Source organism: Mustela putorius, unplaced genomic scaffold (genome assembly GCF_011764305.1).
Source record: "Mustela putorius furo isolate JIRA1106 unplaced genomic scaffold, ASM1176430v1.1 tig00000083_pilon_pilon_pilon, whole genome shotgun sequence".
In the NCBI taxonomy this organism is placed as follows: Eukaryota; Metazoa; Chordata; class Mammalia; order Carnivora; family Mustelidae; genus Mustela; species Mustela putorius.
Genome location: NW_025421273.1, coordinates 2,528,236 through 2,600,324, shown reverse-complemented (window position 1 = coordinate 2,600,324; position 72,089 = coordinate 2,528,236).

The window sequence follows — 72,089 nt, the reverse complement described above, 5'->3', positions numbered from 1 at the left end:
GCCTTAGGGTCTCTCTTGCCAGCCTATCTTTATTTTTTTTTTTTTTTATTTTTTTTTTTTTTATAAACATATATTTTTATCCCCAGGGGTACAGGTCTGTGAATCACCAGGTTTACACACTTCACAGCACTCACCAAATCACAAGAAATCCAGCCAAGACCAAGTTCACCTACCAAGGAGTGCGGTTTTAATACCAAGGAGATTTGGTGAGTGCCAGCCTATCTTTTTAAACTATAATGCCATTATAGACATATATTGCTATAACTAAGTGATAATGATTTTGTCATTTTTCTCTCTAAAAATCTGAACTGGCTTATTAAAGTATAGGAAAATCTCAACTTTCCATTGTGGAATAAAAAGCACTTTACAATCTGAAGTTAGTCTACTTTCTGATCTATCTCTCACTACTCTGAAATACATTCTGCATTCCAAATGTGCTAAGAAGTTCACTGTTCTTAACCTGCTTGACATACTTTTCTTGATCATTTGCATATGCACACTATTTCTTCTGTTAAAAATATTTTTTTTCCATTTCATTAGCTGATCGTATCCTATGCTGTAACCACAATCTACATCAAACATTAGCTTGTTTCTGAAGCTACTCATCAGTCATCTCAGAATGTCTTATTCCTTCAGTTACTCTCCATAGTGGATAAAAGGGCCTTAGTTATATTTCATGACACGGATTGTGGTATTCCTTTGACTGGTAGATTGTGAACTCTTAAAGAGGAATTTCATTCACATTTCTAATAATCTGTGATTACTAAGGTTACTTGCATATAATGAGGGCACTAACAACATTCTTATTGGCAACAAAGGATTATGAGCTTTCATGATATGAATCCCCCAACAGTCTTTATGATAATCCCCCTCTTTCTCCTTGATCTTTAGTCACACTGGCCACTTTGATTTTCCTTGAACAGGGTCTCTCCTCAGGGCTTTTTTCTCTGTTGTTTCCTGTTTTTAAACATTCATTATATAGGAGTGTCTGGGTGGCTCAGTGGGTTAAAACCTCTGCCTTTAGCTCAGGTCATGATCCCAGAGTCCTGGGATCGGATCGAGCCCTGCATGGGCTCTCTGCTCAGCGGGGAGCCTGCTTCCCCCTCTCTCTCTGCCTGCCTCTCTGCCTACTTGTGATCTCTGTCTGTCAAACAAATAAATAAAATCTTTAAACATTCATTATATAGATTGTCAAATAACTTCCCCTTCACTTCCTTCAATACTTTCATTTGATGTTATCTCAGCAGTGAGATTTGCAACTTTGGATCTTCATCCATACCATCAAACCTTGCCATGATCTGAAGTGCCCCCAACCCCCAATTCACATATTGAAATCTAACCTCCAAAGATGTTGATATTAAGAGGTGGGGCCTTTGGGAAATGCTTCATTTATGGGAATGGAACCTTCATGGATGGGATTAGTGCCTTATCAAAGAGGTTCCAGATTTCCACTACATGAGATTAAAGGATCCACAACCCGGGAAAAAGGCATTCACCTGACCATGTCTCAGGCTTCCAGCCTCCAGAACTGTGAGAAATAAATGTCCGTTTTTGTAAGCTACCCAGTCTCTGGTATTTGATAACAGCAGCCCAGCTGGACTAAGGCAAACCCTATCCTTTATTTCCTTGTTGAATTTTCTCCCTAGCCCTATCATCATATGACATACGTATCTCCTTGTTGAAGTGCTTATTGCCAATCTCACTCTAGTGAATATAAACTTCATGGAGGAAAGATTATGTTTTCTGAGTTTTATGGCCACCAAATAGAATAATACCAGTACACAATAGGCCCTCAGTAACATTTTTTAGAAAGAAATAGTAAATCAACTAATGAATTAATATGAATGAAAATATCATTGTTGTTTTTATAATCCATTTTTACAGCTAACTTTTACCCCCTCATAATAAGCAAGAAAGGAATGAAATTTCTTCCCATCTCTGAAGCTAGGTTTAGTTGTCAATGTTATTTTTGTGTGTGTTTGAAAGCATACTTTCAAATTCATATGGTTAGAAAACCACCATAATAAATCACCTGTGGTGTTTTCATGAAGTGTTAAAATACTACTTACATACAAGTTAAAAATAGTCCAATGAATACATCACAACTTTAAACAGATATAATTTTGAGAAGCAGACTAGAGTTCATTACATAAATTTTATAGATAAATAGACTCAATACGATTAAGAAAGTTATTTACCATTATTACCCATAGCTAGTAAGTGACAGGAATATTTGTTTGATTCTTTTTTTAATGTTCTTTGTACTGTTCTACACTCATCACCACAAGTATTGGTTTTACTATTATAAATTTATTTCAGATGCAATGAGTGTTATTTAAAATCCAATGACTGAAAAAATTGAAATCCATTTTCATGTTCAGTGATGACCAATACATTGTTTCATTGATTATAATAGCTTAAAATGTGCTATATAACTATAAGTACTCTTTAACATTATTCAGTTTTAGTACTTGTTACTATTTTCTTCTTTGTCTTCCCAGTCTTGAATGCTGCATTCAGTGGATTGCTCTCATGGGATACTCTTCAGTCAAGTATCAAATCTGGCTTACGTCAGTATTTTGTTATTTGTGCAGGTTGCAATCATTTAAAATAAGTGCATTACACTTAATTCAACATTTTTAAATAAGTAAAAAACATGTATCACTTTATAATGTCTCATAAAAACCCTTAAAATATTTCTACATATATGTGTAATTAAAGATTGCATTTCCTGTCTTCTCATGATGAAAAAAATTTATGATAATCACATAAGTTGAATAACACAAAATCAAGTAAATTATATTTAGGGGAATTGACCATCAATAATTAGCTCAACTCTGTGAAATGGTGTATTGAAAATAGTTTAAAAAATGAACAATAAATTTAAATGATCAAGGTGCTGCAGTGTTGGTTTATTCTGGGAGAATTAGACTTGACATGCAAATGTCTAGATTGGTGCTGTGTCCTCTCCTGGCCTTTCCTCTGTGTGAATGCATTTCTGGTGTCTTCCTCGCCTTATATGGACACCAGTCATTTGGGACTAGGACTGCACCTTTATGACTTCAATTAACTTTAATTACGCCTTTCAAGGACCTATCTGCAAATTCTAAAAAGGTGGCGGTTAGGGCTTCCCCATATGAACCTGGAGGGGGTCACAATTCACTCCCTAGCATTAATGGATCTATGCAAGGAGATAATAAATATATTGTCCTTCTTAACTATGTGAATTTACAATTTTAATTTTAATCATCACTGTTTTCTTATATATTTTTCCTCTATTTATATCCAAATTTATTTAATTTCCCAAAGTTGTCATTTTTATAATTATTAATATATAGTTAATTTTCACTAATGTTTACCATTTATTAATTTCTATTTTCAGAAGTCTCTTGCAGCATCTTATTTTTCTTCTGGAAATAAATTATTCGGAAGTGAAGGTATTTTAGTAGAAATCTATATCATTTTTAAATCTAAGAATGTCTTTGGACTCTTTGTTTTGTTTTGTTTTTTAGGAGATATGGGGAGGATGCAGAAGGAGAGAAATAGAGATAATCTTAGGCAGGCTTCACACACAGTGCAGAGCTCTTTGACAGGCTCAACACAGAGCTTAGTCGCACAACCCTGAGATCATGACCTGAGCTGAAATCAAAAGTTGGACACTGAACCAACTCACTGAACTACCCAGGTGCCATGACTTTGAACTTCTTCTTAAACATTTTTTTTAAAGATTTTATTTATTTATTTGACAGAGATGACAGGTAGGCAGAGAGGCAGGCAGAGAGAAGAAGGGAAGCCTGCTACCTGCTGAATGGAAAGCCTGATGCGGGGTTCAATCCCAGGACTCTGGGATCGTGACCTGAGCTGAAGGCAGAGGATTTAACCCACTGAGACACCCAGGTGCCCCCTTCTTAAACAATGTTTAACCATAGTATAGTATTCTAAGTTAGTATATATTATATATCAGAATGTTGATACCATTTATTTGTGTATTTTTTTTCAATTTTTGTTTTTCTTCTTAGAGTCATTCAACTCAGATTTGTTTATTGGAAACCTCTTACTCTAGGTATTTAGGTCCTTCACTGTTATTGCTGATCAACAGTTTCACTACAATGTGTCTACATGAGTTACTGTTGTTTTTTATTCAAACAAAATTTACTGGGTTTCCTTACACTTTATTGAATCTGAGATTAATACATCGGATATATTCTGGAAAAGCTTTATCCACTATGTCATCATGAACTCTTCTTTCATGATTCTGCTCTCTTCTTACAGAGTTGTTTTTTTTTTGGTTTGTTTATTTGTTTGTTTGTTTTTAATTAAGTTTTTTATTTGAATTTCAGCATAGTTAACATGCAGTGTTATAGTAGTTCAGGTGTACAATATAGTGATTCAATACTTCACACATCATTACTCAGTACTCATCCTTAGGACAGATCTTGTATTCCTATTCCTCTCCATCAATGCAAAGAAACATAAATATTTTCATCTTTTTGCCTTTTAAGTTTTGTCCTTTTTAATACTTTTCCATCTATCTTCTAGTTTACACTTAATCTATTGTTAATCAGTCTACTTAGGTTTAATTTCAATTAAAATAATTTACTTCTGGGATTTATTTCTGGGTGTGTTCTGAGTCAGAGGTTCAGTCAGTTAAGCATCTGACTCTTGGCTTCAGCTCATGTCATGATGTCCAGGTCAGGAGAGCAAGCCCAGAGTCGAGCCCCATGCTCAGTAGCATGTCTTCTTCCCCTCTCCCAATGCCCTCCTCCCCAAAATAAGTAAATAAATATCTTAAAAATATTTTATTTCTAGCTTTGCTTTTAAATCTACTATGTCATTTTTTTTAAATAGTAGCTTGTTCTTTGCTCTGGCTTATTTTTTTTAATTTTATAAAAGTTTTAACATCCAATATGACAATTCTAATATGTCGAGTCCTTAGAGTTTTTAATTCTGCTATACATTATTACCAGTGACTCTTGCTCCTGGGGTCCCATGTGATGATGTTTTAGAGAGCATGTTCGTGCTTATCTGAGATCTATCTGATGCTTATCCTGGGAAGGGTAAGTTTGAGAATATGCTCCTCTAAAGGTGTCACATTTTACTTCTCTCTAATGCCCTACTTCTTTATCAACCTGGGGCCAATTAAACTTATTTCTCAACTTTGAGTGATCTGGACCACATAAAAATATTTATTTGAAAATTTAAAGTAGCAGAGGACAGAACATATATTTTGAATTATCAACATTTAAGTTAATGGGAAGTTTTGTGTTTTTTTGTCTGTTTGTTTGTTTTTGTTTTTGTTTTTTCCAAAAGTCCAAAGGCAGGGTTTGTTGGTGTTGTTATTGTTAGAAAAATTTCTTCTAACCATCTCATTGTTTGAACATGTAGATCTGATACCCTGTCTTCACATGTGGATCTCATTTCTACTTACCTAATTTATTTGGACTAAGGGTTTTGTCTTCTGTCTACAATTTGCTCATTAGAATTAAAGCCTCTGCATCTTTTTAGGCTGAAAACATTCTGTAAAGAATAATTCGACTACCAGTGAGCTTATGTAGCATATCCTTCTCTGTTTGGGGCTCAGGGGATTTTCTTTATTTCTTTGAAAACATTTAAAAAGATATTTGTTGTTTTATATACATGATTTGTGATAGGTGTGACTTTTGAATAGTCTATAATATTGATTGAAATGTACTGAAGAAGTTAATTTCTAAAGATCTGGAGATTTTCTTGGTTCAAAACATTAATTTTTAAATAGTGAATGGAGAGGGAATACACATTGAAGATCTTTGGACTTATTAACTTCTATATTCTCTGTGAAAATTCTATTTAAAGTCATATACTGAAATCGAGAACCAACATATAATAAATTTAACTAGTTTTGTCTAATTTATTAAATGTGCTCAATTTTAGCCATTTGTATTTGGCTAACATTTTTACATAATAAAAAAAATGCCATCTCAGACCTGTGTTAATCAGATAATTACTTTTAAAAAAACATGTATGCATAATATTTATTTGTCCCTCAAGATCAACTCAATACTTTCCTTCTCCCATTGTAGGCTCTGGAAAATGAAACTATACTTATTGAATTAAAAGTTCCCTTATCTTGTGGCACCTGGGTGGCTCAGTGGATAGAGCCTCTGCCTTCGGCACAGGTCATGATCTCAGGGTCCTGGGATTGAGCCCCAAGTCTGGCTCTCTGCTCAGCGAGGAGTCTTCTTCCCCTTTCTCTCTGCCTGCCTCTCTTCCTACTTGTGATCTCTTTCTGTCAAATAAATAAATAAAATCTTAAAAAAAAAAAAGTTCCCTTATCTTTTGGATCAATTTTGGATTCAATCACTAAAGAATACTATCAGAAATCAGAGGGAAGGATATGAATGAGTCTGATTATTTATTCCTCCATCCTCCACTTTTTGGAGTCACTGTGGACTTCATTTAATCTTTTGTGTGAGAAAATTACAGGTCTTATCAAGCAACAGCTCCATTGAGCTCTCTCTCTGCCTGAGTTTTGTAACTCTTTTTCACTGTTCCACTTCTTAGGTCTAGATATGGAAACCTATTACTAATGGGTTTTCTACACAGTGCCCGATCCTTTGTGAATAGTTTATTAACTCTTCTCAAATAACTCTTCTCAAAGATATTTCTTGCAGAGAAGCTTTTTGGAAATTTTCTTATTTCTCTTCACTATATTTTTGGATTTTGTATATTTTATTTGTGTAAATTAGTTATTTCTTTTTTTTAATTAATTTTTTATTTTTTATAAACATATATTTTTATCCCCAGGGGTACAGGTGTGTGAATCACCAGGTTTACACACTTCACAGCACTCACCAAAGCACATACCCTCCCCAATGTCCATAATACCACCCCCTTCTCCCAAATCCCCTTCCCCCACCAACCCTCAGTTTGTTTTGTGAGATTAAGAGTCACTTATGGTTTGTCTTCCTCCCAATCCCATCTTGTTTCATTTATTCTTCTCCTACCCACTTAAGCCTCCATGTTGCATCACCACTTCCTCATATCAGGGAGATCATATGATAGTTGTCTTTCTCTGCTTGACTTATTTCACTAAGCATGATACGCTCTAGTTCCAGAATGGGAGAAGATATTTGCAAATGACATATCAGATAAAGGACTACTGTCCAGAATCTATAAAGAACTTAGCAAACTCAACACCCAAAGAACAAATAATCCAATCAAGAAATGGGCAGAGGACATGAACAGACATTTCTGCAAAGAAGACATCCAGATGGCCAACAGACACATGAAAAAGTGCTCCATATCACTTGGCATCAGGGAAATACAAATCAAAACCACAATGAGATATCACCTCACACCAGTCAGAATGGCTAAAATCAACAAGTCAGGAAATGACAGATGCTGGCGAGGATGCGGAGAAAGGGGAACCCTCCTACACTGTTGGTGGGAATGCAAGCTGGTGCAGCCACTCTGGAAAACAGCATGGAGGAGGTTCCTCAAAATGTTGAAAATAGAACTGCCCTATGACCCAGCAATTGCACTATTGGGTATTTACCCTAAAGATACAAACGTAGTGATCCAAAGGGGCACGTGCACCCGAATGTTTATAGCAGGAATGTCCACAATAGCCAAACTATGGAAAGAACCTAGATGTCCATCAACAGATGAATGGATCAAGAAGATGTGGTATATATACACAATGGAATACTATGCAGCCATCAAAAGAAATGAAATCATGCCATTTGCGACAACATGGATGGAACTAAATTAGTTATTTCTTAAGCATGAAATATAGTGTTATAATCCAGAAACAAAGGTCATAATAATAGCTATATAATGATATTAATAATAAATAACACTAATTAAGACCCAAATATGTACCATTCTTCTAAAGCTTTGTAATCATTAGCTGCTCATTTTATAGGTGAAAACTCTCAAGTAGGGATAAGTGTTGTGCCTTGTCCCACTGAAAGAAAGTGATAAAGTAAAATATATGATCTGTAGGACAAAGAAGAAAGAATTAAAAAAATGGCATCTAATGTAAAATAATAAAACCTTATATTATACTTGGATTTTTGTTCTAATGATGTCAGCCACTTCTATAAAAATTTTTCTTAAATTAGACAAACAAACAAACAAACTCAAGGTACTTGAAGTTCAAATTTTTCTCAGTGCATCATTTTTCATTATGCATAAATTCTTTACTCAACTTACAATATGCATATTTATTTCAATACAACAATATGTAGCCTCCAAAATTCTAGCTAGCTCAAAGTAAATGCCTATTGAGATTTGATTTAGTTATGAAAATGTTACCCATAAAAATAAATTTAATAAATTCTATTGTAATTTTGTTAAGTTGAGAATGTATCAATCCATGTTTGCTTTCTGGCTACTTAAATATTCATAGAAATATTTTATTTACATTGTTCTATATGATTTAGTTTTTTTTGTTATTTAAGACTTGACTTTTTTGAGCAGTTTTAGATTCACAGCAAAGCTGAGAGGAAGTTACAGAGAAAACAAAAATTTTTTTTTTCATTCTGTGGTTTGTCTTCTTATTCCCTCATTGTCTTTGTAGAGTAGAAGTTTTAATTTCAAAGAAGTCTAATTTATTAATTATTGGATCATGCCTTTGATGTTATAACTAAAATGTCATTACCATACTCGGTTATTTAGTTTTTCTTCTATGTTATTTTATAGTTTTGTAGTTTTGAAGTTTACATTGCATCTATGATCTATTTTGAGTTAATTTCTGTGAAAGGTAGAAGGTAAGTCATTGACCATTCTTTTTCTTTTCTTTTCTTCTCTTCTCTCCCCCTTTCTTCCTCCCCCTCCCTCTTTCCTTCCATCCCTCCTACCCTCCCTGTCTTCCTTCCTTCCTTTCACCCTTCTTTCATTTGGAGATCCAGTTTTTACAGTACCTTTTATTGAAGACACTGTCTTTGTTTTACTGGACCATTTTTATTTCTTTGTCAAAGAACAATTGAGTATATTTCTGTGGGCCTATTAGTGAGCTCTTTTTTTTTATTATTCAATTGATCTATTTGTCTATTCATCAGTACCACACTCTTGATCACTTTAGGTTTATAGTAAGACTTGAATTTGGGTAGTGTCATTTCTCTGACCTTGTTCTTCTTCAGTATTGTGTTGGCTATTCTGGTCTTTTGCATCTCCATAGAAACTTGAGAGTCGGTTTGTCAATATACACAAAATAACTTGCTGGGATTTTGATTGGGATTGCATTGACTCCATAGAAGAACTGATGTTTGAAAATATTGTGTCTTCTTATCAGTGAACATGGACCATTTCACCATTTATTTAGTTCTTTTTTGATTTTATTAATCAGAATTTGTCATTTTCTTCATATAGATATTATATATATTTTGCTAGATTTATGACTAAATATTATATATTTTTAGTGCAAATGGAAATGACCTTGTGGGTTTTTTTCCTTCAAATTCTACTTGTTCATTATTTGTATATAGAAAAGCAGTTGCATTTTTATATCTTAACCTTGTCTCCTGAAAACTTGATATAATTGCTAATTAGGTCCAGAAGATTTTTCTTGATTCTTTCAAATTTTTCTATGCAGATGATCATGCCATCTGTAAACACAGATTTATTTCTTCTTTGTAATCTTTATATCTTTTATTTCCTTTTCTTGCCTTATTACATTAGCAAGGACTTTCAGTACAATGTTAAAAGGTATGGTGAAAAGGAATGTTCCTGTCTTATACCTGATCTTAATGGGAATGTTTTGAGTTTATTACCATTAGGTATAATGTTAGCTGTAGTTTCATTGTAGATATTTTTATTAAGTTAAGGAAATTTCTTTGTATTTCTAGTTTACTGAGAATTTTTAAAAAACATTTAATTCATTTTTATTTTAGAGAGAGAGATAGCAAGAGACAGAGAATGAACAGGGAGGAAAGGGAGAAGAAAGTTACCCATCAAGCAGGGAGCCCTGTGTGGGGCTCAATCCCAGGATCCTGGGACCATGACTTGAACTGAAAGCAATTGCTTAGCTAGTGAGCCACCCAGGTGCCCCAAGATTTTTTTTTTAAATCATGAATTAGTGTTAGACATTTTCAATTGCTTTTTCAGCATCTATTAATATGATCATGTGATTTTTCTTTTTAGTCTGTTAAAGTGATAGATTACAAAAATAATTATTTTTAAGAGGCATATTTTAGAGTTTCTTGCTCATCTGAAATTAATACTCTTTCTCTTCACTTTGATTTATTTTAGAAAACTAATTCCTAATTTTCCCTTAACCCCAAGAGAAATACGCAGATCCACAGAACACCACAGAACATCTGTGCTGGATAGTCTGTGGTTAACTCAGCACTGCCACTGATTCCTTCCTAAGATTTCTAGAATGGTTTTTCCTGTGCAGCTCTAGATTAGAGTTTGCTAATGAGGACACAGGTATAAAATTTGCAAAGCAGAAATGAAACAAATGTCATTCTAAGAAGGTTGTGGCAGTGATCAGATCTGGTAGTTTTTCAGATTTCCCCATGATCTCTAGACCTGTGGTCCTAGCAGCCAGATATAGTGGTTTTTTCTGATGGCTTCATGATCTCTGGGTTCATCACTCTTGTTTTTTCCGTATGAAGTCCTTAGTAAATTTTCTCCAAATATGTGACTAAACTTCCCAGACATTTTCCTAGGCCTTTATATATTTCCTTTAGGTTGTACTTCCCATGTGACTATGATTCCTAAATTGCTTATAATGATTCTATTTTCTTGATTAAACTGAGACACCAATAATAATACTAGAAGTGGTTTAAGGAATGGGGTGAGGGAAAATGTCCTAAGGCCAAAATCTGAAATTGGTTTTCTGATTTGATTAGTTTTAAAGTTATTGGTGACCAATTTGACATCCTGATATGAAAACAGTTGTGAAACCACTGAGTTCTCTTCAGTAGGGCTACTTCTGTGTAAGTTAGTCTGCTTTGTATTATTTAATCAACTTCTGATTATGGTTAGTATGGTTATTATTATGATGATGATGGTTACATCAGCAGAGGGAATATCTGGGATCAGCATTCTGTTAAAGAAAAAAATAGTCACATGTATGTTAGACGGCCATCAGTGGGACATAGAGTCCCTCACCAATACATGAAGTACACCCGGTTAGTAGCTAGCCAGCCAAATTAATTATTGTCTTTACTGAGAGACTACAGTTTGAAAGACAGACAGTAAAAAGTCAAGGATCCATAAATGTAGAAGCTATGAAAAGTAAAAAGGTGGAAGGAAGGTAGAAGAAAAAATATATAATTAGTGATTAATGGAATAGGAAGATAAAAGATATCAAGACAAATAGAGATCATGATTCATTAGGGTAGGAAATTCTAGGCAAAATGAATATTTGATAAGAAAATTATTGCCTATTCCAAATGGTATGTTACAACTAGTATTGACTTACTAGAATTTGTTGGTGTCTAGATTTCCCAATTCTCTATGAAAACTCCTGAGAGAGGTATATTTTTTCCTTAGTTCCTCAAATATCTATAAACTGAACTCGTTAGCTCATAGATAACCTAAATATGTCCCTCTGGAGTTCAAACCAAGGGGCTTAAATGATAGAGAATTCATCTTCCCTCTTAAGTCACATGATGCATACAACTAATAGAAAAGTGAAGAAAAAAAAGGTTATTATTCAATGTTTAGCTTGTTCAAGTTTGTCCTCTTAGTTTATATTATACTTAGTCCCAAAATAAGTAAAACAATAAGAGTAACTCCAGGGCTATTATTTCTGCTCTACTCCTACTTACTTTCCTGACTCATTTCATTGATGTCACTCATCTGCTTTATTTAAGAAGACTGGAAAAGAGAAACAAATTTTACTATTTGTAATCAAAACTCGTCTAGAGAGTAAACAGTTCCAGCTGTGTTTTCAAACTACCCAGAAAATACTGCTTTTATTTGATTCAGGGTTGCAGAGTCCGTGATGGGGGGGCGAGGAGGAAAGCCCAATTGGTCCGTTTCTATCTTGCCATTCATATGAAATATAGAAGGATATTGAAAAGAAACATTGTGATACCTATTGAGATATGTTAGCCAGGCCGTGATCATATAGTGGTTAGTACTCTGCGTTGTGAGATATGTTAGCCAAAAACATCTTCATATATTTCACTTCTAGTTTATTCCTGTTTGAAAAAGAAGTAAAATGTACCCTGTAGATTTACAGTATTAGTCACTGAAGGTAGGGAATGATATAATTTTAACCTCCAAGAAAAAGGCTCAGAAAATATTCTTTACAGATATTTCTTATTCTTTCACTTATTAATTCACTCAATAAATATTACATGCCAAGGATTGAACTAAAGCTAGAGGTATGATATCATATAAAACAAACTACCTACCTTCATAGAGTTTGCATTCAAATTGAAGACATAAATAATAATAAACATATTTAAAAACAATATGATATGTCAGTTATTAATTTGAAAAAGAAAAATAAAGTTGCTGAAATTAGTCTTTTATGAAGGGGTGACGTTTGAGATGATACTTGAAGTGAAGGATCTATGTATGTAGATATTGAAGGAAAATGAAAAACAAGTTTCCATTTATTGCTATCTAATTTTAATAAAATTTGCTTGTAAGAGTTTATGTCCAAATAAGATGACTAGGAGGATGACCAGAGAAAGGTATTCAATAGTTACATCTATTTTATATGGTCAGTCATTTCTCAAAGAGTGGGTTCAGAAGTTTGGTACATGAACATAATATTAAAAACCTGACATAGACCAAATGCCATTTTATTGATAAGCTTTTACATAATAGTATTACATACAAATACTTCCTATTCTTTTAAATCCTGCATTTAAAAAAAAATAAAACAACAACTCCCTTATGGTTTCTTCATCACCTAGACCATAACAACCTAGAGACAAGGTTTTTCTTTATTATTTGCTACAGAAACTTCAATAGGTAATATACACTGAATATCATGCTTATGTTAGAAATAAACTAAATGTTTCTTAAAAGTATGAATAAAGAGTGTTTATATGCATACATTTAAGAAGATATCACCAGTTAATATCAGCATTATTATCATATCTTTATCATTATTATTTTCTTATTGTTAGTTATTAAATTCAATATGTGATTATTTTGATATTTTTACAAATTATATTCACTGATAGCTACCGATTGTACTAATATAACAAACTCTAAAATACCAGTGACTTCACATTGAAATCTAAATGGCTTAATGAATTAATTAATTAATTTCTCACTCACTGTAAGCCTTCTGGATCTCCTGGTCAATCATCTGTACTGCAGCAATTTAGCAGTTAGAATGAGGGAGGCTAAGCCATCCATTAACTTTCCCTTTTAGATCTATAACATTTTAGGTCTGCTTATCAAAAAAGCCTCATATTTTAAAAAAGCACATATCACTTCTGCTTACATATCATTGAACATAGCAAGTGATATGTTTATGATTAGCTGCAAAAAGGTATATAACTAGTAGAAGAGGACCCAATAGGGATAGGCAAATCAAGTTTATACTTCAATTATACCTCAACAGTTCTGACTATTTTGACTAGGGAATGGGAAAGATAATCCTGGATCTATTTTATAGATTAAGACAGTACTTATAAATAAGAATTAAAGTATTTTAATATGTACAACCTAAGGTATATCTGAATTGGTCAATTTGGCAGATCAAGAATTATTGCTTTTTTAGTCACAACATGGAGTAAAAATGGGCTAGTTGTATTTTTTTTTCTGAACTATAGGCAGCATAATTATTAAGAATGTTTTGGGTACTAGAAGACAAGCTGTGGAGTACAATGGAGTCCTAATTATGTAGTTTATGGGATAATACTGAAAACAACAATAGTCATAAAATCTAAACTTAAAAGGCGAATTTACAAGATACTCATTTTTGTACTAATTAAGTGACTTTATTTTCTACTATTATTTTTTTTAAATGGACTTTCTATTTTTCCATGATAAATTACTAGATTTTGCTTCTTCAAACAAAGCCACCATATTTTTCTTGTATAATATTCCATTTTCCTGAAGTAATGCTGCAGTAATTCTTTATGTGGCCAACTCTTATTTATCCTTTAAAACTTAAGTCATTCATCCAAGAAGTCTTCTCCAAACTCAAGGTTTCATTTAATTATTTCTAGATTTTTTCTCACATTTGAGACCTTACTTTGGGCTTCTCCCTACCATAATTTTTGTATCTCTATTGAATTATATGTTTACCTACCATTGATCTCACAGACTGTGAACCCTTAAGAATTAAGACCATTCTTAACCACATTTTCAATCCTCAGTTTCTATCACAATTGATGTCCTAGAAACAAATTAATGTGATAAATGTTATTGAGATCTCTGGCAGAAGAGACAAGTCTCCCAAGCAGTTTCAAAATGGTTTGAAAAAGCAAGGAAAGAAGAAGGCCTGGATTTTTACTGTGGTTTAGAGAGTGATGTCAGCATGGGGATTCAGTATGAAGGAGCTTGCATGATTTGAATCCCTAACTTGCACCAAAGGAGGGACCACCCAGGTCTTCTTATGAGCTTGATCAGTTCTAGGACACGAGAGGAAGAGGGAGAGTGACACCTAGAGCTGTCAGCAGTCAGATCTCAGAATATGGAATCACATTCCTCAAACAATGAATGATTGTAAAATCTTAGGAGTGTAGACTAGAAAACTGAATTTTCTACTTTCCACCAAATATAGAAGGCATTAAGATGAAAGTCACTTTTCCTGCATCTTTCCATAACAACAAGGTTTGTTTCTAAGTTTGATTTTTGAGGCTAACTTATAATGCAGTAGATTATTCATTTTTAGTCTTTTGGGTTAATGTGATTTAAAATAACTCAATAAAATGTATCTTTCAAGGATTGCATACCTTAAATAATATAATAAATAATATATTCACCATAACTGTAATTTGTAGTATAGTTTTACTTGTCTATTAAAAAATTTGGCATTTTTTAAATAATAATGAAAATAATTAGATTCAATTGTTACTTTATGTACAGAGAAGTTATTTTTGTTGCCTATTTATCTTTCTGATTTTTCTCTACTGAGACAACAGTGATAAAAATCTTTTCCTTTGGGGCGCCTGGGTGGCTCAGTGGGTTAAGCCTCTGCTTCAGCTCAGGTCATGATCTTAGGGTCCTGGGATCGAGCCCCGTGTCGGGCTCTCTGCTCAGCAGGGAGTCTGTTTCCCTTCCTTTCTCTCTCTGCCTGCCTCTCTGCCTACTTGTGATCTCTGTCTGTCAAATAAATAAATAAAATCTTTTTAAAAAATTAAAAAAAAAAATCTTTTCCTTAAACCAGACTACCAATTTTTGTTTTCATTTTGGTTAAAAAGGCTAATGATTTCCTTAGACGGGTACCAATTTATGTAAGCATCTGTGCTTCATTTTTCAAATGACCACCTTCACAAAAAATAACTTTGTAGGTATCCAGATGTTTGTGTGAATATAAGTAATTTATATATTGTTTTTGTAACATTGTATAAAAATATCTGCATTAAAAAGTTAAATGACAGAGGAGGGGCAAGATGGCAGAGAAGTAGGAGATCCTGTTTCAACCCGTCCTAATGTGAGCTAAATATCTACCAGAACACTCTGAACCCCCATGAAATAAGCCTAAGATGTAAGATTATACACTTATGGATCTCTATGGGGGCAGAAGACATCAGTGAAGAGGCAAAGTGGAATGGGAATGCTGGGACTGATATTGGAGGATAAACAGAAGGAGGAGGGGCAACCAGAAGTGACCCACTGGAAAGTAATACTCCTATACAAAAGTGCCCTGTGTTAGGGGACCAGCATTAACTTGGAGTCTGGTTAAAAGCACTCAAAAGGAGCAAAAGATCTTAAGGGACAACTGGCAGAACTGGGTGGTCATGGGCATGGACCTAAGCCCATAGTCCCAGGATGGTCACTGCTGGTGACCACCCATGACAGACAGAGTCCAGTAGGGCTTCCAGTCTGTGGCCCCTGAGCCTGCAATTTTCCCCTGCTTGCACCACCACTTGGACTGGGTACACTACCGACCCCGCCCAAGAGAGGCCAGCACGATATCCAGTCAGAGTCTTTCAGCCCTTGAAAGCCCTTTCAGCTTTCCATGGCTTGTGCCTCTGCCAGGTGTCAGTGTACCCAGTGTGGGCATGAACCCCAGACAGGAGTCCTGGCCACAGCAGTCACCAGGGTTCAGGTTCGCCTGGACCAATATCAATTGTGGTTTTAGTGACATGGGGGTGCAGAGACAAGTGGGGACCTAAGGAGACCTCTGAGAGGTGTCTGGGGGTGTACACCACCTGTGGAAGGTTGCAGTGTTCAGTGGAGTTTGCAGAGGGGGAGTCTCTGTGTTCTGGACCACCCAGAGAGGAGCAGTCTGAGGCTTCTCTATGAGGCAGAGGTCTGGGTATGGAACAGTTTACTTTCCACTAAACCTCTGAAAAACCACAAAAAGCCAGCAGAGAACAAAACCTCAAGAGAACAAAAGCCTGAAAAACCAGTTTCCACAGAGCTCAACCCCTTGATAGGGGGCAGAACAACTCAACCCAAGCAACATTGACTAAAAAACAATGTGGCAGCCCCCTCCCCCAGAACACAAGCCAGAATAACAAGAGGACAACCCAGACAGGGTCCCCATAAAACTGTAAAACTCCAACATCAGGGGAAAACAATATATTAGACTTCCAGTATTACCCCCAAACCTGTATATTTCATAGATTCTTTCTTTGATTCTTTCTTTTTTTTTCCTTCCTACCTTTCTTTCATGATTCTTGTTCTTTTAAATTTTTAAACCTACTTATCATTACAACAAGAGGTTTAATACAACATATTCCATAATAATTTTTTAACTTAAACTTTTTTCATACATATACCTCTTTTTCTTTTTCTTTTTCTTTTTTTAATATTCATATATATAAAAGCTTCAAGGTAATCCTTTTTCCCTATTCAATATTAATCCAGTTTTAATTTCCCTGTTTCACTGGAAAGTTGAGTCCTTTGACAAATATAATAAGATACACCCAGAAAGAACCAAAATAACCTTCCTTGCCCACATTGAGGATTTATAACCACCCTCCCACCGTATTCTTCTGTTAATGTTTCTGCGTATTTGTTTTTGTTCTAGTACTATATAAATCTTATACTTGGGGTTCATTTTGGCTGGGTTTTTCTCTTTTGTTCATCTTTTACTTTTTTCGGTCTTTTTGTTTGTTAATTCTTATTTATGTACCCCATAAATCTTTTGGGGTTCATCTTGACTGGGTTTTCATTCTCTCTCTCTCATTCTCTCTCTCTCTCTCTTTCTTTTTTCCTTTCCTCTCTCACTTTTTTTTTCTTTTTTCTTTCTTCTTGGTGGTGACTTCTGATTGCTCTGAAACTTTCCTCGGTGCACCTTGCCTGGATTGTGGTTGATATACTCAGCTATACATTCCCTCAACCACCTCTCACCAAAATGACTAGGAAGAGGAACAACCAACAGAGGAAAAATTCAGAGATTGTGCCCTCTGCCACAGAACTATTGGATATGGACATAAACAGTATGTTGGAAATGGAATTCAAGGTAACAATTATCCAGGCAATGGCTAGGTTGGAGAAGACCATTAGTGACAGCATAGAATCTCTAAGGGCAGAAGTGAGAGCTGATCTGGAAGAAGTTAAAAATGCTATAAATGAGATATGATCTAATCTAAATACTCTAACAGTTAGGGTAACTGAGGGAAAAGGTAGAATTAGTGATCTAGAAGACAAACTGATAGAAAAGAAGGACCAGGAGGAGACCTGGAACAAAGTGCTTAGAAGCCATGAAAACAGAATTAGGGAGATAAGTGACACCATGAACCATTCCAACATAAGAATTATTGGGATCCCTGACAGGGTGGAGAAAAGGAGAAGACTAGAAATATAGTTGAACAAATTCTGGATGAAAATGTCGCTAAAGAATGGAACAAGTGTTTGTGTCCTAGAGGCAGAAAGGATCCATCCCAAGATCAACAAGTACAGAAAGACATCCAGACACTTAATTGTGAAATTCACAAATCATAATTCCAGGAAAGAGGTCTTAAGGGCAGGTAGGGGGAAGATATTCCTTATGTACAAAGGAAGGACCCTCAGAATAATGTCAAACCTATCCACAGAAATCTGGCAAGCCAGAAAGTGCTGGCAAGACATGTTTAGGGCACTAACTGAGAAGAACATGCAGCCAATACTTTATCCAGCAAGGCTGACATTCAAAATGGATAGAGATACAAAGAGCTTCCAAGACTGGGAAGGTTTTAAAGGGCATGTGATCACCAAGCTGGCACTACAGGAAATATTAATAGGGGATTCTATAAAAGAAGAAAGAACCCAAGAGTGACATAGAACAGAAATGTACAGAGACAGTCTATAGAAACAAGGACTTAACAGGCAATATGAGGCCAATAAAAACTTATCTTTCAAAAATCACTCTCTATGTGAATGGCCTAAATGCTCCCATAAAATGGCACAGGGTTACAGAATTGATAAAACAACAGGACCCGCGCATATGCTGTCTTCAAGAAACACATTTGGGCCTAAAGATACATCTAGACTGAAAGTGTAGGGAGGGAGAACCATCTTTCATGCCAATGGGCCTCAAAGGAAGCTGGAGTAGCTATTCTCATGTCAAATAAATTATATTTTAAGCTAAAGACTATAGTCAGAGATACAGAAGGATACTATATCATTCTTAAAGGGTCTATCCACAATAAGACCTAACAATTGTAAATATTTATGCACCCAATATAGGAGCAGCCAACTACATAAGCCAAATGTTAATCAAAAAGAGTCATATTTATATGAATACATGTAGGGATCTTAATACACCACTTTCAGTAATAGATAGATCATCCAAGCAGAAAATCAATAAAGAAACAAGAGCTTTGAATGACACATTGGATCAGATGGATCTCATAGATATATACAGAACATTCCACACTACAACGACAGAGTACTCATTCTTCTAGAGTGCACATGGAACATTCTCCAGAATAGACCACATACTGGGTCACAAATCAGGGCTCAACCGATACCAAAAGATTGATATTATTCTCTGTATATCCTCAGACCACGATGTTTTGAAACTGGAATTCAACCACAAGAAAAAGTTTGGAAGGAATTCAAACACTTGGAAGCTAAAGACCATTCTGCTCAAGAATGTTTGGATCAACCAGGAAATCAAAGAACTGAAACAATTCATGGAAACAAATGTGAATGAAGACACATTGGTCCAAAGCCTATGGGATACAGCAAAGGCAGTCCTAAGGGGGAATACATAGCATTGAAGTTTCCTTCAAAAAAAAAAAAATTGAAAAATACAGAATACACCAGCTTTCTTTACACTTTAAAGAACTAGAGAATGAACAACAAATTAAGCCAACCCCACACACAAGAATGGAAATAATCAAGATTAAAGCAGAGATCAATGAGATAGAAATTAGAGACACAGTAGAACACATCAGTAAAACTAAAAGCTGGTACTTTGAAAGAATCAATAAGATTGATAAACCACTGACCAAACTAATCCAAAAGAAAAGAGAGAGGACCTAAATTAATAAAATTATAAATGAGAGGAGAGAGATCATGACTAACACCAAGAAAATAGAAACAATCATCAGAAATTATTATAAACAGTTATATGCCAGTAAGTTAAGCAACCTAGAAGAAATGGATGCATTCCTGGAAACCTGTGAACTTCCATGACTGAAACAGGAAGAAAATGACAACCTGAGTAGACAAACATCTAGTAATGAGACTGAAGCAGTGATCAAAAACCTCTCAAAAAACAAGAGCCCAGGACCTGAGGGATTTCCTGGGGAATTCAACCAAACATTCAAAAAAAGCAATAATACTTATTCTTCTGAAATTGTTAAAAAAAAAAAAAAAGAAAGAAACAGAAGGAAAACTTCCAGACTCTTTCTATGAAGCCAACATAACCCTGATCCCCAAACCAGGCAAAAGCCCCTTCAAAAAGGAGAATTTCAGACCAATATCCCTGATGAATATGGATGCCAAGATTCTCAACAAGATCCTAGCAAACAGGATCCAACAGTTCATTAAAAAGATTATCCACCATGACTAGGTGGGGTTTATCCCGGGGATGCAAGGGTTGTTCAACATTTGCAAATAAATCAATGTAAAAGAACAAATCAATAAGAGAAGAGAGAAGAACAACATGGTCCTCTCAATTGATGCAGAAAAAGCATTTGACAAAATACAGCATCTGTTCCTGAATAAAATACTTCAAAGTATAGAGATAGAGGGAATATTCCTCAATTTCATAAACTCTATCTATGAAAATCCCAAGGTGAATATCATTCTCAATGGAGAAAAGCTGACAGCCTTCCCTTTGACATCCAGAACACAACAAGGATGCCCACTCTCACCACTGTTGTTCAACATAGTACTAGAAGTCCTAGCAATAGGATTCAGAAAACAAAAAGAAATAAAATTTATTCAAACTGGCAAAGAAGAAGTCAAACTCTCTCTCTTTGCAGATGGCATGATACTTTATATGGAAAACCAAAAAAAAAAAAAAAATCCACTTTCAAACTACTAGAACTCCAACAATTAAGTAATGTGGCAGGATAGAAAATCAGTTTACATAAATCAGTTTCTTTCTTATACACTAACAGTGAAAATATAGAAAGGGAAATGAGAGAATTGATTCCATTTACTATAGTACCAAGAACCATAAGATGCCTGGGAATAAACCTAACCAAAGAGGTAAAGGATCTGTACTCGAGGAACTACAGAAGAGTCATGAAAGAAATTGAAGAAGACACAAAAAGATGGAAGAGCATTCCATGCTCATGGATTAGAAGAATAAACATTGTTAAAATGTCTATACTGCCCAGAGCAATGTATACTTTCAATGCCATCCAGATCAAAATTCCACTGGCATTTTTCAAAGAGCTGGAACAAACAATCCTAAAATTTGATGGAACCAGAAGAGACCCTGAATTGCTAAGGAACTGCTGAGAAAGTAAAACAAAGCTGGGGGCACCATATTTCATGATTTCAAGCTTTACTACAAAGCTGTGATCACTAAGTCAGCATTGTACTGGGACAAAAACAGACACAAAGACCAGTGGAACAGAGTAGAGAGCCCAGATATGGACCCTCAACTTGATGGTCAAATAATCTTCAACAAAGCAGGAAAAAAATATCCATCAGAGAAAAGACAGTCTCTTTAATAAATGGTGCTGGGAAAATTGGACAGCTATGTAGAGAAGAATGAAACTCTACCATTTTCTTACACCATACACAAAAATAAATTTGAAATGGATAAAAGACCTCACCATGAGACAGGAATCTATCAAAATCCTAGAGGAGAAAATAGGCAGTAACCTCTTCGACTTCGTCCACAGCATCTTCTTTCAAGACATGTCTCCAAATGGAAAGGAATCAAAAGTGAAAATGAACTTTTGGGATTTCATTAAGATCAAAAGTTTCTGCACAGCAAAAGAAGCAGTCAACAAAACAAAGAGGCAACCCTCGGAATGGGAGAAGATATTTGCAAATGACACTACAGACAAAGGGCTGATTTCCAAGATCTAAATAGAACTCCTCAAACTCAGCACACACAAAACAAATAATCACGTCAAAAAATGGGTTGAAGACATGAACAAACACTTCTCCAAAGAAGACATACAAATGGCTAACAGACACATGAACAAATGGTCATCATCATTAGCCATCAGGGAGATTCAAATCAAAACCACAATGAGAGAGATATCACCTTACACCAGTTAGAATGGCCAAAATTAACAAGACAGTAAACAACATATGTTGGAGAGGATGTGGAGAAAGAGGAACACTTTTGCAATGTTGGTGGGATGCAAGTTGGTGCAGCCACTTTGGAAAACATGAAACAACAAATGTTGGAGAGGTTGTGGAGAAAGGGCAACCCTCTTACACTGTAGGTGGGGATGCAAGTTGGTGCAGCTACTTTGGAAAACAGTGTGAAGATTCCTTAAGAAATTAAAAATAGAGCTACCCTATGACCCTGCAATTGCACTACTGGGTATTTACACCAAAGATACAGATGTAGTGAAAAGAAGGGCCATATGTTCACAGCAGCAGTGTCCACAATTGCCAAACTGTGGAAAGAGATGAGATACCCTTAACCAGACATATGAATAAAGAAGATGTGGTCCATATATACAATGAAATATTATTCAGCCATCAGAAAAGATGAATACCCAACTTTTGTATCAACATGGATGGGACTGGAGGAGATTATGCTGAGTGAAATACATCAAGCTGAGAAAGTCAATTATCATATGGTTTCACTTACTTTTGGAGCATAAGGAATAACATGGAGGACATTAGGAGAAGGAAAAGAAAAGTGAATTGAGGGAAATTGGAGAGGGACGAGAACCATGAGAGGCTGTGGAGTCTGAGAAACAAACTGAGGGTTTTGGAAGGGAAGGGCTTGGGGGGGATGGGTGACCCTGGTGTTAGGTATTATGGATGGCATGTATTGCATGCTGGGGTATGGTGCATACACAATGAATTTTGGAACACTGAAAAATTAAAATAAAAGAAAAGAAAAGCAGGAAAATACAATAAAAATAAGCTGGATTAGCAGGGAAACTGATGTTCTGCCCTCATTTCTTCATTAAACACCTATAATTCCTTGAGATTTTGAGGGCTTCATTCCCTCGTCTCTAGCAAGAGGGAAAATCAGACTAAATTATCTTTAGGGCAAGTTTCCAATCAGGAGAGGAATGTTGATAAGATTGAGATCACTGCCTCCTCATTTTCCCAAGGAGGGACACTGGGATAGGGAATGTAAAGGGAAAGTCAGTCTCTTTTTTGAAAAAAAAGTGAGTCCAGGGACATCTGGGTGACTCAGTCAGTTAAGCATCTGCCTTTGGCTCAGGTCATGATCTTGGGGCTGTGCAATTGAGTCCTATGCTGGACTGCTTGCTTGGCAGAGAGCCTGCTTCTTCTTCTGCCTGCTGCTGTCCTGCTTGTGTTCTTGCTCTCTCACTCTGAAAAATAAATAAGTCTTAAAAAAAAAAAAGAAAAAGAAAGGGGCACCTGGGTGGCTCAGTGGTTTAAGCCTCTGCCTTCGGCTCAGGTCATGGTCTCAGGGTCCTGGGATCAAGACCCACATTGGACTGTCTGCTCAGCAGGGAGCCTGCTTCCTCCTTTCTCTCTGCCTGCCTCTCTGCCTACTTGTGATCCCTCTCTTTCTCTGTCAAATAAATAAATAAATTTTTTTTAAAAAATAAAAGAAAAAAAGAAAAAGTTAAAATAAAACTTTATTGCTTAGAATTCTTCTAGAAACTGGATGCTTATTTGAGGGAAAAAGAAGAATGATGCCACAAATTAATATTTTTTGGAGAAAGTGACAAACTCTTTCCTCCTTCCTCCTATCATTGCTAATAAATGGGGATTTTAATGGTCTCAGAATCTTGAGTAATTTTAAAGTTTCAGTGTCTTTAATAAAGTGAATCAATAAGTAATAACAGTAATTGGTGAAAGAATCATATAAATGAGAGATTTTAAATGTTTAGAGATTAAGAGAGCTTCTATCTCCATGGCAAACTTCATTTCAGGTATATGGCTAATTTCTTTAATGCATATGTAATAAAGTTACTATCTTCCAATAATTTGCTGTAGTACAATTTCACCATAAAAAAAGAACAATCACAGCAAAACAAGATGATGGCAAAATGAAAAATCTCTATGCAAGCTTGTTAGAATTGCTCTAATTCATGATTGAAATTATTAACAAGGGTATCGTGATCATTCCATACTTTGTTTGTAATAAGAAATGCACTTTTTACATACTTAATGATTACTTTTCTTTTTTACATGAAAATCTCCAGGCATCTAAAATCCAGCACCCATTTCATATGAAAATTTAGCTATAGATACATATTGTTCCTCAGTTTCTCTGTAGTTCATTTATAAGATGATGCTTCCTGCCATCCTTTCTTGTTCAAATCTAGGTTATGCTTCTCATATTTATTTCCATTAATGAAAACATTGCTCTACAGGAAGACATTGGTCACCAATTCACTCTTTACACAAGAGTTACTGACCATGACTAATGCTATGTTCCACCTACCGCATTTTCCCTCACATCCTGTGCCCCCCAGTGTCACTGATTTTGAGAACACTTCTTGTGTTTGAGACAAACCTTCTCCCACAGACTTACAAGTCAACTACATGTTATGGGTCTGGAACTAGCAGCATTTTGAAAGTTTCTAGTTTCTGTACCTCACTCCAACTTATTCCTCTACCTGTTATCTTAACTCTTTGTATTTATATTGACATGCTCATAATTTGTCCTTTGTTAATATAGAATTCTTATAATCCATTATGCCTTGCATTCTTATAATATTTATATCTCCACTCCTTAAACTACTGAATAATTTGAATGTTCATTTATTAATATCTAAATAAATATTTATTTGATTTTATAGGTTTGGACAGGAATTTGTTATTTCAAATATACATTAATCTGATAAATGAGTAATATAACAAATTTAACAGAAAGATCACCCAGTGAAATTGTCTTATTCCAGTTTCCTTGCACCTTTATTTAGTTTGATATTGAATCACAGTTTCAGTCTTAACTTAATTTGTATTTAATACTAATATAACTTTCAAAGTCACTCACTTATCTGCCTTAATTTGATCTTCATGGTATCTTCATGAAATAGGTAGATTTGAATCCTTTGTCCTTAGTTTATATGAAACTGAGTTTTGAGTTTTAAAATATTTTCTCAATAGTGCATACTTAGTTCTCTGTCAGATTTTGGTTATCTCACATTTGAATTAAGAAATTAAATAAATCAATTAATTCTCCTCTGAAGGAAAGTAGAGTATAACAACTTAATAGAGAGACCATCTATTGCCAGTGTCTTCCAAATGTGAACACTGTGTTCAAACATTTTTTCATTAAAATAGCAATATTATATACCAGTTTTCACTACAAGGTAATCGAGCTTGAGAGTGTATCTAACTTCCCCATGGTCACAAAGCAACAAAACAGCAAATATGAAATTTAAAATCAGGTCAACTGGTTTCAAATAATATCCCTTTTCTACCATACCATTATTCTTCCATATTTAGGTCATTTTGTTTAAAAAAAAAAATGCAGGGGCACCTGGGTGGCTCAGTCAGTTAAACTTCCAATTATTGTTTTGGCTCAGGTCATTATCACAGGTCTTGATATCAAGCACTTTGTTAGGCTCCAATCTCAAAGGGGAGTCTGCTTGAATTTCTCTCTCTCCCTCTCCCTCTGGACCTCCCCCAACACACTTACTCACACTCTCTCTCTCAAGATAAACAAATTTAAAAAAGAAATAAATAAATAAACAAAATGAACTGCAGTTTAACTTTTATGTAAAACAAAAAACTGGTACTGATCACAAAGATATTTCTGATATATTCTGCATATTTAGTTTTATATAACTTTTATGATTTTTTTCTTTCACTTCTCTGACAGTTTATACCAGTAATTTGGATACCTCTTAGATCACATTGAAATATTTCAATATAATTTGTATATAGAGAGTTTATTTCAGTCAGAAATTACTTTTAGCAAACACTACACAATCTGGAGCTATCACATTCATACATTCCTTTTTCCAATTATTCAAAAGACCTTGGAGAGTTTGATATTTGTCAAGTACTGTACTTGGCTCTATATAAATATATATAATATAAATATAAACTTATATATTTATATAACTATATAAATACAGTTACAATTATTGTGTTATATAGGCCCTGTGTTTCTCTGTGAAAAGGGAGTGGTAATGTTGAAATATAATAAGAGAGAGAATAGAATGACAAAGCACAATCAAGGTATTGTGGTATGTGATTTGGGAGTGTTTGGGTGGCACACTATAATACATTAAGATTGATAAACAGATACCAAAGCAAGGATGCATATCCCATGTGAATAAAAAAAATGTATATGTTTTCCCTATAAGAAAGTACTAAAGTATTTCTCTTAACTTACCAGGGTTTCCTCCTCTGTTTCCTATTTAAGTGGAACAATGAGTTCTATTCTTGGGTAGTGATTAGATCAGGGCATGTTTTTGGTGGTAGTGGTGCTGATGGTGGTGGGAGAATCAAACTTATTTCTCAGAATAATTAAAGTTGGTGTTTAGATGAGATTGGGCTATTCACTAACACTTACTCTTTATCAATTAAACATATGCATTGGAACCCATTTTTTTTTTCCTGTCTCTCAATGTCATAAGACAGTCACCATATTTTCAAGATTTTTTTTTTTAAGTCAACATTCCTCTTTGTTCCCATTCTGGAAAATAACTGGAAAGAAAAAAAGGAGAATATTATTGTTTGTTATCTTTCATATTAATTGTAAATATTTTGTATATTTCCTTTAGAGTTACTTTATATTTTTTAAAGATTTTATTTATTTATTTGAGAGAGAGAGTGAATGAGAAAGAGAGGGAGAGGGAAAGAAAGCCGATTCCCCAGTGAACATAGAGCCTGACATGGGGCTTGATCCCACAGCTGTGAGATCATGATTTGAACTGAAAACCGAGAGTTGGAAACTTAACTGACTGAGCCATGCAGAATCCCTAGAGGTAGTTTCTTTTGGGAATATTGTTTAGGGACTAGTAATTTCTCAATTTATTTCAACAAAATGTATGTTTTTAACAAAGTCTCCATTGTGGTCTTAATATTTACAAAGAGAGAACATGTTCAGATGTTCAGTGTCTTGAAATGCATAATTTTTGGCATTATCTTAGGAGAAAATACTAACTAAATTTAAATAACTCTACTATCAATATAAATGTATATTCTACAATAGTGTTTTAACTAAAATAACTATAGTTAGATTTTTCTGTACTTGAGATACTGTGCATGGTTGTGTGTGTGTTTAAAAAATACAAATGTTGGGTGAGAATGGTGGGATTTGGATTTTGCTAGACTGAAAAGAATGTTTCTACATCAGTGGAAGATTCTTGCTAGTTTACTATTTATCTTGTTTTAACTTCATTGAAATCAAGAAATTTTATTTCGGATCTATTTGTATCCAGACTCTTGAAAAGAGGGTGGCTTTATTTAGCCCATATTACCCCCAACTAGCCAAGAGAGTCTAACCATTGTCTGTGCATTTTCATTTGGCAATATTTGTTTATTACTTTCTTGCTTGGTTATTTAGAGCATTCTGCAATTTAGCCAATTTTATTTAATAAAGCAGCCAAAAATTCTTCATTACCATACATTGAGCAAAAGTTTAACTGTTACACACAGACATGCACAGACATACACATATACACAATATCCAACTACCCTAATAGCAGGTAAACAAATACATTTAATAAAAGAATATATATTCATGTACATATGACTTGCATTATAAGAGAACACCTCAGTGTAAAAAAAAAAAAAATTCTTGGAGGTGTTTACATTTTGAAATTCTTTATGTGTAACAAAAAGAATAGCTTCCAAAGGTGAAATTTCTGATCAACATCAATGTATACTTCTCCAGGTCTTTTTTTTATTATTATTATAGAATAACATATATTGTGATAAGTCTTGGGAATGAAATAGAACTTGTATATGGCTTATAGTTTCCTGACTTCTCTCATCCATTTCTATCACAATGCTACTAAACCAAGCAGTTTAAGAATATAGAGGATCATTCACAAATTGTGGCAGGTATTCAACCTGCAAATTTCAGAGCTGTCAAGGTTGTGTGTTTCAATCAATTTTGACATCTCCTGCCATTTCCTTTCATATTCTAGCTTCTATAAATAATATCCTTTCTTAGGTACCATTTTAGCTTCACAGGCTTATTTCTCCCCATAACATAAGGAAAGCTTGTCTCTCTTAGCACCTCTTCCTTTCTATCCTTAGTCTGAAAAAATAGTGTGCTATGTTAAATGAACTACCTGATTCTGAAATGCTGTATTGAAATATATCTGTAGATGATGTATTCATATAAACATATTATTTAGCACTTGTAAAAAAAAAAGATTTCTTATGAAGACTTTTAAATGTTCAAAGAACTTACAATACTCTGAAATAATATAACATGCTTGTTATTTGAAATAAATGGTTTCCAAAGATTACCAATGACTTCTCCATGTATATAAATATTCAAGAATAACTACTGAAACAACTAGGTTGTTATTATTATTTTTTTTAACCAAACAACTTGATTGTGAACAAAGTAACTCCATCTAGGATCCAACTCTAGCTTGTCTTAATTTTCACAGTATAAGAAGTATCTCCTTTAATAAGTGCTTTCATTTAAAAAAAAGTCACTTAAAAAAGATCAGAAGGGAAGCTTGAAGGATAATTTTTAGTATTTGTCAAGTTCAACTTATTCTTTTAATCACCACTTTTTTTTTGACATGTTGTCTTAAGTAGAAATTAGAAAAGGAAATATAAAATACATCATGTCATCCAAACTTTGTTATGTTTGAGATTATTAAACTTTGGTGATTCTTTCATTGAAGTTTCATAAGACTAAAAAAACTGATCTAGAAAAGTTAACCATTTTTTTTTCCCCAAGAATTATAAGACTTTGTGGTACAGCTGAAAAAAATATCACAAAGCTCCTCACTTATAATACGATAAATATATCCTCTATTTGTCTTGATTTTTATGCCAGAGAGTCCTAAATTTCAAGTGACACATAGGGTTCATATCCTTGCATGGCCAAGGAAACAACTGAAGAACTTTTGTGTAACTGGCACTTTTATAATCAAATATAGATAACTTTAGGGGAGAATGCACATTTCTGACCATGGATTAAGTCATGAGCTTTCAAATTTTCTGTATATTCGGTTACAGATAGGTTTACTTTCCATGTTTACTTGCTGAAACAGAGGTGATGAATGTGTTTCTGTGGTAAACATTACTAGTAACCACTACTATCTGGTTCCCCTCTCCTTCCTGCCTACCCAACCAGGTCATGGAAATCATGGTCAATCATGTGACTAATTGTTACTACTCTGACCAAAGGATTATGAGTGTTAGTGGAGTGTGTCTCCTCAGGATCAGGCACATTAAAAACTTTGTTTTGGCGGTGCCTGCGTAGCTCAGTCAGTTGAGCAAATGACTTTGGTTGGGTCCTGGGATGGAGCCCACATTAGGCTCCCTGCAGTAGGTACTCTGTTTCTCCCTCTCCCTCTGCTCCTCCCCCAACTCAGGCTCTCTCTCTCTGTGTCTCTCAAATAAATAAATAAAATCTTTACACACAAAAAAAGCCTTATCTCCACTTCCCTCAAACCTACTTGTTGAAGTGATGGGACCACAAAATAGAAGTCAGCTGGGTCATCGAGCTACCCTGAGGATCCTTCAGGATCACAGGAGATTTTTGAGTTAGTAAAATGGAAAATTTCATTGTGTTCAATATGGCAGCATGAGCTAATCCTGACGAATATATGTATTATGGGAATCTACTCTGTATGTGTTTATAAACAATCTTTTCTTGAAACTATAGATTTAAAAAAAATGGTTTTCAAATGTTAAACCTGAAATGATGAAAAGCAATTACTTTCATTCTTAAGGCACATTTCCAACAGGCTGGTGTATTTTCTTCACTTTTTTTTTTTCATTTAATGTACTGTGATGATCAGCAATTTTCAAGCTATGAACAGAATTTTTTTTCCTCTTCTTAATATTTAAACACCACAAATGTTTAATATTTGTGTTATGTTTTCTTTCCTCCCCCCCCCCTTTCTAATTTTCAGCTCAAATGCTGCTTTTTCTCTAAAAACTTCCTAACTGCTTTCTCTGCTGCCTGCTTATTTTCACATATGCCATCATTTGGACATTTCAAGGTTTTCGTTTGTATAGTAGCCATTTACGTTTCTTTCTCTATTGCACTGTAAACTCCTTATGGGAAGAACTAGGCAGCATACCAGCCAGATTTTGCTCTGATTGGTTGAGTATTTGCTCTAATTACTCAGTACCCCTGATATAATAAGCATATCTGAATATGCCATATTTGTCTTAGAGTTTCTGTGGGAGTTGAAATGTGCCGTACTTATACTTGGTGCTTAAAATGTTTCAGGATTAAATGAATGAACATATTTTCTATTTGGAGGTTTGGCAGAGAAGAGAATTGATATAATTAATGTTACACTATTCTTTCCATTGAAAGCTAAGATTTAATATTGTTGAAAAACTATAAGATTACTATTTAGTCAAATCTTTCTTTTAGTCAAAGAGTAGAAACTAGCAAGAGTTACAAGGAGAAAATGCTACTTTTGGCAATGAAAATATATAAAATATAAATATATTTTCTCCGTTTCTCCATTATATACTAAAAGGCCTCAGTTATTTTGACAATACTCTCTTGTCAACTAGTCTACTAATCTAAATAGTGTCCTTAGATTACATTGTTATCTGGCCAAGAAATAGTACCAAGATTAATGGATCTTAAAAAAAAAAATTAGTAAATCATGCGTATAAGGCATGATCTTTTCTTCCTATTGAAAGAATGTTTGCATCATAATACCACAATATTATAATGTTACAAAGACAAACAATCAGGAAGACTTATGACCAACCATTTGGTGTGTTAAAATTTGAAAACTATATGCTCTTTCTTTACAATAGATTTAGAGGAATAGATGCTTTTTGTACACAAATAGATAATGATTTCTGAAAGCACGATAAAAACATTGAACAAATACTTTGATATACATTATTTTTTTAATAGACTTGGTTTTTTAGAGCAGATTTAGGTTCACAAAAAACTTAGTGAAAGTACAGAGTTACAGGTACTACCTGTTTCCAAGCTTGTACAACCTCCTCCACTAACAAAATCCTCTTCCAGAGTGATACAATTGTTACCATCAATGGACATATATTAACATGTTTTCACCCAAAGTCCATAGTCTACATTAGGATTCGCTCTTGGTGTTTTTACATTCCATGGGCTTTGACGAATATACAATGACATGTATCCACAATTATATTCATACAGAAGAGTTTCACTACCCTGAAAATCTCTGTTCTCCCTTTTATCTCTCTCTCTCCTCTACCCTTTCTCCCCTATTCCCTAAAACCACTGAACATTTTACTGGTTCTGTTGTTATAACTTTTCCAGAATGTCATATAGTTGAAATCATATAACATGTAGCATGTTCAGGTTGACTTTCTTCACTTAGTTATATGCATTTAATATTCCTTTATGTTTTTGCATGATTTAATAGCTCATTTCTTTATAGTACTGAATCCCATTCTATTGCTGGGATGGTCCACAGTTTATCCCTTCGTCTACTGAAGGACATCTTGGTTGCTTCCAAGTTTTGGCAATTATGAATAAAGCCGCCATAAACATACACATGCAGACTTGTGTGTGAACATAACTATTTCACTCCTTTGTGTAAATACCAAGGAATGTGGTTGCCTGGATTGTTTGGTAGGAATATTACTAGATTTTTTTGTTTCATTTTGTTTTGTTTTTAAAGGGACATGAAAAGTAAACATTCTTACGTAGGCAAGGGCTATATATTTTTTAAGATTTTATTTATTTATTTGATAGAGATTACAAGTAGGCAGAGAGGCAGGCAGAGAGAGAGAGAGAGGAGGAAGCAGGCTGCCTGCTCAGCAGATAGCCTGATGTGGGGCTCGATCCCAGGACCCTGGGATCATTACCTGAGCCAAAGGCAGAGACTTTAACCCACTGAGCCACCCAGGTGCCCCATGACTAGGTTTTTTAAGAGACTCCCAACTATCTTCCAAAGTGACTGTGTCATTTTGACCATTATATTGGAAGTGTAATGGTATTTCATTGTTGTTTTAATTTGCAATTCCCTAATGACACAGGATGTTGACCATGTTTTCATATGCTTATTTGCCATCTGTATAGCTTCTTTGAGTGTATTTATTGCTATTGTTATTCTGAACAGTTACCTGATTTATGGATAAGAACAATGAAAGTTTTTTGAACAGTTATCTGATTAATGAGTAAGAACAATGCAAGTTTTTGTTTTACTTTCACTTATTCCTTCTGTAATGTTCTCCCTTTCTTTATGTAGATCTGAGCGTTTGACCTACATCATTTTCCTTCTCTCTGAGTATCTTTTTTAATATTTCTTGTAAGATGTATATTAGCAAAAAAATGCTAACAATTTTTGTTTCTCTGAGAATGTTTTTATTTCTCCTACACTTTTGAAAAAAGTAATTTTTCTAGATACAGATTTCTAAGGTTTTGTTTTTGTTTTTCTTTTTTTCTCTTAGTGTTTTAAATATTTCATTCTGCTTTCTTCTTGTTTTAATACTTTTTGAGAAGTCAGATGGAATTCTTATATTTATCTTCTAGAGGTAAGGCATCCCCCCCGCCCCAACCCAGGCTTCTTTCAAGATCATTTGGTTGATGCTGTCAATCATTGTTTGCATTTATCCTGCTCACTGATCTCTGAGCTTCCTGTATCTGTGGTTTGATGTCTGACATCAATTTGGGGAAACTGTCATTATATTTTCAAATATTACTGTGTTCCTTTTTCTCTTTTGTCTCATTCTGGTATTATTATTATGCATACATGACGCTTTTTGTAGTTGTCCCACAGTCCTTGGATATTCTGGGCTTGTTTGGTTTTATTTTCTTTTTGTTTGTTTGTTCATTTGTTTGTTTTACTTTTGCTGTTTGTTTTTCAGGTTTGGACATTTAAAATGACATATTTCCAAGCCTAGAGATTCTTTCTTCAGTCATATCTAATCTTCATGAGACCATCAAAAGCGTTCTTTGTATCTGTCATGTTTTTATTAAAAGTATTTCTTTTTGATTATTTCTTCAAACTTCTATCTCTCTGCTGTTCGAAAAATTCTTTCATGGTGTCTACTTCTTCCATTAGAGCTCCGTAAGTTTCAATTTTCAGATTGACTGAGCTAGAAATATCCAGTTACTTGGTAAAACATTGTTTCTGGGTGTGTCTAAAAGGCTGTTTTGAAAAGAGATAAGCTTTTGAATCGGTAAATTGAAAAGAAGATCAACTTCACCAATGTTGCTTGGTATTACCCAATCAGTAGAGAGCTTAAATAGAAAAAGAAGGAGGAGAAGGGAAGAATTTGCTGTATGCTTGAGCTGAGATCCATCTTCTCTTGCCCTTGGATATTTCTGTTTTGGTTCTTAGGCCTTTGGATTCAGACCAAGACTTACACCATTGGCCTCCTAATTCTCAGGCCTTTAGAGTTAAACTGGGGCTTACACCATCGACTCCCATGGTTCTCAGGCCTTTAGACTTGGACTGAATTACACCACTGTTTTCTGTCTGGTTTGGTTTGGTTTGGTTTGTTTCTCCAGCTCCAGCTTGCTGATGGCAAATCTTGGGACTTTTTGGGGATTCATAATTTGTGAGTTACTTCATATCATGAATCACTTTGTCTCTGTCTCTTTCTAGATATAGCCAGAAATAGAGATAGAGAGATAGAGAATTAGTTTTGTTTCTCTGGAAAACCTTAACACAAGCTCTTTGCATATTGATCATAGTTGTTTTAACTTCATGGTCTGATAATTTCAATATCCCTGCTGGATCTGGATCTTGTTCTAATGCTTGCTCTGTCTGTTCAAAACATGTTTTTCACTTTTCAGTGTGCCTTATAATTTTCTCTTGAAAGGTAGACATGCTGTGCCCAGGAAAAGGAACTATTGTCAATAGGCCTTTAGTAATGTGGTGTGAGGTGTCAGGGGAAGGGAAGAGTTCTATAGTCCTATAATTAGGTCTCAGTCTTTTAGAGAGTCTCTTCCCCTGGGCTGTGAACACAAGTGCTTCTCAGCAGTTTTCTTTTTTTCATCCACTTATGTAGTACAGGATGGCAAGACAAGGATGGAGTTGGGTATTTCTCTTCCTCTCTGAGGAAAGTTAGAGTGGGCTAGAATTGGGTATTTCCCTTCCCCCAGGTCACTCAGACTTTAGCTTAACCTATGGGGGTTAAAATAGTTTCTCTTGATAGCAGACTTGTTAAGAAGATATTGCTCTGGTGAATTTCAAAATGGTTATTTTTCTCTCCCTCTGCTAGAGGATCAAAGAGATTCTTTTCTAATGGTCACTATGAGAAATTGATAGAACTCCTGAAAGTAAAATTCATAAAAGTGTGGAGACCTCTTTGTGACTGAGTCCCCTGGAGTATTTATCTCTGAGATGTGTCCAAATGGAGCCTCCTGCAATTCATGAACCACACAGCTCAGGTTTTCCTAAACCACCTTCCAGTGGAGGTGGTTTTCTGCTCTGGTGAGTTGGGTTCTCTGTATTTGTCTATCTGTTTCTTCAAACTTTATGGCAGTTTGCTCTGGGAACTTACTTCTCTGGTAGACCTAAAAAGAGTTGATTTTTCAGTTTCTTCAGCTTTTCACTTGTTATTAGGAGGAGTGACAATTTCTCAGCTTCTCATCCATTGAACTTAAAACCAAAAGTCTTCGATGACATCAATTTCCTTGAAATCTTGTCTCATTCCAATGCCACTCACCATATATGTTCAATCCACATCAGAGTTCTTACTCTTCTTCACTTGAGCACAACATGGTTTTCCACTCCCCCCTGTATTCACAGTTTCTGTCCCTCTTCTATAGTTGTTATCTGACTTATTATATTCACTCATTCCTAGAGACATGCAGCTACATTTCGTCCCCTGGAAAAGCCTCCTGATCCTTATTTTCTAAGAGATTCTTCTATCCATGTTTTCTCAGTAAACTTGCCATAGGCAGTTTTATTTCCTTGTAATTTTATTTATTTATTTAAATGTATTCTCACTCCTTTAGAATAATGCTTTAGACATGAATCACTGTATTCCTTGTTATTATCTGTTGTTGGCTTATTTCTTATCTTTTACAATGTTTTTTAGAGGAACTCAATTAAATCTTAAAAATGTCAGAATATGTTACCTCATGTGGTCCTTCAATCAAATAAATAAAAATGGGAGAACAGCAGTTTAGAAAAATAAGTCAACCACTATCTTGTAGTAGTGTTCCTATTTCCTAAAAGGGTTTGCATTTAAGATATGGCTCTTTGGGAATAGAAAGAATTCACATTAAATTTTCTGAGTGTGACCACTCAGCTAAAACAACTCTGTCCTTAACTGTGCATAGCAGGATAAAATTAATTGGCTTTGATCCAAAAAATATTTATATATGTATTTTTCACTTTAATGTTTTAGGAAAGAAGAAAGGCTAACAATCTCGAAAGCTTAATGAAATTGCTTGGTAGATGTCTACCAACACAATCAGTATGTTAAAAATGTAAAACTCCATGTTCTTTCTTTCAAACAGATTTGAAAATATTTATGTCATTTATGTTTCAAACTTCATGCTAATGCATTGTTAAAAATGAAAATTGGTTTTGTTTTCTCATATCTAGAGATTATTTAGGGTTGAAGATGATAACCTTTTGATCACAAATTTTTCCTAAGTGCTACACAGAAGTGCATTTACTTTTGATGGATTCTTTTATTTAATTTTCACACCAATCCTTTGAAATAGACATTTTCATTATTTACAGATGTAATATCTGAGCACCAAGAGAGATTAAGAGATTGCCTTCCAGGCTTCCATATTATCCCAACTACAAAATTTTGAAAAGTGATAAAAATTATTGTTTTACTCTTATGTAATTATTTTTTATATTTTTAAAAAGATTTTATTTATTTATTTGACAGAGAGAGAGAGAGAGATCACAAGTAGGTAGAGCAGCAGGCAGAGAGGGTGGGGGAAGCAGGCTCCCTGCTGAGCAGAGAGCCAGGTGTGGGGCTTGATTCCAGGACCCCAAGATCATGACCTGACCTGAAGGCAGAGGCTTAACCAACTGAGCCACCCAGGTGCCCCTCTTATCTAATTATTTCACCTGTGTTTGGTTTGTGTTACATGTGAAGCAAACTTCCCAAAGTATGTTTTTATCCTAGAAATTCTGAACATTTTAGCAGTAATAAAATAGGGTTTCCAGTCTTACTTTCTTTCTTTTACAGCTTTGCTAACTGTCTTTCATCAGAGTTTCATTACTACTGCATATTCTAAAGAGAAAAAAATACATATATTAAGAAATTTGGCTACTGTTATTGAATAAATACTAAAATCTTGGCAACCTTTTATCAGACATTAATATGAAGACATATAGTTTTATAAATTTCTAAGCAGATGCTATTTTCTCATGTAAGAAGAAATTATTGAAAGAAAATTAAAAAAAAAAAAAGGAAGAAATTATTGGTTGCTGTGACTGTCTCCAAACCTCCCATAAAGCTGTCCACATTCTAATCCCCAACATTTGTGAGTATAGTGTGGTACATGGCAAAGACTGCTGGTTAGCTGACCTTAAAACAGGGAGACTGTCTAGATTATTTGGGTAGATATAGTCACAAAAGTCCTTAAAAATGTTAAGGGAAACTGGAGGCGAGAGTCAGAAGGAGATGTGACTATGGGAGAAAGGTACAGAGAAAGACAACTTTGCTGGTTTTGAAGAGGGAAGAAGAGGGCTATGAGCCAAGGAATGTGGGCATCTTCTAGAAGAGGAAATAGCAATGAAACAGACTCCCCCTAGAGACACTAGAAAGCAGTGCAGCCTTGTCCACATCTTGATGTTAGCATAGCGAGGACCATGTTAGACTTCTGACTTACAGAACTCTAAGGCATAAATTTGTGATCTTTTAATTCTACTAAATTTGTAGTAATTTGTTGCAGGAGCAATAAAAAACACAGTTACAAATTACTTAAAATGTTAAACACAGGAACATATTGAGTTTTTGTCATTTTGCTTGCTGTCTTGAAAGATGAGAAAAATACCAACAGTGCCTTGAGCTGAGTTCTTGGGATGATGTTGCTGGCTCTATATGTATGCTGTGTCAGTACACATCGCACATACAAGCACAGTTCTAAGATGTAGTGGGGGTATTTCAGTTCAATGGTTCTTCAAATAATTGGAATGGGTCTCCAGAATGTGTCAGCAGGGGGTGCTCTTGTATAGGGCAACACTGCTTCTTCCACAAACATCATCTATCTGACTGTGGAAAGGACACACCTGGAGTAACAATTCTGTAAATACATACACACTTAAAGAAAAATGCAGAACCTATGACTGATAATATGGCAACCATAGGAAACAGTATTTTGCACTTACTCTAGCATATTTATTTCATATATGAATAAATAATTCTTAAAGAAAGATAACTTTGATTTTAATTTATTAAATTCATTTTCACCATATTTGTGTTTATGGTATTTAATGGAGTGTTTACCCTTCTATAATACCAAGTTTTGAGGTAGAGGACAAAAATCGTAGCTTGTTTCCTACAAATTTGGAATAAAAGTCTGGATATCTATGGTACAATTATATGGCATAAAATTATTCTATCATTGTCACCACAATTTGTTGTCAAATTTACCATCTTGGTGACTTTCTCCATTTTATGATTATGTAATCATTGATTAAAGCATTTTCAAACTTTTGCTTTGGAACTTCCCTAAGCAATAATTCAGGAATACTCCCAGAATATTAGGCTTACCTATTTTAACTTACCTCTGTCATTCCATCTCTTTTTTGTTTGTTTGTTTGTTTTTTGTTTTATATTCGTTCACAATGAAAGTTATTTGGCTGTATTATTCATGTTGTTGGTGGCAGTTGTTTGCTTAGAAAATGAAATGTATTTACATGACATAAACTCTTGCCCTAATTTAGGCATTTCAAACAATCAGTGACTAGTAGTTATGGAAAATAATTCTGAGAGAAAATTTGCACATGCACACAAAGATGAAGAATCGTACCAAGCATGGAATAAATTCACTTTTTCCACGCAGCAGAGGCTTACCTTGATGCCTGCAACAATGTCTATATACTACATGAGTGTGGCTACATAAAGTACAACAAAGGTCCAAACCTTACCCAGCCCCAGGGACCAAGTAAATCAATTGATTTATTTGTCTGCTGTTCTTGCTACTGATTTAAACTTGTTCCCTGCTTCCCATACAATAAGAAATATCTTTGTTCCTTGTAACCAACTCTCTGAGTTACACCTGACTTTTCATAACCAGTTATTGACTTCTTCCCACATTTCAGTTTGTCCCAACCCCATTCCATCCCTCTGCCCTGTCTTTTTAAAACATGATCCTCCTACCAGTGAAGTCATGCCTTTCAACTGTTACCCATTCATATAGGTTCTAGTAACCCACAGCTACATGCTGTTTTTAATACTTAAAAAACATCCCAGAAAATTCCTGGTAACCTGAAGAAAGAAGACTGATGTTGATAGCAGGTTACTCTGGACTACCTTGTATTTGCTGCTGCTGAAATCTTTCCTGCCAAAGAGAACAGATATACCGAGCAGGTCCATCCAAATTCAGGCTTGCTTCTCTGTAAATTGAATCCCAAGGTAACTATTAATAGAGAATCCTGCATTTATTTGGTTGTGTTTATGTTTCTTAAACAAAGGAGTATACACAAATATTATCTGTAGCTATATAAATGGGTTCTATGGAGACTTTAGGTAAAAGTGGGATATTTATAGGTTACACAGCTATTTGCAGAGAAGTGCATCAGCTCATTCAAACTTATCAGGCATTGGTTAGGACTTAGATAAACAGAAAAACAAATTAATGCTCAACCAAATCTCATTTTGTTATGTGTCAGGCAGTGGGAACTTGTGTTAATGAGTTAATAATTCTTAGAATGTCTCCCAAGTACATACTAATAGGTTGCATTTTTTCATTTGTTCTGCCTATCATTAGTGTGGCTAACTTCATATTTGCTTCAATCACGGGATCCTTTCAGAGTGTTTTGACCTTTTAGTCAATTTGGAATGCTTTTTACTGCTTTGCCACAGTTAGGAAAGATTGATCAGTTACTATATAAGGCTTCTACATTCCAGAAGGCTACTTTATACAGCTGGGTCAAGACCGTTCACAAACAGCCACACACACATTTTATTGGCCTAATATTGCAGGTGGTTATATCACTTTCATAAAAGAGCTTTTACTTTCTTTAATTTCAGTGTAGAATCTGGCAAGTGAACTGATAATCAATCACATTTGTTCAGTTGCTTTTTAAAAGCTTAAATGTTTCAATGTGAAAAGCTGCTACTGAGCAGACACAGTGGGATTTCATAAGGGTTCTTATTAGACAGACCCTATGCTAGCTTAAAAAATGATTTAATTTGCAGTGTGCATATACCACAGATATTACCACTGCAGAAGAACCTATGGGGTATGAAATATCAATTTACATTTTTCAAGATCCAATCATTCTAAATAGGTGTTGTGTCTGTAGGCCAATTCACAAGAGAAATAGGAAATGGAATGATAAAACAACAAGCAGGTGCAGCAAGTGAATTCATCTTTACTGGATATTTGAAATTATGAAACCCAAGTAGCATTTACTGGTCTCTTTTATTCCTACAGCTGCAAGATGTAATTGAAAGTGCACCTCTCTGGGACTCAGGAGTCTTGGATTCTTTGCATGGTTCTATCCCTAGTTAGAAACAAAGCTAAGTTCTCATACACTAAGCTAGGATAAATGGGGTGATTACAGTTAAAATGACTCTGCTACTCAAAAGCATTCAGCAGGAGTTTTTGGTCACCCCAGAAACATTCTGAGCCAATCCCATGTGTAATTTGTAAGACCTGGCCGCAGTCTCTCTTCCTGAGTGGTATCATTAACTTTTTGGTTGACCCCGAGCAAAGAATGATGATTAGTAGCCATTCAGTAAATGTTCACTCCCTTTTTGTATTTTTACATATTTTGTTGTTTATTTTAAAGGTCCAGCTGTTAATCTGGAATGCCATCCTTGAATCCCTTCTCAAACATCTCCTAACTCTTTTAGTTCCCTGCACAGTGGAGGATGAGAGGGATGATGTGTAGGAGGTGTTCCTTAGTTGATTTTAGGAAGCTCATTATTATGATACTGAGACATAATTAAAATTGTTAATATTTACTTAGTGCCTACTTTCTTCTGAGAACTGTAATTGAAACATTATCTTATTTTAAGCTTCAAAATAGCTTTGAGATGTAAATACTATTATTGGTATAAATGAGGAACTGAGCTTAGAGAGTCTAAGTAGATTCATTAAGTTCACACAAGCAGTTTGGTACAACTTGGATTCCAATGATTCTTTGTCCATTTCCAATGTACTTGAATGTAAGCACTTTAGTAATCAATTCAAAGCTAGACCTGGCAAGATGTGTTTTCATTCTCAATACTTTTAGGAGCTCAGTATCACTAGTCTTCAATGAAAACATGCTAAAATTTTGAACAAGGTTTATTTTGATTAAAAAGTTGAAGAATCAGCAAATTTAATGTTCAGTAGATATTTACTGATATTAGATTTATAGGCTGTTTCATGCATTTTCCAATTGAATATAACTTTACATCTTTACTTAAAATCTGTAAAAGATTTTTGAATCTCCCAGTCACATAAAGAAATCTTCATTACTGAAAGTAGCTGCTCACAGGAAAACTAGATCATTTAATGACAACTTCTCACATTAGCAACATAAGATCCTAAAGCTCTCCAAAAGGTAGGGCAAGATGATCCCTGAAGATTCAAAAATATGGTCAGTGACCCATATGTTATAGAGAAGTTAAGTGTTCTTATTTTGAGGCCTTTCTCACTGAGATGTATCCAGATACACAAAAGAGATTGTTAAAGAAAATAAACAAACAGACAAAAAGCAATTCACTGAATCAATGATCCATTAACTACACCCCACACTGAACAGAAATGTCATTTTCAGAATGCTTGGGAACCAAGTGTTCCTGAAGAATGAAACTTTCAGACAAGAACAGAGAGCAGTAGAGCTAGATAGCATGAGGCAAAACTATAGGAAGACTTTCTCACTATTACAGGAGAAATGAGTTACAAGCAAAACCAGAGAACAAGCAAAATTAATACCTAGTTCTCAACATTGACTGGGTGTCAGAATGACCCGGGGGCCTTTTAAAAATAGTGGTGCTGGGGCCCTACTCCTAGAAATGGTCATTTTTCTGGTATGGGCTCAAATCATCCAAAAGATCTATTGTCATTCAGTTGATTCAAATGTTTAGCCAGAGTGGACTATTTCGCTTATATACAGCTACATAAATACAAAAAAATCTCCAAATTCAGTGACTTAAAACAACAAAGATTTATTACTTTTCACCAATTCTTTGTGAAGTTGAGTAAGTTCTTCTGGGCTATTCTGTTCCACATGATATGGGCTGAGGTGCCCCAGTTGGATGAATTCAGGAGGCAGAATAGACATGAAGAAAGGCCCAGAAAGGTTTCATCAACATAACTGGGCTTATGGAGCTTTCCAGATGGCCTCACTATCTCCATATAGTGCCTCATCCTTTGGGAGCCTTAGCTGAACTTTGTCATATGATGGCTGCCTTCCCCCGAGTGGAAGTAGAAACTGACAGTTTTCTTAACATGGGGACTTGGAGCTCCAGAATGTCATTTCTGTGCATTAGAGTGGTCAAAGCGACTATGAAAGATGGCCCATATGCAAAGGAAGGGAAATTCAACTATCCCTCTTCATGTGGGAAGTGGCAAAACCCTCATAGCCATGTTTATTCCCCTGCAAAAACCACTACTGTAATCGTACTAACTAACTCTCCCTTAGTTGCCTCAATGTCGCCTTCAAAGAAGGTTGTGTCTGCACAGGAGGGCAAGGTTTCCGATAGGGGCCAGTGAAGGGGAGAAAGAAAGCAGGAAAGGAAACTTCTAACGACAGTGGTGATATGCTGAGGTTGTAGAGGATTAATCGTGTAATCAAAATGTTGGGAGAGGAGGTTTTGGAGGCGTGTTAGAGCTAGGGTAAGAGATAATATAAGCTCAGGGCAGAGAAAGCATGGGAAACCATGAAGGTGACCTGAATGTGGGTGTTGCCCTTTGAGTTTAGGCAGCGTGTGTTTTGAAGGTCACTTCACTGATGGTCTCTGTGGCAGTCATTAGTGCTATTTATCAAGTACTTTCATTCCCTTGCTTTCTCATACTTGGCAGATTTGCAGGTGCCCACCCACTTTGATGTTATTCATGCCCTTGTGATATGCTTCAGTTAATGCAATGTGAGCACAAGAGATATTCTCACCATTGGGCAGGAAGACCAAGAGGTCAGACCTGTACACATTTTCCCCTTTTCCCTGAGCAGTATGTACCATACTAGAGTATGTACCATAATAGATGCTCCTTCAGTCTGACTACATGTGACTAGGGTTAGCAAAATCCCTCTTGCAAATAAATAGCTTTGCACATGGGTAAAACATGGGTGAAAAGTCATCTTTTTTATTTGAAGTCACTGGAATTTTAGACATTATTATTTGTTTGTTTTGCACTGTAGTATTACCTACCAAGTCCTAATGGTATAGTGCTAGAGGTTCTAATGGGTGGGGAGTATTTATTTTCCTTAGTATTTTATCTATTTATTTTTAAAATTTATTTACTTAGAGAGAGAAAGAGAGCATGTGAGTGGAGGGAGGAGCAGAGGGAGATGGAGGGAGGGAATCTGGGGCAGATGCTGCACTGAGTATGGAGCCCCACACAGGGCTCGATCTCAAAACCCTGAGATCATAACCTGAGCTGACATGAAGAGTTAGACACTCAACCGATTGAGCCATGCAGGCACCTCAAGTGTTTTGTAATTTCATCCTGGCAATGGTGATTTGCTATTTGCTGTGGTGTGTAGGTTTGGACAATACCAAGTGGAAAGAAGTTTATAGTGAGACTCCCAGTCTAACACACAAATCAGCCTGAAAGGCTCTCCTAAGATGATCTGCCACTTGAATCCTTATGTTCATATTTTATGGTTTTATATCTTCTCTGAGGATTTATTGATGAGTGGAAAGAGAGACAGAGGCTCCTAGGGAATAACTTATGCAGCTGCCCTGACCTGCAGTCACACTGAGGAAGGCTTTACTACTGAAAGTGCCATTTTTGCAAAGGCAGCACAATGATACATCCCACCGAAGGTGAACATCTAGAATTCCATCCCTCATGAATTAAGACTCTCTTTGCCTGTTTGCAATGCTTTGGAGGCTACTTTGGTCTTAGAGGCCAGAAATCCACATCTTCAACTGCTTTCCTTAATATCAGAGTAAATAGAGTGCATGCCCACATCAGTTAAGTTGTATTTGTGAAAAATGTGTTAAAGTTAAGATACTTTTTCTGGTTTTATTTTGCTGATGTGTCAGATAGTGTTTCCAGGTAGTTTCTTTCTTGGTGGTTATGGCCATGATGTGGTGTTGTCTTGGTTAATTAGAGCAAGTTCTACCATGTGCTGTACTATTTTAAACAGGCTTTATTTTTTAGAATAGTTTTAGGTTCACAGTAAAATTGAGCTTAAGATACGTAGAGCTGCCCTCTATCACCAGTACATACTGTGCATGAACACACCCATACGCACCCTGTATCAACATCATTTGTTACAATTGATGTACCTACATAGATACATCATCACAAAATGTCTCTAGTTCACATTTACAGCTTACTATTAGTGTTCTATGTTCTATGAGTTTGCGCATATGTATAATGACATAGATCTACCCTTCTAGTATTATATAGAGCAATTTCACTATCCTAAAAAGCACCTGTGCTTTGCCTATTCATCCTTCCCTCTCCCAAACCCCTGGTACTATTGATCTTTTTACTGTACCTATAATTTTGCATTTTCCAGCACACAATATAATTAGATCATAAAATAGGGAGCCATTCCTTTCACTTAAATATAGATTTAACTTTCTTCCATGTCTTTTCATGACTTGAAGCTAATAATTTTTTTTCCAGCATTGAATAATATAAATTATCTGGATATACCAAAGTTATTTATCCATTCACCTACTGAAGGACATCTCGGTTGCTTCCATGTTTTGGCAAATATGAATAAAGCTTTTGTAAATATGTATATGCAGTTTTGTTTGTTTGTTTGTTTGTTTTTGTTTGTTTTTGATGGACCTAAGATTTACATTCATTTGTTGTAAATGCCAAAGAACATGATTGCTAGATAGTATGGTTATGACAATTCCTGTTGCTTCACATCCTCACCAGTCCTTGGTGGTGTCAGTATTTTGGATTTTGGCCACTCTGTAGGAATATGATAGTATCTCATTGTTATTTTAATTTTCAGTTCCCTAATAACATAAAATGTGGAACATCTTTTTACATGCTTATTTGCCATTGATATGTCTTCTTGGTGAGGTGTCTATTCAGGTCTATTGTCCTTTTTTTGATTAAATGGTTCATTTTTTTATTATTGAGTGTTTTGTATATATATTTTATTATATATATTTTGGAGAAGAGTTGTTTATCTAATATGTATTTGCAAATGTTTTCTCCTGGTCTGTAGCCTGTTTTCTCATTTTCTTGACAGTGTCTTTCACAGAGCAGAAGTTTTAAAAATTTTAGTGACGTGCGACTTATCACTCTTTTTATGGATCATGATTTTGTTGTATCTAAGAAGTCAACATCATACTCAAGATCATCTAGATGTTTTCCTATATTATTCTAGGATTTTTCCCTGTAGTTTTATTTCCTCTTCCTAAATTTGATGAATTAGCAGAGCTACTTTATTTTCTGTAATGTTATTAATTAGTGAAATAAGATACACTATTTTGGGGGGTAAGACAAACCTCAACCTACTGTTTCACTTGCTTTTCATTAAACGAGTTTTTGTTTGATGAGAAAACTATCCTTATCATGTAATAATCATCTTCCCACACTTTTTGTTTTTCAGAAGAGATAAAAAGAACCTTAACATGATACTGAGCAAATAAAAATTTCCTACCTAAAGTAAAATTACAAATAGAAATACAATCAAATTCATAATTATCCTGAATTATCCTATTTGTGTATTTGTATGCATGTAAGTGCGTATGAATGAAAATAACTGACAGAAGTATAGAATATTTATTTAATAGGATACCCTGAGTCACAGCCTCATTCTTTTTTCCCATGGGAAGTGGTTATTGTTTGCTTCCTTTCTCTTGCCTGCTTGCTGTGTAATTTAAGACTGATAACTCCTTGTGGGAAACAAAACCTGATCGGAGAACAGGTCGCATTGTCTCCTAAAGAAATTATGCCTTAGTGACTGCTGATATTGGCTTTGTCATAATGGAAATGTATAATTAATGCCTTCGCTTGAGCAGTTTTGGAAATAGAACCACTTGAAACTGATTCAAAAGGAAGGATTTAATGTTGAACCCTCTCTCTGTATAACCATTAATGAACTGGATTGTAGAGACCACAGCATACCAAAATAAGATGATTGGATTTTTGATACCTGAATTGGTTATTGTGCCTATACTTGAAATGATGGAGATCTGTTATGTAAAATCAAAGACAGTAAAAAATTAATTCCATACAGGTACAATTATTTTGTAAGTTAGGAAAATCAAGATATTTCTATTATTTTTTTCTTTTGGTGTTTTAGTTTTCATACATTTTTAATTTCAGAGTTGCATTTTCTTATGAGATGAAGTTCTGAATTGTATTTTAAAATGTAGGATGACCTCAATATTTCTAATTAACAATTTTTTGTTTGTTTTTGAATTCACAGTAGAGACTGAACATCTGGTAATATGATTCAAATGTCCTCCATCTTCTCACCCATGAGATTCAGTATGACTATCAGCTATTTATATTTTGATTCAAATTTTCAAATGTCTACTTTATTCTGCTACAATATGTACTAAGGGATTTGAAATGGATAAATCCAATACATCCTTCAAGAAAGATAGCTCCCCTGACTCTCAAAATATTAGTGCTAAGTAGAGCAATATTTTTCAAAGTAATATAATCTGTGTAACTGAATGACTTTGCTAATCAAACATTGTTATGATTTATAGGTGAATGCAAACTGATAGAAGATTAATAATTAAAGTAGGAATTTTACTTTTTTTTTAAGAGAGAGAGGATGGGCAGTGGGGGTAGGAGAGAAAGTAGGAAGGAGGGAATGGCAGATAGAGAGGGAGAAAGAGAATCTTAAGCATGCGGAGCCCAAAATAGGGACCCATCTCACAACACTGAGATCATAACCTGTGCCAAAACCAAAAGTTGGCTGCTTAACCAACTGAGTCACCCAGGCATCCCTAGGAATCTTTAATAACTACAATAATCAGAGATGACAACTAGCTAAAATGGGAAAGTGAATATTTTGGAGAAAACTATCCATAAAAATAATTAAAGATTATTTTGTTAATTGATATAATTTGAGATTATTACTCAAAATCTTAATCAGATTTTGAACAGATTGTACACAGATAATTTGCCCGACTCCATAGCCTAGATATACCACTTGTAACTAGGAAATCCTAGATAATTCACATGAAACTTTTTAGTCAAGTGCTTCATGAGCTAGTATCAGAATGCAAAAGCTGATGGTAAGATATGTGGAATTTTGAGAGCCCATTGTTACTTTTGTGACTTGAATTCAGCTGTGGTAGGAATGTTTGTACCACAGAAATTGGCAAAGATGACAAATCAAGATCTTTTCTATTTGTTTTTCAATATATTAATGAACTTTTAAAAAAATATATTTTATTTATTTATTCATGAGAGAGAGACAGAGAGAAAGGCGGAGGGAGAGATAGGCTTCCAACGGAGGAGGGAGGAACCCAATGAAGAGCTCAATTCCAGGACCCTAGGATTATGACGTGAGCCAAAGACAGAGGCTTAACAGACTGAGTCACCACCCAGATGTCCCTAATCATTAAACATTTATCAGCAGATAATTCTCTCTCTATCTTGGTTTCTGTATTTGTAAAATGTGAATAATACACAATTACCTCCAATGTTTTTGAAATTTTAGATACATAAGTTGGTACTTTGAAAGTTGTAGCATAGTGACTGATGTACATACAGTAAGCTCTTATTTAGAAAAACTGTAAAATCTAAGTTAAAAGTAAGCTGGGATGCATTCAGCAAGTATTCCCTGAGTGCCTCATAATAAGTGCTATGTTCTCTTTTAGATCTTGGCTAGAATCAGTGACAAAACAAAGATCTGTATCTTCTCAGCTTGCAGTCAAGCTGAGAAAGACACACACAAAACTATGTACATGATAAATTGTTACATAATCTAATCTAGATATTTTGAAGGTGATGTCTATTATTAAAAAGGAAACAAATAATAAGAAGATACTAGGAGAGATAAATTATTGAGTGCTAAGAGTAGACATCATGTGAGGATTATACAATTAGTTGTGAAAAATACAGAAATACTAAACTTTTTCTCAAAGCATTAAAAGAATTACAAACAGATCAATTTTGACTCTATATCTGATACTTCGAATTAACTCCATTTCTTTCAGTCTGATTCTCTACTTGACTAATGGATTTTAATCCACCTTTTTTTTTTTTTTTTACTAAAATCTTTAGAACATCCAGTCTCAAAGCATCTAGAATCTGAACACAATAGTAAATAGTCTGAATAATATAAAAGGCATCAGTTACCAGTAAATAATGCAGTTGCAATAGTATCTGTGGCTTGCTCACTGGCAATGACATTTCTAGTAGCTAAATTAAAGGCCCAGGGAATACAGGTACAAAGATGCTGTGGAACTTGTTGCCATCTCCCTTCTAATTAATATTCCCATTTCACTGTTGACTGCTATGAAACCGATCAAACGTCAGTAGTAGAAACTGTTATCATAGCTAAAATTTCTCAGGGAAGTTTGTCTTCTCTCCTCCTTGCTTTCTAAGACAAGAAAGGATATGGTTTCTTATGTGTCTTGAAATCAAGTATTGACTTTGTTTTTTAAATGTGATTGAGGACTGGGGAGCATAATGTTGCAAGAAGAAAGAAAGACTGTGGTACAAGAAGTGGAAAGAAAAATACTGTTCATAAAATTCTTCATAATTTCTATTGCTTTCCTACATAAATAATGTGTACCTATGTTCTAATGGGATCGCTAAGTCATATAACGGGCAGTAATTGCAGATCTCACAAAAAAGAGTAATGAAATTTTAACATTTATTTATTAAAAAGAAAGAAAGAACAACAACAACAACAGTATCATTGTCTTGAATAGTAGGTATTTGCTGGCTAAATACTGTGGATCTCTTTTTCGACCTTACTTCTCTACATCAAAATAACAAAAATAATAATGCAGGTTTTAAGGATATCCTCTTGTGTTTACATATTAGATGTAAACTGTTTTTTCTGCAATAGAACCCTACCTATGTGAATGCTACATAACATAAAATGTTTTAGAATAAAGATACAATATTTTGTATAGTAAAGTGTGCACATAAATAAAGCCAGGAATAAAATAAAACTGCAGGCCGTATACTATTGTTTGAAAGAATATGAGAAAGTAGATACGACTTTGCCTCTGGTTTTGGGATAGAAGACTGAGGAAAGGTTCTTAACAAACATTCTCTTTATATGTTACTTTTATATGAAAATATTGCATATACAAACCCTCTGAGCATTTGGTCTTCTTTAGGTATATATTAAATTGTTTTTATATAATACATCATAATGCATATTTACATTTTATGCATTTTCACAGATATTTTTATTTATGTTATCATGGTAAAAATATTGAAATGCATATTTTCCTTTAGATAATTAGTTAGGAGAAATATAAAAGAATGGGAAAGGAAAACAAAAGGGGGAAAGAAGGTGTTATGAACTAAAGTGCTATGACAGGTTTGCCTTTAGCAGTCACAGATGGTTTAGTATCTAGTTTCCCAAATGTAAGTTGTTTACATATGTCTCTGCCCTCTTACACATGTACATTATGAAAAGACAAAACAAAAACTGAAAGTATGAGCTACAGATGAAATTAAAATAATTTAAAATAGTTTATTTAGTAATAGTCATATATATGTGTGTGTGTGTATATATATGTATATATATTTAAAACTATATATGTGTGTATACATATGTTTGTGTGGATGTGGATGTGTATATATAATATATACACAATTTTTTCAGCTCCAAATAACTAAAAACTTACTCTGCTGATAGAATAGTGTCATGATTGAGAGCAGAGCCCCAGGGCAAGACTGCCTCAGCAGGAATCCCAGTCTACCATTTACTACCTAAGTAGTCTTCCTATCTTACTCTATGCTCTGTGCCTTTTTTTAATTTTATTAATTTGAGAGAAGAAAAATGAGAGAGAAAGAGAATGCAGAAGCCAAGGGAGGGGCAGAGGGAGAGGGAGAAGCAGACTCTCCACTTGAGTGAAGAGCCAGAGAACTTGGGGCTTGATCCCTTGACCCTGAGATCATGACCTGAGCAGAAGTCAGATGTTTAACCTACTGAGCCACTCAGGCACACTTGTACTCTCTGTATCTTCATTTCCTTGTTTATAAGGGAGCATTGATGGTATTATCAAACTCATGGAATTGTTTAAATCACTAAATGAAATAATTTTAAAAGTTCTTTAGAATTATGTTAACATTAATAATAAGTATTTGATTTTTAATTTAACCCTTCATGAGTCAGAGAATCAAAGATGTTAATTTGAAATCTTTTCAATTTTTGGTCATATTTGTTTTCATTGAAAAAGTATCTCACAGTGATATGCAAGTCTGAAGAGAAAAAGTGCATTACTGTCTACACTTACAGGAATAAGAGTCTCCTATTTCTATTCCACACAAGATACTTAACTGTAAATCAGCTACTCAATTTCCATTTTTCTGACATTGTAAAATATTCTTGCAAAATAGTCTAAAAGTGTTATGTTTTCACATGTTTAACAAATGATTCAACATCTATCAAAACTCTATTTCAAGGGAATTAAATAGCTTAGAAAGCTGTGCCTCTTAGTTTTTTTGTTTGTTTTTTTTTTGTAACATATGCATGTATGGTTTTCATATGTAAATTAGCTTCCTAGGGCTGTGTAACTAAGTACCACAAACTGAGTGGCTTATATAACAGAAATTTATTGTCACACAACTCTGGAGGCTGTACGTCTAAGATCAAAGTGTCAGCAGTGTTGTTTCCTCCTGAGGTCTGTGAGAAAGAATCTGTTTCATATTACTCTTTTAGTTTCTGGTAACCCCAGGCATTACTTGACTTGTAGATGGTATTCTCTGTGCCTTCACACCCTCTTTCCTCTGTATGTGTCTGTGTCTGTGTGCAAATGTCCCCTTTTCCTAAGGATACCATTCATATAGGAGCATGGCCCACACTAATGACCTCATCTTAACTTGGTTATCTTCAAAGGTCTTATTTTCAAGTAAGATCACATTCATCTTTCTTCGTCCCTCCCTCTCTCTCTCTCTCTCTTTTTCTCTTTCTCCCTTTTTCCCTTCATTCATTCCTTCCTTTCTCCCTCTCTCTCTCCATGTCTCTTTCTTTCTCTCTTTTCCTTCCTTTCTTCCTCCCCTCCTCCCTTCCTTCCTTCTTTTCTTCTTCCCTTTTTCTCTCCATATTTTTCTTTTAAATATCCGTTAGAAAGAATATTAATGATAACCACTTGTTATCACAGAAGTCAAACTTGGAAACTTGCAAACTTGGAAAACCTCGTGTGAATAGAAAACAACAAAATACTCTTAGAATGTTTCGTTGTTAGTCAAAACAGATGTATTTTCACATTTTGAATAATAATATTTGTAGATGTTTTACCTGAGTTATCAGATCTGACTCACTCATCAAGATTTCTACTTAATATGGCTTATGTAACAAAATTTTAAACCAGGACCATAGGAGCAGAATTACATTCGGTTCTGCTATTTTTCCCCCCATGATGCACTTTGCGTGTTTGCATTATTTCGTTGTATTTGATGTGTGTTTACTTTCCAGAAACTTACTAATTCCTTTATAGTGCCTAATTCAGTTAACATTAAATATTATAATTTTAATAATATGTGCACTAAACGATCTCACAGCCTATCTGTATATTTTGTCAAGTAAAACTAATGATACCACTGAAAGTTCTGATATTTTCTTCCCAGTGAATGGTATCCCCAAGGAGACAGATAGCACATTTTGAATATTGAAACTATAGTGCAAGAGGAGTTTTTCAGGTTACATCCCTACACAGGAAGATCACTATAAATATAAGTAGGGGTCAAATAGTAGAATATGTGAAGGTTGTTCTGGTAGCATCATTAGCAGTCACAGTGTTTTTATGGACAGTATCTATAGTAAGCCACAGAAACATTCAGGATGAATAGGGAAAAATCAACTAAATATTTTGAGCTCTATTCTAACCCTAAATACACCTGAGTCCCTATATTTCTTTAACCTCTTTTTATTACAGTTTCTGTTTGCTAATCTAAACTAAAGAGATTGAAAATGGGTCCCTCAAATGCATCACTCACTTCAGGCACACAGCAGCAAGAATTCCTTGGAGGTTCTCTTGGTGCAGTAAACAGATTTCCCCACATTCACAAACAGCTATTTTTAATCATCTCTTTAGTTTTAAGGCACTAGGGGAATAATTTAATTTTAATTGTTTTGTTTTCAGGTCTGATGAGTACAGATTTAAAGCCAGAACTCTTTTCATGCCTGTGTACATGAAGCCATTCCGAAATGATACACAGCTCAGTGAAATGTAACAAAATATAATTCTGGCCTCTTTACTTAACATGTTGATGTGCTGAACAAATTTAAAATCATAGTTCAATAAGTCATAAAAATTGAAAGTACCATCTGAAACATCTTGTCAGCGATCTTAAGATACAGGTCCTATATCCCAATATATATATCAAAGCCATGGGACACTGAAAACACAAGAAGGAAGCATTACGGTATATTTATCATTTATACTGCATGTAAGGTTAGGACCCCTAGCTTTCTTATGATGGTTCCACTTGAATGGTGTAGGAATAAATGTATCTCCATGCTCCCTTGCCTTCATAGTTACGCATTATACTGTAACAGATTTTCCAGCAAGAGACACTTTTCCCACAGTCAGAAATGAAATATATGGGACATAACACTGTGCCTCTAATACAGTATGTTTCCTTAAACTATGCACAGTGTGCAGGTGATCCTTTATGTAATATATAAACAATAATTTCATATGCTTTTGGAGGTTCCCTCGGTTATATTAATATTTGTAGAAACTCTCAAGCTGACTTCACCAATACATCAACCTAGTCAGGAAGCATTCAGTATGATTGCTGAATTTGAGAATTATTATGAGCTATTAGCAGTGATTCAGAGGTCTTAAATGTGGGCAAAGAAAGCACAGGAAACAAGGGAGCATTTTTTTTCGATAATGGCTGCTAGAAAATATTTTCAGTTGTTCCCATCTTTGATATATGCTGCTGATGGCCTTCTGGTCTTCCCTAGTGAGTGGTTTCCACAGAAGCCCCAGGAGTCACAGGGAATCCTTACACAGAATGCCTGCATCAAGTTGCTAAGGTGACTTTCCACCTCACTAGTCCCCTAAGAAGGGGAGTTCCCACACCTGGGTTTATTAGGGAGTCTCTCTACACAAGGTGCATCCTCACTGCATTTGCAATCTCTTGGTATATATGTTATAGTTTCCATCTGACTCATAGGAAATGGTATGTAAATGTCATTCGTATTGGTGCTTTGGGAGTTATAGGACAAATTCTTCTTTAATCATTTGAAAAATATGCCTTATTTAGAGGTATGGACCAAAAATAACACACACACACACACGTACATGCTGGAAAAAATGACCTTTGATCAGCACAACCTTTTAACAGCTACCAGAGAGACTTTTATTCAGTTATATCAATGCGGAGTCAGCAGGAAGGGAATCTCAAGGGTTTTAAATATACCATAAACATTACTAGGACTCTTTCAGGAAAGCATAGAAATCTGCTCCAACTTACTGATTTACTGTGATAGCAGCAAAGAGTTTCCTTTATTTGCTAGGTACAAATTACCTTTTTTTTTTTTTGACAACTGAAGATAAATGTCAGCATTATAAAGAGCATTAGCAGTATTTCTTGATATCTTTAAGCTGTATTATGTACATGATATTTGGTGCAACTGTCTTTAAATAAAATATTTTGGCTATTTTAAATATTTTAAATTAGGTATTTAACTTTCTCTCCTCTTTTTTATATGAGTAGATCAGTAAGTGTTATATCAATAAATGTCATCAGAGCATAATACACCTTCCATAATGTATGTTCAACATGAACCAATCTTTAGATAGTATTTACAAGTTTCCTGTTACTTGCATATAATTAAATTTTCTTGAACTATCCAAAATTAAGAAATTTCCAAATTATTGGCTATTTATTGGAAATTTTGGTTTATGCACAATGTTAAAGTGCAGTATTTCAGATACCTAATCTTTGCCAAAATGTTAACTAATGAAGTTTAATTCCTTAAAAGGAATCCACTGAGAAAGTTTTTTCAGTGAAAAATGCCAGAGATTAATTGACACAAATGTATTCATTTAAACTGACTTAGATCTTTTACAATGTCAATCTATTGCTCTATTTTATCTTCTGCTGTACCAAAAATATATCATTTGATATAAACTTAAAGTTTAATATGTGCTTAAGAATCACCCATTTTCCTGAAATTGAGTGAGAATATATTCAATATTATGGACAACTTTGAAAATATATATATAATTACATTTTGGTGGTGACTACAGGTATCTACTCTTGATCATTTATTCACCATTTATTCATGTTTTCTGAACTTTTTTGACATGTGAGATTTATTTCGTACTAATAATTTCAGAATCTGATAAAAGAATATTAAAGATATGTTTTTCCTTCAAATTAATCTAGGTCATCCTCATATTACCTTCTTAAATTTGTCTTGACAAGCCATCCTCACTCCTGCCATAGACCTCTTTTTTTTTTTAATTGGTCTTCATTGATACATTTCAAAAAATAGTTTTTGAATATTTTCTATATATCAGTACCAGAACTATGCCTAGGGAGTGATGATTAATACTTAAATGGCCCTGTACTAATGAGCTTATATTCTAATGTCTTTGTGATATTTCTAAGTCTTAGGAAAATTACTTTTAAAATTCTTTATAGATAATACACTCAAACTCTTTTTTAATTTTTGGGAAACAGGCTAATAAAGGAATATCATTTTTACATTGTTTTCAGATCATATTAAAATCTTTCTCTAAGTTTCATATGGCAAACATTGAAATATAAATTATGTAGTCATAAATATAATTTATTTTCACTATCATATATATATATATATATATTTATATATATATATATATATACACACACACACACACACACATATATTTTTCCCCCCAACCATCTAAGTTAGTGGGTTCTTGACACTTTCTTTTTACATTCTGTTTCTAGACTCAGAAAGTCCATGAGATGTGCTAAAGAAAATTGCACTGGGCAAGCCAGATAGGTAAGAAAGACTATTCAGGACAATGGAATGTGGGTCAAGACAACCTGGTTCCACTGGAACAGAAGGAGGGCGATCTTGAAGCCTGGATTGAGTTACTGGAAAAGTACTAGAAAACATTAACAAGGAGGTTGATCAATGAAATTTGGCCATTGTGTTTGTTAATGGTGCTCGATCCAAGTTAGGTCCTAGCCTTCCATGGAGACTGGGAGATAGAAACACTATCTTTTTTCCTGATTGTATTTCAAAAGGATGGCTTTCAGATTCTTGAGAAAGCCATTCTCAAGAGCAGATTTATAGTTCAAAATGGGAAAGAAAATTTTAAATTGCAAATTTTCTTAAATGAATGCTCTAAGAAAAGGAAGATCAGGATCTAGTCAGGAAGAAGTTGTTCTAAAGTGTAATCAAGCTGAGGGAAAATTTAAGGCATTCTTGGTCAGAATCTATAACAGATTGTATCAGGATTGCAGAACATACTTTCAAGATACTTGAAATTTTCTCTTTATTCTCAACCCCAAGAGTCCTCTAACTGATTTTAAGAGAAAGGGAAAGATCAAAACAGGATTACAATTTTTTAATAAAAAATTAAAGTCAATGTTTCAAAAGTGATATCAGTTGACCCTGTTTGGAATAATCTCATTGATAATAATTATAGAAGAACTGATATATTAACTATTCAGTAATTCTACTTGTTGATTAAAAACAGCATAAATTTCCTTTTAAACTATAACATGACATTTAACAATACAAAACATACTCTGAATATTTGGGGAAAGATGGTAATTCTGTAAAATTGTAGGAATTGGTTATTTCCAAAGCTCCATCCTCTATATCTGAGGATTTAAGAGAAGGGAGAAATCACAATCCAGTTATATAGGCCATCAGGGATTAGAATGTCAGTCAGAAGACACTTCAAAGATAGGAGATTCAAAATCCAGTGAAGGTGGAGCAAGGTATCTAATAAAAGAAACATGAGTTAGAAGGAGGAAAATAAATGTATTTGACATAGCAGCCTGTCCTTTTCAGGGAACTGAATTTGGAAACCAAATAACTAGAACTTATTATACTGGGAAACTCAGAGACTGATTTTGTATCTCCATGGCAAGTAGGCCAGTAAAATATATATTATTTATTCAATATATAATGAATAGTAGTTAACTTTCTTTCTTATTAGAATAATACAAGGCTAAATGGGGTGGTAAAGACAAACATTAACATAGAAGCAATTTGAGGGGGGGACACCCAGTTCCTATCTTTGATATATAGCCCATAAAAGAAGTAATTCTTTTAAGTAGAAAACAACCTTACTGTTGTTCATTTTTTTGTAGTAAGGTAAATAACTCTTGTAATAACATTACTGGATCAAGAGAATAACAATAATTTTATTTTGTTTTTAATATTGTACAAGTACATAATTTCTTTAAATATTACAACAAAACACTTCATTATGAATTCATAGGTGAAGCAATCAAATTATGGGGGAGACTAAGTAACTTACTAATAGTCACAACACTAGTACATTTGTATTCGTGATCAACAGTTGGAATGAACTTTAGCTATGACACTGACTTCTTACTTCTTTGAAATCCAACATGTAGAACATTTATCTTGAAGACAGAAGTAAATATGGATAGCATTAAAACTTGGCATTGAAGCCCTTCTCCTTCTCTCATATATAACATATACTTCATCAGAAGTTCCTCTTGACTCTATAGTCAAATATATTCAAAATCCAAATTACTTTGGTCTACTTTTTCTGACTCACCATCATCTCATTCCCACATCAGCCTCCTTGTTTCTTTGTCTCTTGCTAAGACTGGCTACCTAATTTCTGGGACCTAAGCAAAATGAAAATATAAACAAAAAAAGAAGGGTGAAAGCTTTCTCAGCTTCCACAAACAAGCCAGGGATCAGTGCGCATACTGGCTAAATGAAACCACATCAATGAACTTAGGAAATACCAGAAGAAGTAATGGGTTTTACTGTCATAAGCCATTCAGTTTTGGATACATGTGCATTCTAAATATTTATTTATTTATTGTAGAGAGAAAGAGAGAGAAAGAGAGCACTCAAGTGTTTGAGCAGGGGTAGGGACAGAAGGAGAGGGAGAATCCCAAGCAGACTCCTCACTAAGTTATTTATCCATTCATCTTCTGAAGGACATCTTGGCTGCTTCCAAGTTTTGGCAATTATGAATAAAGCTGTTGTAAATATCTATGAGCAATTTTTTTTTTATGGACCTAAGTTTTTCTACTCATTTGTTGTAAATGCCAAAGAGCATGACTGCTATATAGTATGGTATGGCAATTCCTGTTCCTTCACATCCTCACCAGTATTTGGTGTTGTCAGTATTTTGGATTTTGGCCACTCTACAGAAATGTGATAATATCTCATTATTATTTTAATGTTCAGTTCCCTAATAACATATAGTGTGGAACATCTCTTTACATGCTTATTTGCCACTGATATATCTTCTTGGTAAGGTGTCTGTTCAGGTCCATTGTCCACTGAGCATGGATTCCACTATGCTGGATCTCAGAACTCAGATCATGACCTGATTTGAAAAGCTGGTTGCTTAAGTGACTGAGATAATCAGATGATCCTGTGTGTATGTTTTTATGCAGCAGTAGACAAGACAGATTTTCCAGTTACAAGAGTTTTTTTCTGTATGAGACTTTAAAAAAAAACCCTCCAATAAAAGGATATATCTTTTGAATTTTTGTTTTCCTAAATTACGTCTTTTTTTTAAAAAAATTGCAATCATTGGGAAAAAATGGAGAAAAATTATGGAGTAGCTGAGTATGTGAAATTTCATGTGTTTTATTTTGTTTTGTTCTGTTTTGTTGTGTTTTCTTTCTACCAGTCTGAAAAAGTTGCACAGCTACTATAGTAACTTAACCCAAGTGTTCCTCCTTCCTTTTGATCTCAGCAGTTGGGTCTATTGAGAACTGAAATTTGAATTTAATTGTTTCATTAATCAATAAGAATTTTCTCTGTCAATTTCAGAAGAAAAGCTTTCAGATACAAAATTCTGAGCCTCTTTGAGAAATCCTTTTCTCAAAGGTCTGTATCTCCTCTAAAGCAAACAATTTCATCAACATTTAAAAGAAAACTTAACAAGGTTCTTAAACACAGTAAAAGTGATTTTCCTGCAAGCACATTTTTCCTCAGTTTGAAAGAGAATCAATTGGTGACTGTTATGATCAGCCCCAGACAGCACTCCTCTTTGTTCTTTAATTTCCATGCTAATTGACAGGTATTATAGAGAGCTGGGTGAACCTCCTCTAAAACATCACTTCAGATGCTGAAAGAAGGAGTTTGGGGGAGGTATTATGACATTTCTTTGAAACTGCCTAGAAAATATCATTTAGCTTTTCCTGGAGCATTTAATACTATTTATTTAATTTTCACATTTAAAAAATAGCTTTTTCATATATTAGAATATATTATCTTGCATTCATTTTTAATGCAAAATTTTATTATACATTGTATGCTTCCATTGGACAATAAGCTTAAATCTATAGTTCTAAAATAGTGAATAAAAACATAAGACTGAAAAATCTCTTTATTTTTTTTAATTTAATTTAGTTTTTTCAGTGTTCCAAAACTCATTGTTTATGCACCACACCCAGTACTCTATGCAATTTATGCCCTCCTTAATACTCACCACCAGGCTTACCCAACCCCCCACCAGTCTCCCCTCCAAAACCCTCAGTTTGTTAAATGAGACCTTCACCAAGGTGTATGTACTTTATGTTAGATAAAAAAATGACCTTAATTTAAAATGCATATAAATAAGATATATTTAAAGATCGTTCACATATATGAAGCGGATATTCTCTGACTCATTAAGAAGCATGTTGTACTAAAAAGAAAGTAGGTACTATGGTGAGTGCTATGAATTGTGTAAGACTGATGAATCACAGACCTGTACCCTTAAAACAAATAATACATTATATGTTAATTTAAAACAAAACAAAACAAAACAAAAAAACAGTGGTTTCCATGTGAAGGAAGTTGGGTTTCAGAGCCGGCTTGACTACTCACAAATTGTGAACCATTAACAAGATCACTTTATCTCTGGATAATACTTTCCTAATCTTTGAATGAAGGTGAATAAACTCAGTTTCTTGGTGATCACATTAATTGAAGGTTTGTTATAAAGCTTTTAAAAATAAATTGAGGGCATGAGAGTTTTCCTCACATAGCTTCTATTTAAACAGGAAGTTATTATACGTATCCCTCTCCTTAAAAACAGTGAAATGTGGATGGCTAAAGCTGTGAACACAAATGCCTTAGTAGGAAATGCAGTCAAGAGTACATGCTCTCTGGCCAAGGGCACATACTGAGTCAAAGGAGTTCATAGTCCTTGCAGTTGTAGACATGTAAGTAAGAGGTGAACAAGCCACTAACTGTAGTCATGGTTGTATACTCTAGTTTTGTTGTTGTTGTTGTTGTTTCATTTAAGATTTGTGCTATGTATAATTAGGAACCCATTATAAATCAGATGCAGCCTGGAGAATTCTGCGAAAAGATAATGACATTTTCTGATGTTGACATTTTCTGATGTTGCTTCCTCCTCATCATAGTTTGCCATATTCTTTACATTGCATATGACAGGTAAAGCACACATTTAGTGTAATTTGGGTAAGATCTGCAGTACCAATGCCATACCAGGAACTGTTGGCTTGAGAGGAGAGATGAGCCAGGTATGAATATCAGTATGTAAAATGGAACTTCATCAAGTTTCTGTGAATAATTGGAGAGGTAGGAATCATTGCTTCAAATGAACAGATGCAGGTGCTTGCCTTGACAATTGGACTTTTGTAGGTGTTGGCATGTACTGTTCTTTGCTAATAATACATTGGCACCTTCAGGCTAATCCTGGGCAGTAAGAGATGTCATAATGTGTTTTCTAATTTTGCACAGACTGACGATTTTACACTCGGGTAACACAACCACCTGAGTGAGGGCATCTGCCAATACTGTGAACTCCAAACATGTTTTGAAATAAGTGGTACAAAACCATGATCTGTTGAGATAAGAGGGGCAAATTACGGTCCAAATTATGGTCCAGAGTCTCTTCGTAAGACTGAGAAATACAGAAAACTTTAGTCCTCGTTATTTTCCCATAGACAGTTTAGTTTAAAAATGGTCATTTTTCACATTCTAATTCACACATAATGAGGCGTTAGTGCAAATCCTGGGATGATAGAGAAAACTTTTTTTGAGTACAATAAAAGAGTATTACAAAACATTCACCATTTTTATATTATTAAATAATATCTAGTATACCAATGTAAATTTATAAAATTCAAAAAGTGAGCCACGTTAGAATTATTTTTATCTGCCTTTGAACACTAATGTTAGTCTTGGAAGCATCAGTGACTTTGTCAAAGGACTAATTAACACTCTTCTATGGCGCCCTACTAGGACCATTATTGTCACTGCTTTTCCTCATGAAATAGCAAGCTTTTTAATTGAGAAAGGTTTTTGATATTCAGATTTAGTAGTTCCCCAACTCAGATGTTCTTAACATTCACTGCAGATAAAACAGGATTGTGGAACTCTAGATATCTAAACTATGTAAAGCATTTATATCTAAATTTGAATAATGGATGGCTTCAATCTAAATCTAAGTAAAATAAAAATGGCCTGAACTTAGGCAAAAATACATGGAAACAAAACTTCTGCACCTTCTCATTTTCAAAAATATGCAATAATACAATCTATTGTGCATGCATGTTTAAGATTAAATTTAGAGAAGACTGTGAAAAAGATGCAAACAAATATTTTCTCTGTCTAATGGGATTGTTAGCAATTTTTTTTTTCTTTTCACAATATGGACTACTTAAAATAGTCATTTGTTCTTCTATAATACCAGGAAAGAAAACACAACAAATATTCACCAAAGTATACTTGAAAATGATAAATCCTATTACACAGTTTTGGGAATTACAGCACTGAGAGAAGTATGTAACATTGTCTGTCAACAATAAGGTCTTATGGGATCTACACAAAATAGGGCTGAGCTATTCTCTTAGAATCTGACCAGCATCTCTTAGCAGTGATTTTACAACTATAGGACTTACTTTATTTCCTTTGTTTGTTTGTTTGTTTATTTATTTATTTATGGTCTGTGTGTGTTTCTCTATTGCTTTACCCCTTTACAAAAAACACATCTTATATTTTTCAAACTGTTATACCTCTGCATCCAACCATTCTCTTTTCACAAGAAAAATCTCTAGCAGGACAGTCTCTGTCAGGTGAGGGCAGCAAAGAGCAGAGAAAAGAAAAAGTAATCTGTGTCCCTTGGACAGATTAACTAAGAGAGCTTTTAAGGCAGGACAGGGTTGGACATGTGTGAATAGGAAAGACCAGGGATAGGTGAGGCAGTGGACAATGCAGGGAGTTTTCATCTCATGAGGATTTTCCATTGCAAGCAGTTTTAGAAAGAATGAAAAGTTATTGTGCATAGTTTTCAAGTGTCGAAAACAAAGCCATATAAGCAAGATAAGGTTAATAAGGCAATCAGACACTGAACACACTACCAAGTGATAGCTTTTCAAGTCAGCCAATTCTTGTACATAGTTTGTCTAGCTCTAGCAAAGCCTTATGCAATCAAAGGAAAACGAGCACTAAATTTTATTGTTTTGTTCTAACTTTCAACATAAAGTCCCCTTATAGTCACACAAATTGCCTTTGAGAGTTGCCAACAAATAAAAATTGCCCTTAGATCATGGAAAGTAGAGAGGGGAGAAAACTAGCTACCTGGGAGTGTGAAACATGCATGTTCCTTATCTATCCTCTTTGAGAAGAAAACAAAAACCTAGAAATTCTATGTGGTGCTCTTTTTGGTGAGGGTGTAACGTATATACACATACATCTCCCACAGAGAAAGCAAACAGGTTGCTGAAGTTATGATCTTAATCCACAGAACCAATCTAGGGTTTTGTCCAGATGATCATATTTATGAACAGTAGCTTTTTCAAACCCTAAGGGGAAGAGGAGAGATACCATTCGTCTTTGGGGATAAATTATAATCATTTTGAGGGCATCTTAAAAAAATTATATATATTTATATATATATCTTACCACATCCAAAGAGACTATGATGTTTTCCCATTTTGGGGAGGTCACCATCCCTTTTGTCAAAGTATCAGTAGAGTAAGGTATTGTTACTGCTAAGAGTATATTTTATCCCCAAGATTATACTAAGGGAGAAAATGTATTAATTTATTAAATATATCTATATAGCTTATATTCCAATTAAAAATGCATATTTAAAGAGTAATAATGCATTTCAAATTATATCAAAAGTTCCCAGAGAACTCGAGTTTTTAAATTTCATTTGCATAGTATGTTATTAATGTAATATCCTGTTATACAGAGGCAGGCTCCATTTTGATGTTTGTTGACAGGTTTCAAGTTTCATTCCTCACTCTTTGCCTCTCTCTCCATACCTGGGCAAGCCAGTGAGAGAACCCAGGGCCTCCCTGCTTTGTCCTGTTGGAGAGTTCAAATGGGACACATTGCAAACCTCAACCACATCCCCAAATCACAAACTCCAAAACCAGTCACTACTTTGCTCTCTCAAATCACTTTTCAGTCTGCTTAGGACCTTGCTCTGCTTTTCCCAAAAAGTACCAATGTGTGAGTAAGAAACCTTTTCTTTCCCCCTCTTGGTGCCTGTGTGGCATCACCAGTCTCAACGTTCAAGCCAAATTTGGGGTGAGGGGCTCATCCTGTTTGCATGGGAAAACTAGAATACATTATTTCACTAGCCATATTCTATCTGATGCTCTTTTGATTTTTTCCTAAAGAATTTAATAATATGCTGCATGTGTTATCTTAAGCTATGATTGTTAAGAAAAAAACAGGAATTCTTAGCTAATTATATAGATCAGTTCACAAAATGCATGTTATATGTAAATTGGATACATGCTTTAATATGCATCCAGAGAGTCCATTTAAATATTAAGTTGCAGCCTATAAAATGTTTTTCTTTCTAAAGATGCCTCCTTTATTAATAATGTTTGGAGTTGTTTTTTACTTCTCATTATTTAAGATCACCTTCCCTGATACTTTTGCTATTTTTCTTCTTAGCTTGCCTGTCTTCATCCTTATTTTTAATATCTTGACTTTATTATGATTCTCCCAAGTGAAACTTTTTTTTTCCCTTCTTGTATTTATTGAGACTCTTTATGTCTTTTTCTTCTTGAAGTCCTGGTCCACTTTTCTATACTGTGTGGCTTCTTTATTGTTTAATCCATCAGATTTCGTGCCTTGGAAAACCCAGATATTGCTTTCTCTTGTATTATGTACTATTTCTAGTACACTCGGGGCATTTTTTTTTAAGTATTTTTTTTTTCCTTTTAATAATCAGGATCCCTAAATCTTCAATATTGTGGAAATGAAGTCCAATATGCTAATATCACATTATTTATGTTACAAAAATGAAAGTTAAAAGTTGGTTGTAATAAATAGTGTGAAATGAAAGTATTTTGTTTCTATTCTCTGAAGAGTTTTTCTCTATTACATTGACAACTTACTTGATTTTGACAATTATATTTAGTGAAGACAATAGCCAGTATAGGAAGTTAGAAAACTTCCTAAAATTTTGTGGTTGATGATGCTAGTTATCTAAATCCACCATTTCATATCAAATTATTTTAACCTAATATATAATACCTAGATAAATTCTGTGGACACATGTTCATGTGAAGAAGAAAAGCACATTTCAGAGAAAGAGATTGTGGTGTCATAAAAACTAGCCATAATCCAATATGCTTAAAATTTTATAGTGGTTGCTGTATTATAATTTTTAAAAAACAAAGAAATTTAATGAGTGCACATCCTATGTATACATCACATGTGCATATAACATGTTCATATGAACCAAGAAAAGTAAATAACACTGGTTGCTGCATATTGACTTGCTCAATATACATTAAGTAACTATGTAAAGCTTATATATCCTTTATTCTTCTAATTAGAGTATGTATTTGTTTTTTCACTTACAGATTAGTAAACTGAGATAGTTAGGTGTTAAAAATTTGATCCATGTCACACAGGAGTTAGTCATATAACCAAGGTTTATATCTAATGGCCTGATATCAAAATCCAAAGATAGTAAACCAGCATAAGCTATATTTTTTTCAACAATATACAAAAGTTTCATTCAGAATACTCATAAATCAGAGAATGTGCAATGCTAAAGCTCGACCACTGTCATAGTTAACAATTCAGGCAAGTTTATCTTGACTATAAATACTTTATGTACTTGGTGCTTCACTTAGGAATAAAGCTGTCAGCAACTAGCTAGTGGATTACAAAAAGAAACTAACATTTTTTGTTTATTAAAGATCAGATGTAGACAATTTTTTTTCATAAAATTCTTATGGACCTGGGTATTTTCCTTGAATTTTTTGTTTTGATTTATTTTGTTTTATGTTCACTTTTCTTGGCCTCTATTCTCAAGGCCACCTCATTTGTTCAATTTGCTATAGATCCAAGCACTTGGAGTAAAGTAAACATTAGTTGTCATATTTCTGGAAAGTTCAATGTCACTTCTATACCATGTCCATAACTTGATTCAATAACAAAGCCTTATATTATGAGAAAACACAATCTCTGCTTCACATGGTTTTGTGTGTTTCTTTCTGAAGTTTTTTTAACCCATAATTGATAATAATCATGACCTGAAAGTGGCTTTAGGAGGCTCATAATATTTAATTTACATAAATATTTTGAGCAACAGCCCTTTGAGAAATACCGCAGTATGTGGTATTGTTATGAAGATAAGTAAAACAATTCCACCTTTCTCAGAAGCTTTCTAATCTAGTTAAAAAATTAAAAGTTAGGGGGATCCTGGGTGGCTCAGTCGTTAAGTGTCTGCTTTCAGCTCAGGTCATGATGCCAGGGTCCTAGGATCAAGCCCCACATCAGGCTCCCTGCATGGTGGGGAGCTTGCTTCTCCCTCTCCCACTTACCCTGCTTGTGTTCTCTCTCTCTGTCTTTCACTGTCAAATAAATAAATAAAAGCTTTAAAATAAATTAAAAGTTGGAACCAACACATATATCAAGTAAGATAGCAAATAAGAGATAGCAAGGAGTGGCAAATGTGTGCTAAGTAACAGCACAGAAAAACTGATTTTTTCCTTACCCAATGAGATCAGATAATTCCTTGTGATAACAATCATTCTTTTCCCCATTCTCACTTAACCAAAGCTTTCATTTGGAAATGTTCTTCAGATGAAATAACTACACACTGGTACACTATATGTCTTGTTGAGCATGGTTCTACTCAATGATTCCCATTACTGAGGACAGCTGTTACACTCACTTAGTTTCACCATTTTGACATCTTTTACATTACTTCGTATTCAGCACGTATCCCATTAGCTTTGCATCATAGAACTTACCACAGAACTCTTCAAGGTGATTTTTTCACTACACATTCTCTCTCTTGGTAGTCATATCAACATCGATGAAGACTCAATCTGAATTACAGCTTTAGATCCAGGAAGATAGTATCATTTTGCTCAGCTCTTTATTTTCCAAATTAGGAAATAGAGACCTTAATTTTTCTAGGACTCTAAATTAGCTTTCCATATTTCACAGCATATGCCCATGCTCTCCAAAAGAGTCTATCAGCTGGCTGATTTGGTCTTGGAGTTCAAAACCTGAATTTCCAAGTATGTTTAGGAAAGCTACAAATAAAGAATGCATGATGAACACTAGATTTATTTGTCTTACATATACAAAAGAATAAAAGGCTAATTTCAATACTTATGAAAGTTTATTATTAAATAAAACATCTTCTTAAACAGATTACTCCTGATGAAATAGGTGCTATTTTTGAGTTTTATCTGAAAGTTCACTGAATGTTTATTCATTAGGATGGACATAATAAATTGGGAAAGTCTTTGAGCCCATTACTGGGTAGAGAAATAAGAACCTAAATTCCTATGCATTTAGTTATGTATGTAGTTAGTTTTTTTGTTTGTTTGTTTTGTTTTTTAGTTAATCTTCTAGTCATGGTACCAGTTATGATAATAACATCCCTAGCATCTGACGCATAGATGGTGAATTAGCTGTCAGAGAGATATAAGTATTTGGTTTCATTTAACATAAAACTAAAGGTTCTAAAGATTTAGTAGTATAATTTTTATATTTATCCATGCATCTATATTTGAAATAGTATTAACAAAGTCATATATATATTTTTATTTATTTATATATGTATTTTTATACATTATATTCATATTTATAGATATTTATATTTTATTTATAATATATTAGTATAGTTTATAATAGATAAATATATTATATATAATTTATATATATATTCTCCAGAAAAAAATATATATACTATTTTTTCCTGGAGAATTTAGTTTGATAAAGGTGATAAAATATTGGAATGGGAATAAATATTGGCTCTATCTTCTTAAAAATTAACCAAATCGTCTTGGTGAGCTAAAGTCAGTTTTATGGGTCTCAATTACCTTACTTGATAATTAAAACACTTGGACAACTTTTCAAAAGCATTTGACCATGTATATCCATAATCAATAAACTTCTATGAATCCCTGTTATAAGCTAGAGTCTAGAAGTATGAAAAGAAATAAATACTACCACTGTCACTTAAGGTCTATTACTGTTACAGAGGATGAGTAAGAGTTATCACAGATGGAGGCACACTGACCTCTTAGACATTGTTTCACAAGCTGGCAACTGTATTTCACGATCTGGTAATAAGCTTTGAATATCCAGAAGTTCAATTTTATCAACACACCTGCAGATAACAAGGCTTTTGGGAGTCTGACCTAATAATAATATTCAAACAATATAAGTGTACAAATCAGAGGGGCAATTTAGTAATCTAGAGCAAAAATATAACCAATAAATTAAGCATAAAATTTAATTTAATTGGCCCATCCAATTTTTCTCTATTAATCAGTTTACATCGAAAACTGAATTATAATTCAAGGGCCACTTGTGGAACATGTAAGCAGAGCAAAAGAATTTTGCATGTTTTTAAATGCACACAATTATACAGTGGACCAAAATAGATTCATGAATTGATACTTCTCAAAATAGCTGGTCCACAAATTCTTTGTTCCACCTTATATAAGATAAGAAACTTGTGCCAGAACATAAATTGAAATCTCAGCTGAACTAAGTAGAGTTATTAGTCTTATTGGTATTCCAGAGGAGGAGAAAGCCAAACACGGAACTCATGGCTTTTTTCCTGTGATTTTTTTTAGTCTTGCAGTTAATTTAATTTTTTCTTTTTCATTTTTTTTTTCTCGCCTTCGGGTAAAATTTTTTTTTTTTTAACTGTTACCTTTTTCTTTTTTAACGATTTTTTACTAGTTTATCTAATATATATATATTTTCTTTTTTACATTTTTCTTAGGTGTTTTCTTTTTTTAAAAATTCTTTTCTTTTCTTTTCTTTTTTTTTTCTTTTCTTTTTGTTTTTTTTTTTTCTTTCTTCCTTTTTGAACCTCTTTTTATCCCCTTTCTCCCCACTCACGATTTTGGATCTCTTCTAATTTGGTTAAAGCATATTTTCCTGGGGTTGTTGCCACCCTTTTAGTATTTTACTTGCCCCTTCATTTACTCTTATCTGGACAAAATGACAAGACGTAAAAATTCAACACAAAAAAAAGAACAAGAGGCAGTACCGAAGGCTAGGGACCTAATCAATACAGACATCGGTAATATGTCAGATCTAGAGTTCAGAATGACAATTCTCAAGGTTCTAGCCGGGCTCGAAAAAGGCATGGAAGATATTAGAGAAACCCTCTCGAGAGATATAAAAGCCCTTTCTGGAGAAATAAAAGAACTAAAATCTAACCAAGGTGAAATCAAAAAAGCTATTAATGAGGTGCAATCAAAAATGGAGGCTCTAACTGCTAGGATAAATGAGGCAGAAGAAAGAATTAGTGATATAGAAGACCAAATGACAGAGAATAAAGAAGCTGAGCAAAAGAGGGACAAACAGCTACTGGACCACGAGGGGAGAATTCGAGAGATAAGTGACACCATAAGACGAAACAACATTAGAATAATTGGGATTCCAGAAGAAGAAGAAAGTGAGAGAGGAGCAGAAGGTATACTGGAGAGAATTATTGGGGAGAATTTCCCCATTATGGCAAAGGGAACGAGCATCAAAATTCAGGAGGTTCAGAGAACACCCCTCAAAATCAATAAGAATAGGCCCACACCCCGTCACCTAATAGTAAAATTTACAAGTCTCAATGACAAAGAGAAAATCCTGAAAGCAGCCCGGGAAAAGAAGTCTGTAACATACAATGGTAAAAATATTAGATTGGCAGCTGACTTATCCACAGAGACCTGGCAGGCCAGAAAGAGCTGGCATGATATTGTCTTATTGGTTTAAAATAGAACTCCAGCTCCATTTATTATGGTGACCCATTAACACACTTTGCACACTTTAGATAACATGAAAATAGAGGACCATCTTACATGAAGCAATGGAGACACAAGGATCATAATTTGCAATTTTTTTTTAAGATTTTATTTATTTATTTGTCAGAGAGAGAGCGAGAGAGAGCACAGGCAGACAGAGTGTAAGGCAGAGTCAGAGGGAGAGGGAGAAGCAGGCTCCCTGCGGAGCAAGGAGCCCGATGTGGGACTCGATCCCCGGACGCTGGGATCATGACCCGAGCCGAAGGCAGCTGCCCAACTAACTGAGCCACCCAGGCGTCCCCATAATTTGCAATTTTATACCTTTTTTCCAGCCATCACATTCAAAATTCTTGATCTGGTAACAAGGTCTTTCATCAAGTGGAGTACTTGAAAGTTATTAGTAGTATTGTTTTTATCATTACATTTACATTCCACACATACTTCTCCTGACTTCAACAAATTAATGTAAGCTAACACAGGTATCCTTAAATTTCTTCACCCTCAACAGTAGATGTCATTAGTATTCTTCCATATCCTGTTAACACTTAGCATTTCCATGATGACTTCCCCAAATTCCAACTCGGGGACTCAAAACTTCATGTTCTTTACTTTTATGTCCTCCCCAGCACACTCTGCCTATACACACTGAAAGACAAGTGCAGGCGGAAGTGCTGGGGAATGAATGCCCTTCAAGAACCACCTTCAACTAAGGACAGACAGGAGGTGGGAGTTGGTAGAAAATCCCTATTCTGCTTCTCACTTTCAGGAGTCTTGGATCTGCGTTTTAAGTTGTTTCTGGAATTCTCCAGCAGCCTTGAGCTCCATTTGCTCACAATAATATCTTCTAGCACCCTTTACTGCTGTTCTTCCTTCTCTCTCATTTCCTCAGACTCCCAGTCCCTCAGACTCAGGAAGCACCTCTGGAATATTCATTTGCACTGTATTATTTTCCTCAGTGTCTTCTGGGAAAACTGTTGTTCTTTCAAGCTACTAAGTTTTGGAGTATGTTAATTAGTTACTACGCAAGAAAGAGTTAATTCAGCAGTGCTGGATTGCTTAAACCTGTCACATTGCCAAAGAAGCCCTGTCTTTTGGACTGGCCCTTGGCCAGCCCCGAGGATGTGAACTCTGAGCCTTTGGGTTGTTCTACCTGATAAGAGTGTTTGTGTGAAGTCTGAGGCAGTGGGCCTCATGGTACCAGCTGATCACATAGTTTATGCTAACATTGTGATTTAGAGTGAACATCCAGTTGTGCTCTTGTGGATCTGGAGTCTAGGTAGATGAGGTCATTCAAATAGATGCTACATGCTTTTGCTGATTTTAATCTGTATTCTTTTATCGTATTTATGAGTATTACAGTTTTTCTGAGTCCTGCCAGATCTGGCAAACCATTAATCCTGAAGATACTTACATACCCCCTACACAGTTACAGAGCAAAGCCTAGCTGGCTGCTACCAGGTTTTCTCACTTAAAGAGAGAGAGAGAGACAGAGAAGAAAGAAAACAAAACAAAGACAAGAGTATGTAGTAAATACACAGTAAAAACACATTAATATTTTGCAGGTCCCGGAGAATAAATTACCTTTAAATCCTGAACTAGAACCTCTCCCTCCTGTCTGTGGCTAAAAAAGGTTTGAATGACTTTCTTCTCCTAACCTTTCCTTCTCCCTTTTATCAACAAAATTCAAGTACTGATTTTCAAGAGTATCTAATACTGTTTTAGTTACTTTAGTATTTTTTAATAATTATAAAATCCTGTTAATAACTGAATCATTTTTCCCCATGAGTAAAATTTCTGACAACAAAATAGATCATTAGAATAAAGTTTCTTTATTAATCTATCTATTGGGGTTCCTGGGTGACTAAGTCGTTAACTGCCTTCAGATCAGGTCATGATCCCAGGGTCCTGGGATCAAGCCCTGCGTCTGGCTCCCTGATCAGCAGGAAGCCTGCTTCTCCCTCACCCACTCCCCCTGCTTGTGTTCCCTCTCTTGCTATGTCTCTCTGTGAAATGAATAAATAAAATCTTTTTAAAAAAATCATCATTAATCCAACTATTACAGTGCTCTCTTTAGTCTCAAAATAATACACTGCTTGACAATTGAGTTCTATTTTTTTGTTTGTTAATGACAAATCACAGTGACAAAGATTTGTTACAAAACTACTCCTTTTTTTTCTTCTTGGACCTTTATTTACAAAAAAAAATAAACTAAAAATTGAAGATTTGACTTTGCCTTTTAAAAGCAGCTTTAATCATTGTGATACATCTTCATTTGAATTAATAGACAATTGCACTTTAAAGATGCATTCACATATATTTCACTTATCCCTACTCCATTATTAAATAAGGTTATCTTAGGACTTGATTTTACTAATTTGATCCTGGCATATGGGCCTAAAGACTTTAAAATATTGTATAGTACAAATAACAGATGTTGCAAGTGTTTTCTTTAGTGGGTTTTTAATTTTTTAAAACCTCTTTAACACAGTCTCTTTATTTGAATCCCTTGAAACACCTATTTAATTTTCATGTGATAACTATTAGAATGCATTCAGCATTATCAAGTAAGTGAACTAACATTACCTAGGTTCTAAATAAAATCACCACTTTGAAAATAGTGTTAAATTTTTTAAAACTATGCATTTTTTCACATAAGGAAACAAATTACTATTAAAATTTTTTGAAATTTAGACTGTTAAGAAAGGAACTAAATTGAGATTATTTTTCTGTTGGAAATGATGTTAATTTGGCTTTCTTTTATTTTTAAATATTTTAGTCTACCATTTTAATTTAATTTCACATGTTTGTCTCTGTCCCTTACTGTCTCTTTTCCTGACTTTTGAAAATTTGTGTGCAACTTAAACAAATCAATGGCAATTTTATTTCCTGAAAAATTCCAAACTTAAACTAATTGTCTGAAACACATTGCAGCTAACATACACATTATTTCATATGATATTATATTTAAGATAAAACAGTTACATAATAAAAATGTATTAGAGATTACAGAAAATGATAAACATGACAATATAATTAAACAAGGAAACTACATCTCTAATTTTGAACTTTATAGTATTAATGATATATTTATACTTTAATTAAAAGTAGGAAAAATGCATAGTGTGTCCAAATAGTAATGGACTATAAAAAGTCACCAGCAAGGGCACAATTTGTTTCATAGTAAACAAAATAATAAATAGCATTTCAGAAGGAGAACTTAGACACACACATCTATGCATATAGTATAAAAATATACTTCATAAATATATAAACAGGCAATAAGTATACATACAAATAAATATTTTTAAAGACTAGAGAAATATAATTTAAAAAATAACAAAATCTTTGAGTCTGCCATATGGAATCTAGAGGTCATACAATAGATTTATTAGGTTAGCTGCCTTTCCATCTAACTACCTAGCTTCTTCAATAGCAAATCTAGTTATAAACGAAAGGCACTATTTTTCTTTCCATTTTGCAGTTCTGGTGGTCGATAAGGCTTCTCTGTTTCTGTCACTACATATTTCATCAGTAGTGAAGACAGAACAAGCAATCTACTAATTTCATAAACGTAATTATACACTTGCCCAAACCAGATTAGCCAGAGAGTAATGTGATGGCAAGATCCACTTCTACATGGATTATTTATGAACCTTGTTCAAGATTATATGGTCATGGATAAACTTTGCATTACTGGAAGAGACAGTGTAGTTACCATAGTGACTAAAGTGCTCAGGTGTGGGCTATAAGATATAACAACCACAGGTAATCTGGTATCTCAGAGATGCAGGGGAGTGTGGAACTTAAAATATATTGGGTGCAAATGAATATATATTCTTCTTGACAGCTCCTATAATTGAAGTTTGTAATCTTCAATGTAAAATAGTATAGTTTTTTTCTTTTCAATTTAAGTATGCCTAGTTTTTTAAAATACATAAAATATACTTATTAATAAGCTACATTCACATTGAAATAGCCTTTCATAAATTTTTCCTGTCTCTGAGAGATATGCACTCTAATATCTTTAAAAAGAAGTTAAACTTTAAATAATTTATTTTATCACATCTTTAGTTTCAAGCTGCCGTGGAAACTGCCTGAAGATTTTCTAAATAAACTATATAACATACAGCCTATATATTTGACCTTCATCTGCATTTGTCCCTTACAACCTGGAAAAACAAATAAGAAAACTTATTAAATAAAAGGGAAGAAGTAAAAACAAACAAACAAAAAAAAACAAAAAAACTACCAAAAGATCCTTTTTAAAAAACAGATTAATACTATCAAAGATGTTTGTAGAACCCAGATCCATTTTAGCTATTTTTATATAGATAAAAATGATGTACTACTACCTACGTAATGTTCTCAATCCAAGGACCTTTACATAGCTGGTCTTATAAAATGTCAGAAATAATCAAAGAGAATGATCTTAAGTTCATTTGTTAAAGAATCAAAATCTTGA